Below are 71,288 nucleotides of genomic sequence, written 5' to 3'. Positions count from 1 at the left end.
CCTGGAGTTGAGTAGTGTGGCCCAGAGAGCTAGCATTTTGCAAATGTTCCTTCTGCCCATGATGCTTTCTTCATTTGTGATTAAGGCGGCACTCTTTTGGTAGAATGGTACTTACGTAGAGCTGGAGTCTCCTGAGAACAAAGATGGGAATATTCTGCTGTCAAGATGTTATCTTCTCTGTTAAAATTTTAAGTTTCGGTAGGTCAGAAATGTTATAGGTCTACATCCTTTAGCATCCACTGTAAGAATTAAAGTATTCCAGTGCATATTCTATGCAGTAGCTTTTATGTGCTGTTTAGATCGTTGAAGAAAATCTAGTTCCCGATTAAAGGGATCTAGTAGTGTTAGACATGCCATGAGGAGGTGGGAAAGAGCAGTGTGGAAACTGCTGCTTATAACTCCCACCCAACTACTGGCTCCCAGCTTTTGAGAGCTTTTCTTATTTAAGATTTGGGACTGCAAATGCTTGCTAAAATGTGGCATAGATAATGGCAATCATATAATATTTTCTATTTTTACTCTGTGGTTCCCCTTCTTTCTTCTGCATTAAAGGTGGGAACATGATACGCTAATAACTGTGGGAGCATGTCTACAGACAGGGGAAAAAAAAACCAACCAAAAGACGACAGGGTAATACTCATTACATGAGAGGTTTTCACTTGTTGCGACTTGCATTGGTAGCTGCTGAAATAGTAGGAAGAGTGGGCCAGCTTTCAGGGAGCCAAACAGTGTGCAGACCATGCTGTCGGCAGCATCTTTGCTTTTGACATTGGGAAACAGGAGTAATTGAGGTTCCGTTCTTCTTTTCCTTTCCTAGTGATTTTGAGTTGTCTTCTGCGGCTTACTGCGCTGTGGGGAGACTATAATCCGTTTATGACAGGAAATACAGTGATGCTCATGAAGAACAGGGAGCGTCCTGATCCCTCTCCTTTCTCTAATTTTTTTTATTTATTTCCCTTTTCTATACCTCACAAAATACTAGGTTTACTAAAATAATTATTATGCCTTCTGTATAATAATAGAAATCAAGCAAATGGGAACAGCAAGGGCTATCCTTTTCTTTACCTGCTCTTATACTAAAAATGTCATGGATCCTGCTCTGAATAAAACACTCATGTAACCTTATTCTGTAAAACTTCTTTAAGTTACAGGTTGCATTACATGAATTAAAGCTCATGAACTGCACTGGTTAGAATAGGTACTACAAAAAGCTTTATTCTTAATTAAAATTCTTGTTGTATTTTCGTTAGCTCCTCAAGCAAAGCCTTATTTGCTCAAATTAAAATCTGTGTCTATGGCAGTAGGATGGTTCTCCTGTAAACCATTTCTTTTGGGAGAAGACTGAGCTATTTGTTCACCAGGGACAGGAGTGTCTCTTTGGATTTCCTGCCTAATGCTCAATGCGGTGCTAATGGAAACAATGTCGGCTTTCCTGGCTTGGTTGTCTGTGTCAGCTGGGTTGTTCCTGCAAAGTCTCACCTTGCCTTGAAGAAGGCAAAGAGGATATGTCCCTAAAAGAGGTTAAGAGGGAAAAGACCTGTTGTCATGGAGGCTAGGGACAGGCTGGTTGACAAGTGAATAGGGAGATCTGTACACTCATTTCTCTCTCCCTCTCCCCCGTTTTATGAATAGGAATGTTTGTTTCGAGAGGGACAGAGTTGAGGTGGTTGTTTTTTTAAACTGAGATATCAGGTGAAAATGTCAGATGCTACTGAGGAACATACAATTTACTTAGAACATACTGAATGACAAAAAAATACTTGAAAGGGGCATAAGAAGTTCACCCCTATCATGGACATGATCAGTTATGCCTGCATGTGATATGGAAGCTTGACTTTAAAGTTACCTGATTGTTTTTGTTGCAGTTCTTGTGCTCTGTGGCAAGATGAAACTGAGTATTTCTGAACTCCATAAAAATGATCTTGGGTGGTATTGTGAATATTATTTTCTGTTTTATTTTGTATATTTAGTAAAGAGATGGTCTTTTGCTTGCTTCAAGTAAAATCTAGCCATATTTCTTTGAATTACTACATGAGGAAGAAAGAAGATACCTGGTATGGAGAAGAAACAGATTTCTTTGGAGGATCATTTGCAACTGAGGGTATCTTCTGACTTGAAATGAAGTTTTGTGACAAAAGAATGATTAAGGTTAGCTGTAAAAAATCCCTACTAAGTATTTAAACTACTGTTTATCCTCTTGAAAATATTTTTTGTCTTTTCAGGGACTATGAACTGCATTTTCTTTCTAACCTGCCTTTATGTGCACAAGCATTGCAGGATACAAACATATAATATAGGCATAGTACTATCTCATGTTACGCATATACGAATACGATATACGTAAGTCATAGAAAACCTCTCCATAGCACAGGTGAAACTATCTGAGGACATGTAACTAACTGGCATCAGTATGAACACAGAATTGGATTAATGGGTAGCTATGAAGTGTTTTTAAAACAGACCTCTTCAGACTTGTCTGGTTAGTATCAAAATAGATACTAATATATGATAGTCTTAGCAGTTCAACAGATACAGTTCTTTTTTTTTAATTTTAGAAAAATTATAGTTCAAACAGGTTAATACGATATTGCATTCTGTAAAGGACTGTGTTTACCTTTTGTGAGATTTTTTTCACTTTATACTTACATGGATATTTTCAGCAAGAGTTCCAAGAAGACTTACTGCACACAAGACACGGCGTGCCTCTCCTAACTGCTTTTTCATTCTTCATCATCCTGCCTATTCAGCTTTGTAACCCTCAGCTTTCTCCTTTACAGGTGTCTCATTTTCAACTGAAATAATCCTTAAAGTGCTTAAAGTTTCACTGTTACTGAGTTTAAAGATAGACATTTAAAAAAAAAAAAAACAAAAGTGTATGTTTTCTAGTATATTGCAAGCTAGGAAGGTGGACTAGTCAGGAGAAGAATCTCCTGTCCTAATCCTATCCCATTTATTTTGTCAGCTGTGGAGGAGGAAGAGAAGAGTGTAATGGGCTAGGCAGAGGAATTGATCAGTTGGGGAAAAGAAGTGTCAGAGGAGCTTTGCTTTGAATTTTCTGATGCTTTTCTGAAAGCAGGCTGCTGTTCTCTAGCAACATGGAGTAAATGTTTTGTCTTTTGTCTTTCATTCTTTCGGAACTTACCTGTTGTCACTGTGGTTTTGGTTGTGTGTTGTTTCCTGTTCCATGATAATACTGATGCATCTTCCCTACTCTGTTCTTATTTTTATCTTCTGCATTTTACCCTCGTGTTGTGTTACTGCAACCTTTGTTCATCTCCCCTCCCCTCAGCCCCAAATTGTACAGCATGAGATACTAAAAGCAGCTTTGATGTCCTGCACTGAAAATGCTGTAAGCCAAACAGTACATGCTTCAGCTGTTTAAAAAAATCTAAATTTTTTTCTTAAGAAAACCACCTTATCTCTTGTAACATTAAGAATTGTCCCATCTTATTAGCATATAATATTTGTTTGTCAAAAATTGCAAATGATAAAAATATCGAAATAAGAGTATAATCTGTAGCTTTCGGTTGGAGCAACATTGAACTGATGCATAAGACTTAGGAAAATCCTGCTTAAAGTTTTAATGAAATTATTGCTTAAAACAGCAGCATTTTAACAAATGACAGACAGATCTGACACTTGGTAGGTGTGAACAATAGCATAGAAACATATCCTGCAAGTATTGCTTCAGTAGTATCATACCAGATAATGAGAAAGAACACCTCGACACTTAAGAGACAGTTTGGATCCTAGACAAATGTTGACATAATTTACTTATTGTGACAGATCCATTTTTTATGAGCGATCTCTTAGTAAAAGCTGGGACAGAAATGATTAGCATGTGTACAACCTGCTTTTTTTTTTTCCTCCTTTCTTATAGTGTGCTGCTATGGGAAGTTAGCAAAGGACATGTGAAGGAAGATAGCCCCATTTGAGATCTGATGGTATTTTTAGTGCACTAAGAAAAACAAAATAGCAACAATTAAAGGCTTATCAGGTGGTTGTAGGTGTGAGTAGTGTTACTATTTGTGGTGATACATAACACTATGTACGGTGGTACATGCAACACAGTGATATTTCTTTATTTTTTTAATATAAAACTTCAGAGTGACATTGTTTTGGCTGAGGTGATTTTTTGTTGTTGTTGTCTTAGCATTGCATTTTTATTTTACTTTTAAGATAAATGCTGTTTAAAATCATGTGGAATGGGGATTTCTGTGTTATGGGCTTTATAGTGTTTAGCAGTGCTGCTTAAACATAGGTGGTGGAGGATGATGCTTCAAATAGATATATGCCTAATAAATTGTCAAATAAATTATGAAGACTGATTTCTCCAGAAATAAGCTTGAGTTTTGACTCCCTACCCTATATCAGACACCTGCTTTATTCTTAAACACGCTGAGCAGTCAGCCTGTATCACTGGGGTTTGATTTGGGTACTGAGTACGTTTAACAAATCCGGTTGGGCGCTGAACAGGGATGCCAGAACTAAATGTCAGCCAGATGTGAATAGTACGTATGCTAACACAAACTTCCTTATTTATATCAGAATTCAAAAATAATGAATATGAAATGTATAATATTTAAAAAGCATTATCTCAATCTTTTTAAGAAGTTTTATGGTTGAGGATACACTGGTGTAAGAACTGAATTAAGAACCAGATCCTCTTTTTAAAAAAAACAACATTAATTTTTAAAATGAAATCTTATTTCATTTCTGCTTTGTGTCTATTTCAAAGTATTTTTTTTTAAAAGATGCTAATCTGGAAATCATACCGTTTCTCTTCAGTTTTGCCATTGTCATGAATTATTTTCACTCCTTTTACACATCAGTATAAGAGCCAATGTAGTTTTGTGCAGGGGGAGCTGGTGCGCACACCTTCTTCCATACACCATGATGCAGATGATTAGAGTTTGAGATGGAGATATTCGTACAAAGCTGGGGCTTTTAGTTCTTGAATCTTTCCTGAGGTTTCAGGGAATATCTGAAAATGATCAGTAAACAGAGTCCCATAGACTTTTTGATGCTTACAGCAGCAAGAGGAGAAAACAGATATACAAAATAAACCAGCTTTTAAAAGAATAAGAGGCTAAGTTTGAGGAGTTTGAGTTTGCACAATGTTAGGTGTTTTCTGTGTGCTGGTTAGATTTTAACTCGACACTGTCCCTTTAACAATAGTTTAAGACTAAAACTGTGATTTCTGAGCTGTGCTGTTGATTGTTATGTTCCTGCATTATTGTTAATTTAGTGGTGGTGGGGAAAATAGAAGACAGAGAGAAGAGTCCAGAGATCACTAAACCAAAAAAATATAACTTGGCACTTGCAAGTCTGTTTTACTGCTTAATATAAAATAGTCCGTGTTCACAGTAAAATTATTTGATGTTTTGGGGGACAGGAGGCAAGAAAGGGGGGAATATTTACATTTAGCTGGCAGCCTTTTTAACTTTTCAGTCTCTAGCGAAATTCCTGCATTTGTAATTAGAGTTGAGTACCCAGAGTCTAATGATGATAGTTATGGCTATAATACTCAGCTCTCCACACCTTGGTTTTCCTGTCTGGAATGACTGATTTAGGCCCCAGCTTGCACCAAGCACTGAGTTTTTCAGCAACGTGAAGAGGCATGAATGATCTTTATGCTTGGATAAATCGGAGGTCTCTGTGTCGTGTCCTGACAAGTAACATGAGTGCACCAGGGAGCTCACATACCTTTCTTGGAGGGCTCTCATTCTTCCTGCCTTGTCTCCCAAGCCTCTGAGCATGTACCTTTGTCCCATCGCTTTCCAAAGCACATTTTTGTTTCCTTCCTTATGCGTTACTCTGGATATGTCATTTTCTTTTTGTAATTTTTCCTGGCTTCTCTTCTCTTCAGGAATGAGGGAGTTGAGGGCATGAGCTGCCCTGCCAGGATGCTGCCCTGTTTCTTCCAGCAGCTGAAGCCCAGCAGTCGCGGTATCCTCAGGAGCTGCTTGGTTCCTGCCTCCCAGCCTGTTACAGCTCCTGCGCGTGGCATCCTGCCTGGCTGGCCACACATCCGCGAAATGCTCCAGCCTTGGAGGAAACAATCCATCCCCCCCCCTGCTTTTTCTTTTTCCTTCCCACCACCAGCCCTAGTCTGAGAGCGGAATCAGTCTTTTCTTGTTTACACAAACATATAAAACTGTTCCTGAACGTTCCCTATGTGTAAACTAGGATTTTTCTAAATGTATGTCTCGCTCCAAAATGGAATTTAAAAAAATAATTATAAAAGCTTTTTTTAATTCTGCAAGTGTTTCAGGAGTACTTAGGGAGCCTTGGTGAGAGTGAGACCTTGATGGATAAGCCACATAGTAAGATGACCCTGTAAAACTTATGGCAGAATAGATGGAACAAAAACAAAAGATGAAAGATAAAATGTTACAGCCCTCCTAATTGGGAGGGGGTCATGGAGGGAGAAATTTAGACTTCTGCAAGACCAGTAGCTTGTGACAGAACATATTGTTTCTCAGCCAATATTCAAAAAAGTTATATTTTTGTTACTTCCATATATCACTTTTTTTAAGATATAAGTAGGAAAAAAAGCATAGTAAACAGTTGAAATTTTAAATAAAAATACTGTCAGTTTCTAACATCAGGGTTTTTCTCTCTAGTAAAAGAGAGCACTTATAAAAGTAATAGTTTCTGTCTTTTTTTTTTTTTTTTTCCTTTTTCTGTGTATGCCCTTTTGGTTTTTTTTTAATTGACTTAGATATGATTTTGGTTATGATGTTTCCCCTTCCATTAACATATGTTTCTCTGATTTTTTTTTTTAACATATTTTCTGTTAAGTACACAGATTCCTATAAGCTTCAACTCTTTCATATAAGATTAATAAAAATGTCTAATGTTACTTGTCCTAATTGTTATATTCTGTTCCAGTATTCGGTTAGGGTGAAGACTATTCCTGTCAGCATGGAGCAGTGTGCGGTATTGGTGGTCCTGTTTCCACACTTTACTCTTTTGTGTCCAGATGGAGCGTTTGGGGTCGTGGACATGAGAGTGTATTTTGCAAGTTGGAGAGAATACCTTTGTAAAACCACAACAGCTATTGGTTGATGTAAGATCTGCCTTTCAGGTGACTGGAAAAGTAATGGAATAGTAAAGGTGGCTTTACCTTCCTCTTTTTTCCTCTCTCAGCAGTCCTCTGTAAATCATACCTCCCATGAGGTCCAAAACAACTTGTTTCTTTTATTAAGCGTAACTTTCTGTACTTTGATCCCAATTACACTGTTGCATCCACTAGTTCATGCTTGTACAGCTGTGCGGATTCCTGTGAGCTTCAGTGAGACTTGAGCATAGGACCCCCCTCGTTTCAGGCTGTGACTGACATGCTAATTTTGCAGTCTCTTCTAATACCACGTTTTAATCGCTCAGTGTCTTGCAAACTTCTGCAGTTCTTCATGGGTGAGCTAGTACTGGTATTTTGTCATAGGAAATTTCTATAGACAAAATATATTGCTGTTCTTAGTTTTCCTTCTTCAAGGGATTTGTAACTTGAAAAGCGGTAAAGTTCATCTAGGTTATACATTTATAAAAATATGTTCTGCTTATTTGTTACAGGTTTTTGGATGTGTGTTTTGTTTTCAGCTTTTTGGAGTTTTTTATTTGGTTTTTTTGTGTGGGTTTTGGTTTGGGTGGGTTTTTTTTGTTTTGTTTTGTTTTTAGCAAATATTCCTTAATTAGCATAGTACCTGCCATTGAAGTGGGAGATTATTATAATTTCTTAAAACGTCTCCTCCTTATTGCTTGTATTGCTTGCTCTTAAGGATTTTCTTTTTACTTCATGTTCTTAATGATGCCTGTACATTTCCAAAAATAAACAAGATTAGCACTATTTATTCTAAAACTGACATCGTTTGTGCAAATTGTTTTAATGTGCTTTTATGTAACTCCTACGCTCAAAATCTGTCACTATTTTTGATTTTTTTTTTTTCAAACTAGTAAATAGTTTTGCTTTCACTTTGTCTCCACATTTTGCATCTTTCTTGAAACAACTACTCTTACATTTTGCAGGTGTGTGTGTGTCTGTATTTACACTGTATGGACTTGTATAATAATTGAAACTTTTTTGTTTTCAACTGCTTTGTCTAGACCATTATTTGCACTAAGAGTCTGTAATATAATCAAGTCCATGATTATTGCCTGACTACTCAACCTAAAATCTAAAATTGTTTAAAGCGTGCAGGTCACTATCTGCTTTACAAACAAATAATCTGCTCATGGTTCAGTGTTCTTGCATACTTATCATACTTCTCTGTATGTTAATGTATGTCTCTACAATCCCAAGACGGCAGTGTTTCTCTCTTTTTACCCCCTTCCTTCAGCAGTGATTTCTTCTGGTCATGGCAGTCTGCTGTGGCACTCTTTGGATCAGTGACATTCTCCTGACATTTCTTGTCAACCACCGTACGCTTTCAGTAATCCCATTTTGAATGGAAAATCCTATAAAATGTTTCTGCAGGCTTCTTACCACAGCAAACCACTGACTGTCTACAGCCGCTCAGGAGCTAATGGTCTAGAGCAGTACATTTGAGTAGATAATTGTTCTCTAGTTCCATTTATTTTCTTTGAAGATTTTTGTTGCAAGGTGACTCTTAATTCTCTTTGTTTCACTGCTTGTCTGTATCTAATTGAGGAGATTCAAAGGCATAAATCATTTTAATTTTGAGCTGACTGCCTGTAGCCTTTTGTACCTTTGAAAACATTTTCCTTCTCCTTAAATATCCTGTTTGTTTAGCAATAGTCCTTAACTTCGAGTAGCTTGTGTCCAAGGGTAAATAAGCTATGTGAAGGTGGTCATAACCAAATTCATACTTTGTTCTAGGTTACTATAAAATTTTAAAATAGGATGGAGTGTTTTGTTTGTTTTTAAAACAGATTGACTCTTATATAGAGTTGGCATGGGAGTGGGAGATGACAAACATACCTATCTTTATAACCCCGAGGATTTTGGGGACTGTATTCTAAAGAAAATTTGGGTTGAACCCTCAAGGGTGTTTGAAGGGAGGGAGCTTGACTTAATTTTACAGTATGATGTAGTAATACTCAAAGCAATAGAGATCATCCTTAGATGTTTGAAAGAAAATGGAAAAAAAATACATGCAGAATCTTCTAAGGGGCATCCAACTTTGGGGATTTCCCAGGAAGCGATCTAGCAGCCCTAACGAGCCTCCTCTAAGAATCTCAGTTATTCTGCATTCCTAGAAGGCAGCAAAAGTGCCCAGAAAAAAATGTACTATGTAGCCAGAGACCTGTAACAGCCACAAAGTGGACAAGATACAACTAATGTTTTCTTGTCTTAAACTCAGCTGTAAGGACACTAAAATAGTGTCACTGGCCACAGTATATAAGCACTTCATAACACTGCTAATAGCATAACCCTCCTAACAGCATGAAAGTATTTTATATCACAGCTAAGCAGAAGTATAGAAATAATATGTAGCTGCAAAGGGAGACCTATGTTTAATTGCACAAATAGGGGAGAGAAAAACATGTGAATCAACAATTCAAGTAGTAAAATCTGCAAGCAAAAACAAAGGATACAGAACAAGCAGCAAGGATTTCTGGTGGAACAAGAACAGTTTCTGGTCCTAAAGAAAAGAAGGTAAATAGTGTCAGGAGCAGATGAGATTGCTTCCCACGCTCTTTTTTGGTGGAGGAGATTATGAGCATTAAAAGCACCCAGCGACAGCAAGGAGAAATAGGGAAGAAAGAAGTCTGCCACCGCGGTTCCTGCTTCAGAGTCCAAATAGCTCTCTCACCTTTTCACCTCAACTTCAGCAACTAAGACCATCAAGGACCATCAGTATTTAACTACATGGTATCAGCTCAGTGGTATTGTGTACTCAGAGCTAATTTACGATAAGATGATTAGGGCCTAACTGTTTGAATATGTAGTGACAATGGCTGATAATGATTAAGAACTTAACCATTGGCAATGTGTATTGTTAATGAATGTCAATCTAGTTAAGTATTGTTATGAAGTTTGCAACTGGTCTCATTTATCAGGTTTCCCAATCTTCCCATCACAGCTACCTTATGCTTAGCTGTGTTAAGCAGTAACTGCTTATCAGGACAGGGACAAGTGAAGCATCTCCATGGATTTTTCTGTTCAAAGCCTAGAATTGTTTTTGCATAGTTAAGAAATTACAGGAATTGCAGGCTAGAGATGTGCACAACTTCATCAGAACCCGATGCCAATGGATGCATGCATGTATTTTGTGTGAATCTAGCTAGGAATCTGTAATGTGCTTACTGTAACTTGGCACTTACATGCATAATTTATGTCCTGTAAGCTTTGCATGGAGTCACTTGCTTGTGAGCCTTTCTATTCTGTGATCCTAAGTCACAACAGCTTATTATATATTCTTGCTTTTCCTGTTTGCAGTACAAGCTTCAAATTCACAGATTAGATCAAAATAACTATGAAAAAAAATCCTCTTGGATTGATTTCTCTTAAAAATGTTGACTATCTTACGCTCTCTCTCGTCCCAGATGCACGTGATTCTATATCATCAATATGTGTGTGATCACTAACTTGTGTTTTATCCAGTTCTATACTGAGTGATGTAAATTTAGTCTCTGCTGCCAGAGTTGTTCTTAGATGTGATTTCACAAACCTGTGGAAAGTACTGTGTAGTGTGTTAAATTTCTTCTAGAAATTTAAGGTTTTTCTTCAAGTCTCTCCCTTCATTAGAACTGATATTTTTCATGCTCAACCCTCATATCTTTTGGTGTCTGAAAACATCTTTTCTTTTTTTTTCTGAGAAGAAGAGAGAAAGGCAGAGCACAAATACTAAAACTTTCACAGAAAGAAAACCACAGTTGCTGCCTTCCTCTTTGCAAGTTCTGACTGCTCCATCTCCCTTTTCTTAAAATAGCTACAATAAGCTGATTGCCCCTCCTTTTCCCTGCCCCTTCCCCTGCACTGGACAAGAAAGTAAGTTATCACTACAATAGGCTTTCCAGAAATCTGAAATCCACAGAAAATAAGTGTTTCCCATCTCTCTTGTAAACAGACCTCAGAGAAATACTAATTAAAATAGGTTATAAGGCTGATATGACATTGGTCTTTATACAAGGAGGAAATGGCTGTGCGAGTAGAACCTAGACTTTTTTTTATGTCTTGTAGCTATGGCTAATTTCACCTTTTGTCTGCTGAAATCCTTCTTGTGTTTGAGTAACACGTGAAAATTGTGTGAGAAGTTTTTAAAATAATCTGTTCAAATTTGTGTTTTGTCGTCAGCTGGGGAGAAAGTGTCCCATAAAATCCAGTTTGCACAAATTGGAGTGCATAGCATAGCATCACCTGTGTGGTCAAAAAATGTTTATCTTGAATGAAGGTACCAATAACTACAGTAATGCCAAAAGATTTGGCAAAATTTAGAATTCTGATAGAACTGTAGTAAAAGGAAAAAAGAAAAGAAAAAGTGGCTCACAAATGCAGACAGCTTCTTCAGGTTTGTGTGGGGCCAGTGGAGGGTTCTCATTTTTGAGTCTGTTGTTGTTGCCCTGTGATTTATATGCAGCTATACTTCAAAAACCTACTCTTTGTATTGGTATTGTTGGTGGGGGAAATCTTTACCCATGAGGGAAGTGAGCTATCTCAGTGTACATGGGCTTTCTAGTATAACCCTTGGGTACGTGAGGAACTTGAGCTGGCAGTCCTGCGCTAGGCACCGGCGTATGCAACTATATGTATCTTTGCTTCTGAGTAATGTTATGCTTTTGGGAGACCTCAGGCATAGCCTAGTTATCCTAAATTAAACATTTCAGTTTTTAATTGTGGAACTCTAAAAGTAGCTTGTTTCTATAGTATGGTGTTGTCTGGGAGTTAAATTAACATTTGGTTTTAAGTACATATTTCTGTGCTAACATGATTTAATGCCTGCTTGTCTTCATATATATCTGTAGATATAGACACCTATATAGTATATGTTTGTATGTATATGTGTGTATGTATGATTATGCAGTGGTTGAACTAGGATGTAGGATGAGGCATAGGTATGTCCAAGCAAATACAAAAGTGATGCTTGGACTCTAGATTTTGTCAAAGCTGAACCAGAGCTGCGTGTGTAGACACAGTAAATGTGTTGAGTAAACGTTGGGGTTTTTTGTTTGTTTGTTTGTTTTTCCAATAGTACACTGAATTGTTTTTATCTCAAAGGAAAAAAAAACAACCTACAGAACATTTACTGCATGTTTTACTGTAGTTATTTAAAATGTGTTAGTCAACTTTGTCTTCTGATTTTTTTATTTCTAGATGGTGCAAAAGAATCACAGTTGCCCAATCAGGATGAACAGAATGGCTTCCTTCAACAAGAAAATAGAACATTCATTTTTTAGGATTATGTCTACAACATGAAGCATTTAACAGTAGCTGTCTTTGAGAACATTCATCTATGACCTGAAATGTCCTGATCCTGGGGAAAAAATGAGATTCCATTAATTAAGTCTATAATTTTTAAATGCATTTTTATGACTAATCATATTTGTTTATGCACAACACGGATACAGAATTCATAAACCAGAGATTATTTTAACAGGTACGCACATTTGTGTTTGTGCGTTCAGTATACAAGATACATCGTTTTAATCAAATTTTAAATAATCTTTTAAATTATCTATATTTATTAATAAATGAAGACCTGGCAAGAAGAATTTGTCATCCATGGACAAGAGTAAAGCAGGTTCCCCCAGAATGGATGGTAATTTTGTATTGGGTAAAATCAATAACTTAAAAGTAGAACAAGAAGAAGACAGCATTAACTGTACTCTAGAAAGAATGGATATAAAGACGGAACAAGATGACTTCAGACATGCAGACAGCAGTGATGAACAGGAAGACAAAGAAAAGAACTTCATTACCAACAACCCTGGCAAATATTTATCTACAGAAAATGAAGATGATTATGGATCTCTTTTTTCTCAATATAGTAGTACGCTGTATGATGTAGCAATGGAAGCTGTGACACAAAGCCTCCTTTCTAGCAGAAACATAAGCTCCAGAAAAAAGTCACCTGCTTGGAACCATTTTTTTATATCTCCTAGAGATAGCACTAAAGCAATATGTATGTACTGTATGAAAGAATTTAGCAGGGGTAAAAATGAAAAGGACCTGAGTACAAGTTGTCTCATGAGACATGTGAGGAGAGCCCATCCCACTGTACTAATTCAAGAAAATGGAAGTATGCCAGGTATATCCTCCTTTTCTTCACCTACGTTGTTACTGCCACCTCAGTCCGCAGATGTTGGAGATCTGAGTTCTATGTTATCCCCCATAAAACTGGTCAAGAAAATGGCTTCTAAAATACCGTCTCCAGATCGAATAATTGAGGAATCTGTTTCTATTGTTTCTTCTGAAGAAATATCAGATCTCTCAGTTTCTGAAAAGTGCAGCAAAGAAGAAGTCATGGTTGGGACATCTCCACAGCTACCCAACAACCAGTACGATGACACTGTGGAGAGTGTAGCAGAAAAAACTGTTGTAATTCCAAAGAGCACATCAGGTTCCAGAAGGAGATCTGCTGTCTGGAAACACTTTTATTTGTCACCTCTAGATAATTCTAAAGCTGTTTGCATCCACTGCATGAATGAATTCAGTAGAGGAAAAAATGGAAAAGACTTGGGAACGAGTTGTTTAATAAGACACATGTGGAGAGCCCATCGTTCCATTGTCCTGCAAGAGAATGGGGGTGGTACCAGCATACCACCTCTCTACACTGCACCTCCAACTCTGTTGCCTTCTTTACTACCCTCAGATAGTGATCTGAATTCTATGTCATCCTCTCCTGGAAAACTAATGAAAGAATCAGCTTCTGTTTCTTCTTCTCCAGACAGAATCTCTGAGGAGATCCATACTAATCTCTCTTCTGGAGATGCTCTAGTGGAAGACTCAATGCTGTCATCTTCTGATGATATAGGTGAAGTCTCCTTTGTTTCATCTCCTGAGAAACAGTGTGAGGGATTAGGTCCACTAATATTTGAACCTACTGCTGTATTTCAGCAAAATAAAAGGATTATGAAAAGGCTTAAATCGGAAGTTTGGCACCACTTTTCACTGTCACCTGCAGATAGTCTAAAAGCAGTATGTAGATACTGCAGTTGTATGATAAGTCGTGGTAAGAAAGGAGATGTGGGCACAAGCTGCTTGATGAGACATCTATACAGACGCCATCCCGATGTAATTGGAAACCAAAAGAGCTTTCTTGATGTGAGTTTGGCAAATTCTCCTTACGCCACTTTGGCTTCTGCAGAATGTTCATCCTCAAAGTTGACTGACTTGCCTACAATGGTTACACACGATAATCAAATTATATTTCCTGTTAATAGTAAGAAGACCTCAAAACTGTGGAATCACTTTTCAATTTGTTCTGCAGATTCAACAAAAGTAATATGTATGCACTGTGGACGTACAATAAGTAGGGGGAAAAAGCCAACAAATCTAGGCACAAGTTGCCTTCTAAGACATTTGCAGCGGTTTCATAACAATGTATTGAAAACTGATGTCTCAGAGACAGTCTTATCCTCATCTACGGATAATCACATGCCACTGAGCACAGAATTACTAGGATCTTCAAATTTTGATGAAACCAATGACAAGTTTTGTGACTCTCACCCAGTTGCCAAAAAAATCACAAGTCTTGTAGCCGAAATGATTGCACTTGACCTTCAGCCATATTCTTTTGTAGACAACATTGGCTTTAACAGGCTGCTTGAATATTTGCAACCTCAGTATTCTTTACCTTCTCCATCTTACTTTTCTAGGACAGCAATTCCAGATATGTATGATAATGTAAAACAAATAATTATTTCACATCTTAAAGAAGCTGAAAGTGGAGTGATCCATTTTACGTCCGGAATATGGATGAGCAACCAAACACGAGAATATCTAACCCTGACAGCTCATTGGGTAACATTTGAGTCTTCATTTCGACCACAGTGTGAGGATTACCATTGTTCAGCCCTATTAAATGTATCACAGATTGATTGTGACTACAATGGAATCAGTATTCAAAAGCAGTTAGAGTACTGGTGGGAAACGTGGATTACTTCCATTGGCCTTCAGATTGGGATTACTGTTACTGATAATCAGAGTATAGAGAAAACTTTAAATGAAGGTGATCATTCAAGTGTACAATGTTTTAGTCACACTGTTAATGTCATTGTAAATGAGGCTATTAAAAGCCAGAGAATGGTTCAGAATTTGCTTAGTATTGCAAGAAAGATCTGTGAGCGCGTCCATCGGTCAGCAAAAGCAAAAGAGAAGTTAGCTGAGTTGCAAAAAGAGTATGAGTTGCCTCAGCATCCGCTAATACAAGATGTTCCGTCAAAGTGGAATACATCATTTCATATGCTTGAACGTCTTATCGAACAGAAAAGAGCAATTGATGAAATGTCAATAGAGTGCAGCTTTCGGGAGCTAATAAGTTGTGATCAGTGGGAAGTCATGCAGTCGGTGTGTCATGCTCTCAAACCTTTTGAAGCTGCAAGTAGGGAGATGAGTACACACATGTCTACTCTAAGCCAAGTGATTCCAATGATTCATATACTTAACAGGAAAATAGAAATGCTATTTGAGGAAACAATGGGCATAGATACTATGCTGAAATCTTTGAAAGAAGCTATGGTGAGTAGATTGTCCTCCACGCTTCATGATCCAAGGTACATTTTTGCTACCCTTCTGGATCCCCGGTATAAAACATCCTTATTTACAGAAGAGGAGGCTGAACAATACAAACAAGACTTAATCAGGGAGCTGGAAATAATGAGTTCTACCTCAGATGATGATAAACCTGTTTCCAATGGATGTGATATAGGTTCACCATCTACAAATTCATATGGGGAAGATAATCTTTGGTCGCTCATGGGTGACATGAAGAAAACAAAAGACCTGAAAGAGAGAGCAAAGTTACCAGAGGAAATGGTGCTTTCTTACTTGGAGGAAGAAGTGCTTGAGCATAACTGTGATCCTCTAACTTACTGGAACTTTAAGAAGTCATCTTGGCCAGTACTGTCAAAATTGGCTGTCAGGTTCTTGGGTTGTCCACCAAGCATTGTTCCTTCAGAGAGATTGTTCAATACATCCAATGAAAGCAACAACTTTAGTCAGTCAAGGTTAATGATTGAACACTTTGAAAAGCTTATCTTTTTGAAAGTGAATCTTCCTTTAATATACTTCCAGTATTGAAACTAATGAACAAACTGCTAGACTAAATCTATTGTTGCTCACTGGATATTAACTATCTATAACTCGAATTTTTAAATTGCTCCAGTAGGGGCCATGTATGACATCTAATCAGTGACTATAATTCCAAATTTTAGTTTCATTTTTTTCAGCTTTCAATATGTCTACATGTGCCTTATTCATAGTACTTCAGGCCAGATACTGTATATATGTTTTTTAAAAGTTCACACTAGAGATAGCTTGTCTTGTCAAATTATACAAAATTATGTAGGTTTTAATCCATAATTGTAAATGAACTTTAAAAAAGCTCAGTCATTTGTTTTAATAGAATGGCAAAAAAAAGATGTAAACAGTTCTATTCTGTAGTTTTTTATTCAATTATTATGTAAAAACCATAAAGCAGGTACTGTATTTTAGTTGAACATTGCTTTAATTGCAACAAAACAGCTTTTGTAGTTGTCAAAAGAAAGCTGTATGTGAAAGATGGGGTTCAAGCCGTCTTTTTATCATGTGGTGTTTTTAACTGCAAGCCCTAAAGTACTTAAAGGATTAAGAAGAGTTATTGGGGAAGATGTGTTTACACGAGACTATTGACTTAGTATCTGAAAAGAAATCTTAAATTTGAGATGATATGAAATGTCAGTTATACAGCAATCGGTAGTAAAACTTCCCATTCTGGGTTCTCCTGTTCAGGTTTTACATTTTAACTGAACTACAGAAACTTTCTGGGTATTTATAAAAGCTCTTTGGAAGTCTTATCAAAGTTTGTGAATTAATGCTTGTTATTTAATGCCGTGTACAAAAAAGGCAAGAAACTTACCATGAAGACTCTAATGTCATTCTAAAGCCTTTTCTAATCTTTAGTGCATCGAAACTATAAGGTTCCCTATTGTAAAAATTGAGCCCTTACTCCTAATGTAATTTCAATTGTGTAGAGCAGCCTGTCTTAAAGCTCCTAGTACAGAAATAACTGATCTTCTGATTTTCAGTAATAGCCTTATGGATATGGTGCACTGCTTAGAATTTTATGTAGTAGGGTTGATTCTTAACTGTTGGTGTCCATCAGGCAAATGGGATATAGAGCCCGCAAAACTTCAAATAAGATGGAAAAAAATAGCCAGCATTTTAATTTGAAAGGAATGTTCTCCATGGTTTTTTAACTCTAGAAAGATTAATCTTTCATTTCAGTTTTCATTGAATACTTTTTGGGAAACAAGTCATCATTTGCCTATGACCTTTTAGAAAAGTTGTAGCTTTGTTAAAATACTGTACCTATGCCTAATCTAATTTTGCATTTACTATGTTTTAGTGTATTTATAAATGGTGAACTCAGTTTCTGAAATTAAACATTTTATTTGCAATTTTCTAGTGGTGGTCAACACTGCCTTTTATTTTCAGATGGATTTAAGACAACCATTAAATAAAAATTGATACAATTGTAATCATAAATATATACAGAACATGCTATGTGAAAAGATTGGTTTTCCATTTAGCTTGTTGGAGTTAAGCCTGGATTCTGGTTGTTTTCATTTCACTCAAGCTATTCAACCTCAGGAAAATTTGTTGAATTCTTTCCCAGGTGGCTTTGGTTTCCACGTGACGTTTCTCTAAACATTTTATGGTTTCAGGTATTTCAATTGTTACTCCCTGTTTACACCTGTACTATTTAAGGAAATTATTATATAGTGTACTTGGGAAAAACTAATACTGCATTTTGTCTCCAGTATTTTAAAAGGTAACTTTTAATTCTGTCAACAGTCAGCATTTCTTTGTTCTTCTAGGGTTAAATGAGAACAGCACGTGTTTTTTCTGGAGTAATAAAACAATTTGTTGTAGTTTATGTATAGTTGGCACTAGGTGAGTTTGAAGCAGCTTATTGGGAAACATGTTTAAATGGTTACTGGTTAATTATTATCTCAATTTTTTCCCCTACATTTTAACTGTGAATATAACCTTGACCTTTGTAAAGGAGATGTTTAATCTCTCCAAACCAGTAGAGAGGGAGGTAGAGGATAAACTTTTGTTGTTGTTGTTTAATTCTTTTTAAACAAGTGATGTAATTTTCACTCAAGGCTTGAATGTAAATACGGCCTTTGGCTTAAAGCATTGTAGAGCCACATCATACCAGCAGGAGTGCTGGCAGTGAACAAGCTTACCTGAAAATCCCAGTTCTCTGGAAACAAGCATCGTGGCTCCTCTGAAGGCAGTCTTTACCGTAGCTCCGATGTGACTCTCGTGGAAACTTGAAGTGATGGCATTTTGTAGCCCCCAATTTGCGTCTTATTCATGTGGACACTTAATTGTATAGTCATGCTTTTTGTCAAAACTTTTCCTGAGAGCACGAGAACTAGTCACTGTTTTTAAAAGTAAAATTTTATCAGTTAGTCTACTTCATTTGTACCTGCAGTTTCCTTTTTTTTGAAGGGCTTAGTTCTTAAGACTGCACTGTTTCAGTGTCAGCTTGGTTAAGAATTAATAATAGGCTTATGTTAGAATATTTTTAAAGATAATATGCCTTAAAAAAGGCCTTAAAATCAAAACACGTAATTCTTAAAAACTTAAAAACAGGAGAGACTGAAAGCACAAAGTTGCTATTTTTCGGTTGTAAGCCTTGATCCTTCTGTAGGAGTTACGGGAGCATCTCAATCTTCAGCTCAGGCACTGCCGCCTTTGAGAAAAGAACAACTTCAAAAGAAGGGCTGAAAGCTTTCATTGAAGTATTGAGGTAAGTTATTGAGTGGGTGGGTTTTGTGTTGGGTTTACATTATTATTTTTAAATAAATTCTTAGTGATTGCTAAAACTTTTGGTTTTTCCAACCCTTCTCATATTTGTAATGTATAGGAAACTCCCCTATTTTTACATTACCCTCTCTCAGACTGTAAAAAAGCACATGCTGTTAACAGTGGGAGTTTTCATCAAGCTGAGTTTGTGCTGCACCAACTCCTGCAGCAGCAGACGGTTCCCTAATGCATAATGATATGGTGAACCTGCAACAGTGATACTTACTTTATTTAAACAGTTAATTTCAGTACATTAGCAACTTTAGAAATAAATTTAGTAAGCAGACTTTTTTTTTCCTCTTAGCATAAAAAGTAAAGTGTAGATGGTACTAAAGATGATACTTTGAGTCATCGTAAGAATCTTCTGGCTTTTGCTTCTTTTAAGAGTAGGCAGGTGTAACAACTAATTACACACTGCAGCAAGAAATATTTTGTAGTACGAAAGGTAGGAAGGGGAAGAAGTAGAGATCTGCAACAGCCTTTTCAAAGAACTCAAGTCTTATGAAAGGTATATAATGGAAAGTATCTATTGAGATCTATATTATGCTCCAGAAACCTGTGATAATGCTCCTCCCACGTTGCCCCTTTCCATTTGGCCTCTTTCCCTACCCCCAAAGTAAAAGTGAAGGAAACCTGTTTGACTGCAGAATTTGGCCAGTGAGCATTTACTAGGAATACTCGTAGCTTCTCTTTGCGCCCCAAGAGTAGCTTCTGAATTTACAAAGAACCAAAATCTCAATCTAGAGCAGTTCAAATTCCAGCGTAAGGATGTGATTGATTAAATGTAGATATAGATGACAAGCTCGAAGTACATGTTTACAGTTGTTGAGAGATCTGTCCCTTAAAGTAGCATTTTTTTCCACCACTATACAGAGCTGACCATAACAAACTTGCATTTAGGTATCTCCACACACAGGAAGAATAAACATATAATTAGCAAATAACATTTTCTAATTACAGATTATTTAGATTTTATAAACTAAGCATTATAGTCTTCCACAAATATATTCATCCTTTGCTTTATTCTTGGCAACAAGAAAGAGTGATTCTTTACCTTCTTGGTTTCCTTGCAAAACTGACCCAAAAGTGCTTCGTTTCATAAAATGAGTACACCAACCAGAAACAGTAACCACAGCGATGTCCCCAGCTCGGGTATCAACTTGGGTTCCAAGGGCTAGATGGATGCCTAAGCAGTCCCTGCCTCTTTTTTTTTTTTCTGTATGAACCAATTTCTTCTTCCAATTTTTTGATTTAAATTGGCAGTTTTAAAGGAAAAGATGGACTCCATTTCAGACAGCATTTTTACCTTGCACTTGACATAACTGGACACAAATCAAGCCTTGGTACAGAACCAAGGGCAGTTGCAGCTGAAATAAAGCAGAATTGGTGAAAGACTGCGCATGACAGTAAGATGTAGAATTTCAGAAGAAACGCTGTCCTTGCTATCATGAACAAAGATCTGAAATGAACAACCAAAAGTAGTTGTAGTTGCTCATGTTTATCTAAAGGGCTGATCTAAAGTAAGTAGTTGCATACAAAATGGATCAATTACGTTTAGGAATCATACATATTTAAATAAAAAATGAAAACCTTCAGAGAGATTCTTTGTCATTTAACTTCAGGGATTTTTGCAAACACCTTTTTGATCTTCTGTGTCATATGTTACGCAGATAGCAATACATTTCATTTAAGACATAGCTGAGACTAATTATGTAACCAGCTAACTGAGAAGCCTGTGGCTAAACAGTCTTGCTTACATCGGTGATAAACTCAGCTTGTGGTTTTGTTCTTTTCTTGCAAATAGAAAGTGAAGTCACTTGTACAAGAAAGACTCTCGGAATACTAAGTTACAAGGAAAGCTCTCAGGGGGGCGAACGGAGTATTTAAGAATAATAAAGTGAGGAAAGCAACACTACTGTATAATTTCTGTTACATATGAAAAAGTGCTCTCAGATGCAAGGGAAACGCACGCTCTTGCATTGAGATACAGCAAACAAGTGCTTAAATATTGTATCGCCTTTCAAGCTCCTTAGCGTTACGGAAAGAACTAGAAGTACTCAGGAAGATAGGAATGGTCCTGGAACAGTGGTAACTGCAGCAGGAGAGGGAGCACAATCTCAATCTTGTTCGCCCGAATATGTACCCAGTCTCACCAAGGGGATGTGTGAAATGGCCAGGGAGTGAGAAAAAGGGGTGTGATCAGTGTTACAAAATGTGTTATGCAGTTACGTTGCGTTGAGGTTGTGTTCTGATGGCTGAAGTGAAATGGACAGCAAAGGGAAGAACCTGAGACACGTTCTGGCTTTTCTCGGTGTTAACAGATAAATTTATTTTATGTCGGATCCAATACAACCATTCTCCAGGTCCCCTCACCCCAAATTCGCTCTTGAGAGACCCAGAGCAAGCACTTAGGGCAGGTATAAGGTAAATAGTCTGTTATTTTTTCCCAGCTCTGAACACTCTGTTATTTAGAGATTGTGAACTGGAAGTTGATCTTTGGTTCGTTTAGTTCTTGATGGGAGAGTGATCTGTTTAACCCTATTTTGAAGCAGCTTTTACTTTCAGCATCCAAAAATGTCCTCTTATCAGTGAGTTCCACAACTTTTTTCATGCAGTTACTTTATTTAGTTTTATAACACAGGGTGTCCTAAATCTCAGGCTATAAGACTGATTATTCACCATCTCTGGGTGAAATGACACGGTGACATGTTTGTGTCCAAATCATTTGTTAGCCTTGCTCTTTACAGGAACAAACGCTGCTTGTTAGAAATTAAGTCAAACTTCAAAAGGCAATGCATGACGCTACGCAACGTTTGACCTTTGGGGAGTTTAACAAGACATCCTAAAATAAATCTCATTCTACAGCAGCATTATACATGTTAAATGCATTTTATTTACAACTCCATTTTCTGTTTAAATGTCACAGATGTTACAATTTGTAGATGGACTGTACTATCTGTCTTTTGCTTTATTCAGGTTAACTCAACCCTCAGTTATTTGAATACACTCACCCTATTTCTGCTTTTATTAAGAAAAGCTATACTGTAAGATAGGGTTGTTTGTAATCAGTCAAGATGAAAGGAATTTTTCTTTTAAGAACTTGAATAGTCATGAGAAATTTATTAAAGTCCCTTCAAAAATTCCACCAAGTAAGTTTTCAGAGTCTCTCTTACCTGCACCGTTCATGCAGTAACTTGAGGCTTCCCCCTATGCCCCCCAAATGCAGAAGAATTTGTAATACCCCACTTCAAGTTTGTAGAAGGGGTGAGAGACTTCCTTAATGCCCTCTTACATCTAAGGGAACTTAAACCCACACTTTCTTTCTTCCATGCAAGTACACTGAATTATTACTCTATATTAAAGGAGAAAATAAGCTCTATGTTTCTTGTGGAGCTAAAGAAAGAAAACACAGGACTTTTAGAGATGAGAAGATTCATTTAAGAGAGAGATGGCTTTAGTTTCTATTCCAAGGACTGTTTGTTTATTGAAAGCAGCCTTTGGGGAAAAACTGCAGTAATCTTCATCCCAGTTTGACAGCTGCCCCTTCTTATTGCAGGTGTGGGCTACCATAATATTCATGGCCTATGTTGGAGGGGGTTACCCATGCTGTCACAGAATTCATACAGCCACTGGTGCTACGGTGCTGCATGCACTGCATGCGTCATGATCTAGCCCTTCGTCTACAAACCCAAACAGGTTGCACATCTTAAAACTAAGCACTTTTCAAGAACCGCATATGCAATAGGACCTAAATAAACTTCAGACACTGTTCAAAACTACAATCCAGTATCTCTTTCCTGTCTCCTTGTATGTATTTTACCTTTCTCTACCCCAAATACACTAAACAGGCCAGTTTGAGCTTATAGCTTCTATTTTCATTGGCTGTGAGCAGTAGTACACACTACTACCACAGCTGAACCATCACCAGTGTAAGTAAGTCCAACAGGTAGCACCCAGACACCGGAACCAAATCAGCTATGTGTGTCTGACATTCAGCAAGATTAAACTTTTCAGATGCCTACTGTCCACATTCTGTGCCACTTCAGGCACTAGCTTGAGATGCCTATATTACAAGCATAATAGCCCTAAGTTTTCTCTGTAGTTAACAGAAGCAAGTTTCTGCAGAGGGATTCTGACAACCAGGGATTTGGAAAGCTAGAGTTAACTATACACCTAACTTCAGCAGTGCAGACATTTGTCTACACTTTGGCAGAATAAATTTTAGTTTAGGTTCTTGAGTTGTGGATTACAGTGTGGGGGAGTTACATAAAGTCAATAATTAGGCTTAATATCAGGGCCTACATCCTTACTCAAAAGTTTTCCTTTGTATTGTTCCAAATTCTCAGCTATTTGCACATGTACTTCCTTCTGTCTCTTGTGAATTGTTTGATGTTCAAACTGGCTCTGGAGGAAGCTGAGTTTTCTTCCAAAGACAAGTCAAATAGATAATACTTGAGTGATTTCAATTTCAAGAGCAGCCAGAGACCGGACCAACACGTTCTGCAGGTTGCCTTTGCCAGATCTGCTCAGCCTGAGGAAGCCTGCGCAACAGCAACAGCCACCCACAGGGCAGCAGGCTCCACCCCACCAGATCAGGTCCTCTAATACATTATCTAGAGGATAAAAAGAAAACATGGTCCTAAAAACTGAAGCATACATGGGTAAAGGTAGTTCCTGAATGAAGCACACTTTAAGAGTAAAAAAAAAAAACCAAAACCAAAACACTTTGTTCAATAAGAATTTTTTACTTGCGTTTTCAGTCAGCAAGGAATAGTTTTCTGCCCATGATTGTTTCAGCAATACTGTTTTTTTACACTAATGGAGCTCCTGTCATACTACAACTGGCCCTAACCAAAATTCTAACATTTTTTCCTTAGTTTACCCCTTAATTTGTTCCATTCGGCAATCTAGGCAGACATCCTTAACAAAAACATCTAATAAAGAGACTACAGAGCATGCTATCTTATTCTAGTTTATAGAATGCAACACATGGCACATTAGATTCTTCCTTTCCAAAGGGACTACTTAATAAAAAAAGGAAAACAGCACCTATCTTCTTAAAGTGTATTCAAGTGAATATTTTCATAGGTAAATTTTTGCACTGCAAATTAAGATAATATCGTTACAGCAGAACAGGGAAATGTTATTTTAAAAATTCTTTTTCCTGTGAAATCCAAGTTGCTGCTTATTCATGAACTGTTGGAATAAAGATAACCATGCTTTAATACTCAAATCTGTTATGAGACAGTGCTTGTCAAGAGGTCCAACTGCTTTTTAAGTGAATCTTTCACTTTAATTAGTTTGGTAGCCTACAGGGCACAATTAGGTATTGTGATGAAGCTACAATGAATATGGCTTTCCTATGTTGATATCATTAAGTTTCACACAGGCACTCTGACAACTGAGGGGGTTACAATCCTGCAGATACATCAAGTAATACATCTTTGCACACACAGATTACATATCAAATTATTGCCGTAGCACAAACCTGTTCCATTATGTATCTTATATAGGACAATTAGGACATACGTGCGCTATGTTATGAAACAGCTACCCAAACCAAGTAGACAGGTTTTACTTAATACCACTAAACTTGTAGGTAGCCTCTCTCAAACATATCTAACAATACAACTCAGTATTCGAGTATGTACTGACTAGGAATGCATTGTAATATTTATGTAAGAAACAGGACGGAGCTAAATACCAATCGGTACAAAGATTTTCCATGCCTTTCCACAGAAGCTGAATTGCAGTGCTGGAATGACAATTTACTGCTGTCTTAGATTATTCAGTCATCAGCAAAATTACATCAAAAGACTTACTTAAAATTCACAGTCAAGATGATAGAGGAAGTTTTTCCAACAGTACTAATTTTGGTTTCAAATTTAAAGTAAAAGGAGGTAGTGCAGTAAGGTTCAACCCAATTTTACTGATGCCAGGTATATTTGCCAGTGGCCTGTGCGTTGTCTTGTAATGTGATATTTGAAGAGGGTTTGTTTCCATCAATATGTGTGTGTAAGAAAACATCAACTGGTCTCCTGGTTTAACGTCTTCTCTTTTGTCATACCTGTAAGAATAAAGAAGGCTTATTTACATTCCTCTCTTTTACATATTAAACATCTCCATTATCGCAAGGGCATGTGGCATCCAAGATGAAACACAAAAGGAACTGTAACATTCTCAGTTACATCTCTTGATTAAATTAACTAGTACTGGAGGAGGAAATAGTATTTTTGAAGAGTTTAGGGAGCCAGTCATTCCATGCAAGTCTTTCTGCTGCTATTGTAATACAAATCAGGACTCCTAGAAAATTTCTCACTAGTCCTCTATTTGAGTTCTGTGGAGAAAGGACACCAAAGCCTAAGACTGTACAAAACTGGACTCATTTTTAAGTTTTACTCTACAAGAATTGTGGTTTGGATAAGTGTGGGGTTTTTTTTTGTTTGGGTTTTTTGTTGGGTTTTTTTTTTAAATTTAAAAAACAATGTTATGAGGCACTTTAGCAGAAACCTTTCTCTTCTGGTAGTCATACATTAAAGTAGGAGCCTCAGAGAATAGCAGGGAGAAGAATTCCTTGAACACTGTAGGAAAGAAAGAACAGCCTGGCAATTATAATATTAACTTGGCACTTGTTATTTCTGGGTTCAGTTCCCCGACCTACTACATGTTTGGGCAGGTCACTTTAGGTCAGCTTTTATATACCTGTTTAGGTACCTAAATATAAATAAATTATATCTATAAAAAAATTATATAAAAAGTAACTAGTGAGTTCTAAAACTATTTAACATGTACAATTATTTCTTAAAAGGAGTTATATTCAATCTAACCACAGAGGGAATTTACAGGATGAGAAAACAAGTGACTTAAGCATTTGGCAGGGATGTGAAAGATCTAGGTTCAGCCACTCTCCATCTGATCTAAGCCCAGAACTGAAGTTTGTTATCTCACAGAGCTGTATGAACCTCTCTAATTTTCTAGAAATTGAGACCGATCTCCCTCACTGTCTCATGAAGACATGGTTCTACTTCGCAATAGTTACTTATTCATTCACTGAAGAGAGTCAGGTAGAATTTGTAGCCCAAGGGCTAGGATGCTCATATTGGACATGGCAGCCTGATCGAGTCTTCAATCCAACAACTTCAAAGGGGAAAAATAAGGTAAGTCCACCCCAAAACACTCCGTAGACCACTTAAGTGTGCTTCCCAAAGTGCGAGACCTGGATTCAAATCTTTGCTCCGTGTCCCAGAAAAATGTTCTACACTAATGCTGGGTAACAGTCCAGAAGACAGAGGTTAAGATGGAGGTTACTTACCTTTAGTTTGTTTACAACAAGACAGTCTTAGGCATCTAACTATAAAAGAGTATCCATGCTCTGTAACCCAAGTGAAGAGCAGTGCGCAGTTCTTCACCCTTTCTGTTGCCCTTTTCGGTGAACTGTTTTCTACCAGCTTTTGGAGCTCCTATTCTTAGGCACCTGATTCCTCCCACGCATTTCACAAGCAACTTACTCAAGGCTGTGGCTTTTCTTACAGGCATGGACACTGGTAGGGAAGTAGTACAATCCCAACCCTACATGCTCTTAAATGTACCTAGGAGTAAATCCAGGCTGCGTCTTTCACCACGTGTGTCTTTGCAGGCCTGGCCTCTCATCTGCCTGAATTCTCTATGAAAGACTGGAAACAATCTCAATTTATATTTTTACGACGCTCCCTGACATAGCAGTCATTAACATTTAAGATATTTAAAGCAAGTATTCCATAGCAAACTAGAGGATTTGTGTGGATTGTTAACTAAAATTTTGGCAACCCAGAACAGTCCCCAGTCTGACAGAATCCAGAGGTGTCAATAAATACACCATGTAATGCAGAATTAGACTTTGCACACTGAACAAGTGCTTTTGTCTTCTAAAAAAAAGTTGCACGCTGATTTCATCTGCTACTTCCAAAAAGATCACAGTATCACTTAGGACAGTACATGCGTCCAGACTGGCAGAAGGAATGGCATACTTCGTAACAACTTTACCAACTACTAATTTTGCATTTTCTTCATCAGCAAATAAAGGGCCTTTCATCTAGCTGCAAGCATTTCTGAATTGTATTATTTTTAAATACTTTAAGCTTACACAGCATATTTATTCCTGGTTCAAAGAGACTGCACTAATTGAAGACAAGATTGTAACACCTGTCCTGTGTAAGAATCCGCATCAAGCTTCTTTCAATCACCCTTTGAAGAAAAATAATGGATCACTTGCATTTTTCTTGAGGCAAATAGATCTAATCTGAGCACACCACTGAAAGCTGTTAACTTTAAGACACTTTTATTTATGGATTGTAGTTATCCTGATGAATCATCAGCCTTCATAGCCACTCCATCCATAAATCTGTTTTCACTTGATGTACACAGTCTATGAAGATGGTAAATTAGTTTTCACCCATCTGAAATGCTGTCACTTCCTTGGATAAAGATAAAATGGACAGCTGGTGCCACTAAACTTTGCACTATTGTGCTGTCAGACACAGTGGTAGTCCTGTGTATGATGCTCAGTTGTGGATTTTGCCTGATTTTTTTTAATGTGAAACTTTATGATGAATCAGCCCTCCCTTGAGGCTTTTTTATGATGAGTAAAGATAAAAGTGAGAGAGACAAACTGCTCTGTAGCTGCAACACTATGAACCATCCACCAGTGACAGGGATATTATTCGTTCACCTTCCAATCCCACTACACTACAGCCCTGCCAGCCCAAAACAATTCAAAACCCACCCAACAATTCAAAAAGCTCACTGAAATTAAGCATTGTATTTAGAGAGTAGAGTTGTATTCAGAGTAGTGTCTGTACTTAAGTAAATTCAGAAAACAAAGATTGGAACATTTTAGCTATCATGCGTGTTCTATCACTTGTACTCTAATAGTTTAATGTCTCCTCCTGACTGTTCATGGCTTGACTTTCTCTAGACTGAACATGCAAAAAACAATTTGAAATAAACATTGGATTGGTAACTGCGAAGGCAATTCAGCTTTAAACCGTCCGTACCATCACAATATTATGAGAAAGTACGGAAATAAAAAAAGGCATAGCAAGCTCGATGATTTTTATAATTCCCCCAGAAGCATACTTTTCCCTTCTTCCTCTTTATTTCCAAAATACTTTTATCTCTAAACATACCAATAATTTAATTATGTTTGCTCATCTGATCCCGAAGACTGTAACTGGAGAAAAAGAACTCCATGCTCAGAGTACTACTTAAACCAAAATCTGCTTGTATTGCTTTTGTTTTGTGCAAGTATGAAGTGAGGCTTTGTGTCACTTTCTGCTGAATCATTTTCATTAAGATGACATTTTAAATTAGAAACCTACACTTCAGCTGAAGAGGTAAGCCTAAGAATCAGAAAGGTGCCTTTTTTTTGGTCTGCATCCTGAAAAGCAAACAATGCCATCCCACAAGGGTCTCCTACCATTAATTTCAAGATTCTGATTCTTAAAACTGTTTGTACATCACTGCTGGTCATGGTAACAAAGCACTCAACTGCTTTCTCTCAGAGCCAATGAATGTGACCGATAGTCCACAACAGCAGCTTCAACGCCATCTACGTGAAGGATATTCCACATAAAAATAGACTTTGAATATTAATACGCAGATAAGCCTTACATTGCCACACATCATTCAAAAACAAACAAAATGAGAAGATACCCCCACAATTATATACACTGTTCTGCCAAGAGCAAAAAAGCGTTCATCTACAGCCGTGTTTTACAAGGTCTAGTGAGATATCAAATGTAGCTGCATTAAAGGTACTGGTGTTTTAGTAAGCTAACAGTTTTTTGCACCGTTTCTGATGTCTTCAAAACATTCTATGCTGTTTAAGCAAACCAGAACCAACCAAAACAATTAAAAAACGCTGCAGTGCTCTATTTCTGAAATGGCAGCACTGCATGCATGAAAATGCTCTGAAGATTCACATTGTTCTTGACCTGGCTTAATAAATATGCTGTACCAGAAACCATACTGTGATGCTTGCCCCTGTGCATATACAAAAAAGGAAAAAGCAGGCTCCTGTCTTCAGATCAAAATACCTCGTTCATAACATACCTCCAATCTGAATTGATTTCTAGAAACCGAGAAACTCCTGTTTGTGCTGCAGCCACATCAATATGAACAGAGACGTCTACATAAATAAAGAAAACAAAATACAGTTTCAAAATTCTTCTAAGAACTCTGATTAATAAATTAACAAAACAGTAAAAGATGCATGTAAGTAGTGTGAAGAAGTAATATCCAATACACGTAAAGATATACTAGCAAAAAAACCCTGCAATTGAAATTAGGCAAACATACCTCAAACCAGCTTTACATACCTGCTGTTGAAGGTACCAACTCATGCAACTTCTGAATTGCCACTCCTCCAGGATAATTGAAATGTGAAACATATAAAGATGTTCCTGAATAAGCAGCATTAACTAGAAGATGCATTATAACAAAGAAAGATCCAAGTTTGTAAAGCCACGATTTCCGGTAGTTATTCAGACTGTTGAGGGAGAAAAAAATGAGTAAGAATAAACTGTTATTTTTCTTTCATACTGGTCATTGACTATTGTGACAGAACTCTTATGAAAACTCCACTGCTAGATAATAAAGATTAATGCAAACTTTATTACAATCATGTGTATGGAATGCACTTATTATCCATTTCTAAAAGACCAGCTTCTAGTGACATTTAAATTAGAATATTCTCATTAATAAAGCTAATACAAGCTCAACAATAAAACTAAGTATTTCTGTGTTTAAAACCTTTAGCTATGAATGTATTCTCTTTCAGAGAAGTTCAGAGTTTAACTTTGTTTACTTAATATACCCAAGTTTAACTATTTAATACAAACTCCATGTTTCATGAGCCCCACCTGTATATTAAACTATCTCCTAAGGTAAGTTATGTTAACACAGTAGTACACTAGAACATGTCTTTTTCTCTGGTGGATAAAATAAACTGAATTGTAACAGCGTAACAGTAAAATCAGAGCTCTATTCTCGACTCTGCCCCAGACTTGCCAAGTGGTCCTGTCAAACCATTTAACTTTTCTTTGTCTCCATTTCTCTCATTAGTCGAATGGGTACAATGATACAGACCTCCTCTCTAAAGCATATGAAGATCTCAAGATGATCCAGATTCCAAGATGGAAAGAAGTGCATAAAAATAGTAATAATAGTTTTGCTTTTCTTTTGCATTTTCAGAGGAAAAAAAAACCAACAGAATTTTGAACTTACATTCGTGAGCACATTTTAGCAGCCACTATGTTGAAGACAGGGAAAGTATATATGATAAAACGCAGCTCTTTGTGTGGGAGAAATGAATACAAGAAAATAAAGCCCAGTGCTGGCAAAAGTAATATCCGAGTTCTCTTTTCTGCTACACCTAAAGGTACAAATATAATGCTGCATCCCAAAGCACGAGGCAGGGCTGAATAGAAATACCACAAGAAGGGGGAGGTCTTCAAGGTGAAAAGGAGAGTTAAGGATGCTTTCACTACTAACAAGTAAAGTAACTATTCTTTACAGTAGTACACGCAAATTTTGCAAATATGCAGTATACTTTTGTGTATCACATTCTTCCAGGCATTTGGTTTCCTGCCTTACTCTTTGAGAAATAAAAGCAGTTGCCTAACTACAGTCACATCACCCAACAGAGGCACATCAAATGGTGCTTATGATGGGCAACATGAAAAACCAAGGGGAAGAAGCCTGGCTTTACACCAGCAGGACACAAAGCAGTAAGAAGGAACAGTCAGCAGAGGGAAGTTAAAACTTATAGAAAGATCTAAGAAACAGACATTGTCTCATAAGCTTCAAATAATGAAATACTAGATGAAAAGTAGAATTTAACACCATAACTGAGTCTCAGGAATAGGTTACATCAAGTCTTTGCTTTGGCTGGTAGTATTCAATAGATCTTTTTCCCTGGACATTTCAAAGGATACTCCCCAGTTGGAACTTTTGTTTAAAATTGTGTTATACCAGAGCACTTTCCCCTCAGGCCACACAAGTTGCCTCCAAAACAGAGAATCCACAGCAACTGTTAGCCCTAAAAGAATTAAAGAAATACAAATCTGCGTGAATTAAAAACTAGGGAAGACCAAACTAGCACATCCAAATTGCACATTTACTGATGAGATCAACATAAACTGGAACATGCATTGTAAGCCTCACCCAAAGCCACAGAGAAGGTTGAATCTGTCTGTCTTGCAGTGGAAATGCAGGGGAGGGAGGCACTTCTTAATAGAAGTCTCAACAAGAAGCATGTTAGATAGGAATCTGATTGAGATTCACCCCACTCCAACCCCAGGTGTGAAAAGCAGTGGTTTAATTAAAGTTTGTTTTAAAAGAGTATTAGAGCATTAAATGTAATGAATGGTAAGAAACCCAGGTTAGCTTCAAATGGTACTAAATGGATTTTTATTGTAACACTGATAAGTTAAGAAAAACAATCTCTCAAAGTTTGCTACTATTTACTAAGTGGGAGGGAAGCAGGAGGATAAGGGATGAAAGGCAAAAAGACAGAAGAGCAACAAATCCGTCAGCCCCATCTCCTCCACTCAGCTCTATGAAAACTGCTCTGGTCTTTAAGAAGTTTGCTCAGAGACAGAATGGGAGTACCAGTGACTAACTCCCGTTGGACCTCCAAACTCTTACACTGTGAGGTGCCTCCAAATGCATGTGGCATTATCTTTTACTGTGTCTACAGTCCACGCTGTGGAAGGGACAGCACACTACCAGAAGTCATCATCAGGCATCTGACAACAGCATTTTTAATAAGGCAGGCTGGCAGAGAAGCTTAGAGTATTTACGTGCATATGCATGAGCCTTCCATGGATGGGTAGAGACAAGGAGATTTTTCCAACCTCTCTAGCACGGATAATCACTTAAGCTATTAAAACTCATGTAATAAAGAAACAGAGTTGAACTGTGACTCTCCTCACAACACTCTTGCTCAGTATCCCTGTCTGTCACAGTGTTGTATTTTATCCTGGGATTCAGCTTATCGTCATGGCAAGAGATACTACAGCTGATAATGCACGTGTAGCTACGGCCAGGTACTAATTATACTAAAGTCAACTTGCACTTCTAAGCCTTTTTAAGACCAGGACATTATACTGTAAGCATCTAAAAGCGGAGGTCACAGTATCTTTCTACTGCTCTGTGCACACCTATTTCCTCACATGGAAATTTTCAAAGAAATGAATAACCTTGTCAAAGTACTAGCAAATGGAATCGGGGTGGGAGAAGCCCTAAGGGCCAGGTCACCAGAGAAGTCAGTAAAATCTCCAGACTTCCATTGAATTTACTATGAGGCATTTGTTTTTTCCAAGCAAACACTTACCCAACCAAAAAATTCCAGCAGGAACAGCATGGGAAAGCACCTTGAAAATGGAGATTCTTTTTGTTAATAACGTCACCAGGAGCACGAGGCCTAAGAATATGCAGAGCTCTGATCTGAAGACTATAATTGCCAAAGCTGAGAACCAAATGAATGGCCTTTGCTTTTGCTGTATCCAAAATGTCAATGCCAGGAGCACTGCAAAAATAAAGCACACCGTCTGACACACTGAACTATTCATTTTCTAAAGGGCAACACTTTTCTCAATGCTAGCATCTTGCTCCTCTAACTTCTCACCAGTCCTCTCTTGGTCTTCCTACCATTTCCAGTCCAGAAATTCTTCCTCTGTTAGAGAAATGTAATTTGGAATAACATACAACTTTCTACTGTTGATGCTTAAGTAATTAGGAAAAGTAAAACCACAGAAGGAACACATGGGAACTCCTCCTAGACAGTACATTTTATAGCTTTTGGGAAGAAAGAAAAAAAAACAAAAACAAAACCACCCAAACCTTAAGAGAATACTAAAAGCCTTTCGAACTAAGATTCGTAGTTATTATTGTTCAGTATCAGCTGAAGAGTTAGTTTATTCTCTTGGCTGAGTACATCCTGTATTCATGATAACAGCACCCCATTTCAAGTATGAAAAAGAGACTACAGACTACCACTCGGGGAGAAAGAACTATAAATCCATTTGCATAGTTAGCTGGATACGCACCATTATCACTACAGATGAAGTTGCCTCTACTTTTTCACAGTTTAAATCACAGGATAACACTGACTACACAATAAAGTGGTCATGATCCTAAGGAAAATGTGTGAAATATTAATAGTACAAAACCATGAAACAACTTGTATCTTTTAATACTTGCAGAAATTATCTGAGAAGTTTATTACAACACAGTGTTGATCTGACAATTCAACTGCTTTTTGTTTTGTTTTTCAGTTCTGATCTACACAGGTTCTTACACCAACCTCATGGTTTTATTAGCTGAACCACTTGCACTGAAGCATTAAGTGACTCAGCTAATATCTGTCACATGCGGTTAATCTTCCCTCTAATCATCTCTGGGGAAAAACTGTATGTGTAGACTAAGGTTTTTGACTTTTGATTTTTTTTTCCCCTTTACTTTAAGTGTACAAACTGCTACATTTGTAGGTAACTCCAGAAGAGGAAGGTGGAAAGGTTGCAGTGGGAGTTTGTTCCACAGTCTCATAAGAAAGCTGTTTCCTGTGTAGACTAAGTTCACAGATTTTTTTGAACTGCAGGTGTACCTACTGCCTTTTCAATAGCTCTATGTTTTATGCATCAGATATGTGTACTCAAACCTTTAGTTAATCAAAGCCATCTGACAAACTCCACATATATTCAGATTCAATAAAACTTGATTCAACAGTCCTTGTAAGCATATACAGTAAAAAAAAAAAAGAAATCACAACTGCTTAAGTTTTCTAGTCTTGTTATCACACAATTTAATCAAGCACATAGATTAACTTGGTCTGACCACACATTTTCTGTGCTTCAACTACTGATACATTTGAGAAGAATTTTTGTATTTTAAAATTATTCCTATGTGAATACTTACCAAAAGGAAGTGCAAACACATTAGGGAGGGTTCGTGTACAGTAAAACATCAAATGAAACTGAGTAACAGTGATGAGACAGAAGACTGTTGATGTAGTTGCTCCAAACTGCTTTCTAACTTCTTTCTGCAACTTCCATAATGTGTAAATCACACTTAGCCCCAAGCTTCCTCGGACTATTAGAAGCATAAAAATGGGAAATAAGAGTAATATCAGACGGATCACTGACAAACAACCACGTTACATAATGTAATGGGAAGAAGTTATGAAGAATAATACTGAAGATGTCACAATATAACCCACTTCAAAGAAAAAAACCCCCAAACTTCCGCATTAGTTTATCTATTTTAATCCACCTTTAACTTGTCTGATACTTTTGCACAAAGGTCAATGCTTCTATGCCCAAGTTAAACAATATTTTCTGAAGCCTACATGGAAGTACACACGGGAGTGTATTCTCTGAAGACACTTGCTTTTTCTACACTGTCTGACATTTGTTAGCACAGACTCTCTCTGTGCTGTGTTACCCCAAAGAGCAGGTGGAATTGCCATGCTGGCTCAAGTACCCACAGTTTACAAAATCCCTCATTAAGGAGAAGAATATCATGTTTTAACCACTGATCCAAACACTGAATGTTACAACAATGTCACCCATTAGTCCAGTAGTAAAAACATCTCTATTTTGACGATTAAAACTTCTCATACCTATCAGCTGGGAGTAAAACTTGGACATTCTTAGCACAGAAAGTACATATATAGCTGGGCTGGAAAGAGCAGCAATAAAAATTGGTCCAAGGAACGTTCTTGGGACAACTCCAGGAAATTCATGATGGTCATACTGCAAAAAGGAAAATCTAAGATAGGCAAATCAGAAACAAAGGAAAACTGGGATAAATCATATTCACATTGCATGTATCCTACTCATATAGCAGGGAATTGTCATCTTTAACAGTGTCCAAGAAAGAACACGTTCTTTCCAATTTACCTTATCCAAGTCCAGTTGGTGGTACACCACATCATGGATGGCTTGTAGGTTAAAGCTTTCCTCCACTTTTGTAAAAGGACAGACAGTTAAATGAACAAAGGCCACAACAATAATCAGCAGCAGCAATGGGAATGACCGCCCACTCGAGCTCCTCTTCTGAGCCATACTGGGTTCAAAATTCACATATATTCTATTATTATTAAAAAGAAAATTAAAAGAAAATACATTAATAACATGGTATGAAGTGTACAAACGGAAAAAGAGAGATTGATAAAGCAAGGAAAACATACTACTGTACTGTAAAAGTTTAAACAAAGACTAATAAATTAAATAATCCATCCAATTTTTTTTTATACATTAAATGAATTGAGTAGATAGCCAAAAACATATTCAGGCAGCATTTCAGGATATATGCCACCTTCTGTAAATGTAAAGGTTTTATTTTTCACCTAAAAAACCTCAGACAACATAGACCCTACTTAAGAAAATATTTGCCTTTGCGTCCTATACTGCCACCACTGCTGACAGTGCCACCTCAACAATGTCTGCATTTTGTGGGAGAGACAGCTTTGTAATTTACTCTCACTTTAATCTCACACTGGATTTACACACGATCTTTAGAACATATTCTCTTGTTTGTCTAGGACTCTGAAACTAGTGGGAGAGGAACCCCAAGGATGAGAAATTGCTTGGAACAGAGTACTTTGATCTTTTGAGTTTGCCAGCAGCTAGGTCTGGACTCGGCGAGTGAAGATTAAACCACGACAAGGACGAATCCCCTTTGGCACCCACACCACGTGTCATTACGGCATGAGATGGTCTGCTCACCATCTCACCCATCGTTCACACTGCTACGCAGAAATGAAGGCCATCTCTCCCTACTGCTTAGTTTCACAACACTGTGCTGAGCCACTCTTATGGTAGTACTTATGATATATTTTATCATGAAGATAAAATCATGAGTCCAGGTAATGCCAGAGCAAATAAAGCATAGGTATTGTCATGGGTAAACAGCTCATCTTTTCTAGTTTCAGATTATAAACCAGTTGGGGGGAGGGAAGTTATTTTCCATGACCATTTCCAGCAAAAACATGGTAATCTATTTCATGTTATTTTAATTTAAGCTTCCCACTTTTTGTAAGTTTACAATTTAATAAAAGACAAGAGATTTTGGTTATTGTTATTCTTGTTCTGTTCTCACAGAAACAAAACTTTAAAAGTAGCACCTTTAAGGTACAACTGGGGTTTTGATTAGAGATCTTTTCTCCCGTGTTTTGGTCTAAATATGTCCATTAAACAGATGTAAGATAGTTGGCAGATTTGCTAGGATCACTTAGCAACTGCCTCCTAGAGTTATCTTTTCCTGAATTGATGTTTGTCCTGTTCATTAGTAAAAACAGAGTGAGCCAATGTTCCTTATTTTCACAGCTAACACCAATAAATCCCAAAATTTGTGTACTGCCTGTAAATTGCATGTATCTGCATATTATTTTATATATCTCACTCATTGCATCTTTTTCTCATGACTGTTGCTGTTACAGCCTGTAACTGAAGCTCTAACCTTGGGCTCAAAGACAGAGAGTTCTGTGGTAGGTCCTTACGATTTCTGGCTTGTTTTGCAATGTTAAGAGCCTAAATAAACACAACATCCCAGGAAGTGCGAAGAAGTCTTTTTAACCTGTGCCTAGTGCTACTTCTTTAGAAGGACGGATAAAAATGGATTATGCTACGACAGAATCATTTTTCCACAGCAGTAGTAAAAAAGGCATGGGACTGCCATCAGCACCACTTCAAAAAGTGTTTGGCAGGAATTAAGCCTCTGCACAGGGCAATTCATCTCGTACAAACTCTTGTCTCTAGAAAGCTCTCTTGCTGAATTCTTCCAATAAATACAGAGGCACCTCACGTTTCTGGCCAAACTTACCCGAGAGAAAAACGGATGCTGAAGGATCGAGCCACTGCTGCATATAGCAACACAGGCATTTGAGTAGCTTGTGTGTCACGTGAAGCAGCATGTAATACACCAGCACGGTAGCTATACCTCACTCCCCATTTGCAGCTTCTTAACATTTCAGGTATTTTAGGACAATGACTCCTTGTGAAAGGACCCAAGTGCCAAGAAGGTCTATTTTTTCCTTCTTAGCTATATCAGTTGTGTAATAATACGATGTTACCTTCACCTATAAATATTGCATTCATTATACTCTGACCACTCTACAATATAGCCTGCTCCTGATATCTTTAGCTGATCACATGAATAATCAGTCCCTAACTTCCCAAATCATCAGAATGACAGTGAAGCTACATATCCTATACACAGTTTATCACAAGGCTTTTTTTTATCTTGTTGACTCCAATCCTTTTGTATGCCTGAAGAAAGTAAGCTTGCCAGCATACTCATACATTTTGAAGATAATTATATGCATTATACATACTGGGATTCCCTGAAGGGAAACACATTAGAAGATAAAAAACCAAAGCATGAAGACAACACCTAGCTTTCTGAGATAAAACCTAATAAATTTATTGGTCTTGTCAAGACTCAAGATAACTTGCTCTGTTGAAAATTGATGCTGACAAACCTCAAAATTCAAGTGGAATTTATCAAGACAGGTAGACACTGAATTTGTTGTTTAAAATAAGTTTGCTATATAAAGGCAAAATACTTACAATTACAGCTTTTATTTTTAAATGCTGAAACCACAGAAACAGATTTTCACTTTATAAAAATATTTTAATAATGAAGGTTAGATGAATATCATAAGCGAATACAAGTAGTTTTATCCATCATTAACGTCCTAACAACTTCAGAAGAATCTTCCTCAGACCTGTACAACACAGCCACACTCACTGCCCCCCAGATGTCTACATGAAGACTGCATCATAGAAGAACGGAGATTCTCAACACAAAGAATTCATCCCTTCCTGGGGTTAAACTGGGTGAAAATAAGTTATTTTCTTATATTAAAAAAAGGCTGAAGCACTTTCATCAAAAATGGTTTATTCTTTTCCTATACTTTTTCTGTGGAAGTATCATTAGTTCCAATGGACTTTTTACTCTTCCCATGAAAAATCTACCGTATTTAGCTCACTCACATTTTTCAGACACTCTTCAGTATAAATATGTTAGAGTTTGGCAGCCAAACTGCATGTTGAATCTGTCTACAGAGACTGCATGTTGAATCTGTCTACAGAGACTGCATTTCACTCCCTCACACACTCTCTATGGAGGCATCTAAGCAGAACCACCAAGAGCATCCCACCATAAGGTCCTCCCTCTTTGACTTGATCTAGCTTTGGTAAAACCAATGTTGTATTATCTTCAATTTTCATGTTTTTTTCCTATGCTTTAATAGCTCTTCCAACTTTGCTCTAAAGCTAACTTCTAAATGAGGTCAGATTTAAAGCTTGTAGCTGCTGGGATTGCTTTTTCTTCTTTTCTAAGAAGGAACACGACAGTTGCTATTATGTACATTTCCTCATGAGTTTGGGGACTGGCTAAAAAAAAAATTAAGACAAAAAAAGAGAAAGTTGAGGCAGGAAATGAAGTCTGGGACAGCACTAACTACGAAGGTATGACGAAGTTATGTAGAAAATGTCACTCTTCGGACTGGGCAAGAAACACACAGAATGTTCTCGGCTGAATAAAAAAAACCCCAAACGACCCCCCCCCCCCCCCCCCCCGCCTGCTACCCCACTGTTCTCCGAGCGCCCCCAGAGCGTGTGTCCGATCCCCCTCTAGCGGCCGGCCCCGCGGCGGACAGCCACCCACCGCCGGCTCCCCACGGCCCGCGCTGCCTCCTCGGCTCGCCGCCTGCCGCGAAGCCACGCAAAGCGCTGGCGACGGACGTGCGACGCTGAACCCACCGAGCTCAGGACCTAAGAAGCGCCGCATTAAGATCCCCGTTAGCCCGCACGTCACAGCGTGCGCCCATACGTGCGCGCTGGGGGCGGATTTAAAGTCACTCCCCTTCAGGTCGCTCCTGTGCAGCCCCGGGGTGCTTCAGGACGAGGGCACGACATCACCCGCCGCTACTGAAGCCACCGGCACCGTCCCCGAGGCCGCCCGGGACCCCCGCGGCAGAGGCAGGCCCGCCCGCCCGCTGACAGGCACCGCGCGCGCACCCCCTCAGCAAGCGGCCGCCCGGCCCTGCCCCGCCCCGCCCCGCTCCCTCCCGCCACGCCGCAGCTACCGCGCCCGGGAGGCGGAGGGCCGGGGGACCCGCCCGGCAGCGCCCCGCCGCCTGCCGCGCGGTTGCAGCCGCAGCCCGGCGCCTCCGCGGGGGCCGAGGCTCCCGGGGACGCCCGCTGGCCCGGTTGCAGCCGGGCTGCGGCGAACGAACGGGCCGTTGGCGGCCTCCCCGCTCCCCCTCACACACGCGCGCGCACTCCGGCCGCTCCCCCCCCTCCCCTCCCCGCCCCGCCCGCCGGCACGGGCACGGGCACGGCCGCAGCGCCCTCGGCCCGACCCGGCCCGTCCCGCACTCACCGCCCGGGCGTCCACGTGGCCGCCCCGCAGAGGGCGCCGGCAGGAGGGGGCTGGCGGCGGCAGCGGGGGGAGGCAGCCCTGTGCCCACGTGACCACCCCTCCGGCCAGCCATATTAGGTGAGGGCAGAGCACGCCCCCGGCAGCAAAAGGGCTCCGAGGCGGCTGCCAAACACAAATGGCGGATGGATCTGAAGCCCCTACGGAGCTCGTGCCTGCCCGTTCTCATGATGGCGGTGGCGGCGGCGCGCGAGGCCGATGGGCATTGCTTCCTCGGACAGCTCGCTACCACGCCCCCCGCTCAGCTCTCTGCGCACGCGGGGGGCTCCAATTGGTCCGGAGCGTGGCGGGCGCTGATTGGACCACGTTCCTCCGCTCCCCTGCCTCCACCAACGAGCGCCTGCGGCCGGAGCGTGCGTGGGGCTGACGCGGAAATCTGAATGGAGCTCGCGGGCCGGTTGCTGCTAGGGCTGGGGGCGGGGCGGGGCGAGCGCGCTGCGCGCGACCGGCGCCGCCGTCGCCGTCGCTGAGGCGGGCTCGGTGCCGCGGCTGGGGCGGCCCCGGCTCCGTCTGCCCGGGGCTCCCCGCGCCCTCGCCATGGGGCCCGGCCCCGCGTCTCGCCCGGGCCAGGCGCCGCTGGCCGTGGCGCTCTGCGCCGCCCTGTTGATGCTGCCGCCCGCCCTCGGCGCTGGCGAGCGGCGGCGCCTGGTGTGCTCCACCTGCCGGGGCATCGTGGACAGGTTCAACCAGGTGGGCGGCGGGGCTGAGGGGCCGCGGGAAGGAAGGCCGGCGGCGGCGGGCGGCCTCGCTGTGGGGCAGGGGGCGGCAGGCGGGGGCTCCCCGGCGAGGAGCCGGCCGCGGGGTCCTGCCGGGTAGCCTGAGGCGCGGTGGCAGCGGCGCAGGCCGCGCCGCGACTGCCGCTCTGAGGGGCAGCCGCCGCTCTCCGGGCCGGTCAGCGACAGCGGGTGCGGAGGAGTGCCGGGCCCGCCAGAAAGCCGGCGGCACCGCCCGGCGCGGTGCGGCTGTGCGGCCCCGGGGCTGCCCGGCTCCCCGCCCCGCAGCTTCTGAAGCCCCTCGTCCGAACTCCGGGAGCGCTTCCGCCGGGCGCTCCGTTACTGACAGCGGCTAGTCAAGCTGGTACACGGCAGCAGTTTGCTCCCGGCTTCGGTAACAGCTGTAGTCCTTAGGTCGGTAGGTTACGAAGCTCCTCGAGCTTTGCTCTCAAAGATATTTTGGTGCTTTAGTTCAAAAGGACTGGCTGTGCTGGCTGTAGCATGCCCGGTTCCGTGAGGAGTGCTGATGGAAAACACCATCCCCTAAAATTCTGTGTCTGTTGCTACTTGCAACAGTCCTACATTGTGGCACAGTAAATTCAACGTAGGCAGCGAGGAACTGCTTCGGCTTGTGACAGATACTTAATGCTCTTTGTACATATATTCACTGTTGTAGGCTTGGTAGATCACTTTAACTGCAGAGATTTTTTGCAAGATATGATTTAATAGGCATTGGCTTGACTTGGGGAAGCTGTGCTGATCGCGATGAATTATCCTGTTGTATGGTTGTGTGTTTAAGTTACAACATGGTGGAGATTGGGCCAAGTACTATCAAAACTGAATGAAACAGAGGTCCTGTTCAATTGGTTAATAAAATTCCTAAGAACTTAAAGGAGAAGGGTATAAAGTTTCATACATGTATGTTTTTGATGTAAATGAAGACTGTTACAAGGCCTTGTTTATGCATTATGAAAATTTAGTCATGTCATGCTATAACCTATGTTCTCTCACTTTTCATGTTGTCACTAGCTGTTTCTTCCACTTAGCAATTTGATCAGCAGCTTCAGAGCTTTACTGAAGTTTCTGCATGGCACTTTTCACAATTTTCATATAAACATTTACTATTGCCCTTAATTTTTGTTAGAAACAAACCCTATGTAACTTACATTCTTTTGGTACTTTTCATTTGTAGGGATTAGCAGATACGGCTAAAAAGAACTTTGGTGGTGGAAACACTGCTTGGGAAGAGAAGACGCTGTCAAAGTATGAGTCCAGGTAGGCTGTCTCAGTACTTCTCATTTGGCTACGTTTCACGTCTGCTGTGTGTAACTTCACCGTACCGGTGTTTGTCTGGAACTTAAATATTGAATGCTGCAGCTGAAGTTTCACATGTCCAAGCCTTAAATTCTTATTGATTAAAATGTAACATTACATTGGAAAGTAAAAATTACAGTAAAGACTGTAACACCTTATTAATGCCTTTATTTGTCTTGTTTCTGAAAACAACAACAGTTAATACCGTCATTGGTCATAGTAGTTTTTTTCTATTTACCTATTAAAGTCCTAAAATAATGACCTTAAATAATGGTCAATAGTTAATTGATAGTCTCCTAGACTCCCTAGAGTCGTCACTATTTCAGTGCCAAACAGAAAACTAGAAGAGGTGCCAATTACTGTACTCTTTTGTATATATGTTTGATTACTGAGCAAAGTGATCGGGTATCTTTTTTCCAAACTTCAAATTAACTTTTTAATATTAGTTGGAGCATTGAGATGTAAGGGTGGGATTTCTGAACCTCAGTTACTGTGAGCTTTGTGGGCTTGTATCAACTATTAACAATACATGAAATTTATTGTTGAACTTAGGAGAAAAATGCTGCACTCAAAATTTGCTGGGAAGCTAAAAATCTATCCAACCTACAACCTGCACACATAATAAATGCAAGCAAGCCAAAGTGGTTCTTGTGGTCATCCTTCTAATTTTTTTGGTTGAAGTAATGTTCATTAGTTCTTTATTCTGATATTTGCTTTGTTTTGGAGCTAATTCAGACCACACCATAAACTGATAAAGTATTCTGGACTGAATTCTAGCTTCTCTGTCATGTCTTGAGTGGTGTCAAATGTTTAAATTAAACTTACGATTTTTCTTCTCTGCTTGTAGCGAAATTCGTCTTGTAGAGATCATAGAGAATCTGTGCGACAGTAGTAACTTTGAATGTAACAACATGGTAGAAGAGCATGAAGAACATATAGAGAAATGGTGGTTCAAACTGTAAGTATCAAATTTTTTTGTGGAGATCTTTGTGTGGTTAAGTTATCAAAGAGGGTGAACTACTAATGTTAAATCTTGTGCCTGAACAACAGCAGTATGGGTAATTCCTCATCATCCTTCAAGAGTTGCTCTTGGGTACAGCTGGGTTCAGGCTGACTTTTGATAGCACGTGCTGCTGTCCCGTGTTCTTTTTTCATTTCAATTCCAGAAGTGTTGCAGCAAAACATCCAGTCTGGCTTCTCATATACTGTCTACTTAGTTACCAGTGGGGTGTTGAGGCAAACTAATATTGGAAAACTTTGAGGTTTATTACCTTTTTTGTTTTCCTTTGTCATAAAACTGCAAGGGACTCTTTCGTTCTTGTGGGGTTTCTGTTTATTTGCTTTTTTTTCCTGAAACATTATTTTGTTCTCCTGGCAATCAAAAAATAGTTGATACTAATAAATCTAGAAGTTGAATCTCTTGAGGATGGTAGTGTAGCAGCTGACTTTTCTATCTGCCTTCTAAGCTAGCCTGTGATTTCTGTTATAACTAAACTTTTCATATGCCATTATAAAATACAGTTAGTGCAAGGATGGCACTGTAGCATTTAAATCTCTTACGATCTTTTTTTAAATTCCAAATCATGTTTGTTCTAAGTATTTTTTTACTACTTTAGACTGTCAGCACTCCCAATCAGCTAGAATTCAATAGGGTGAACCGCCATTATAACGTTTGATAACTGGATAAGGATTTTTGATAATTAAGTTTGCTCTTACTGACTGCTTTATTGCTTTATCCTTTTACCTAACTATACAGGATTGTGTATACATTAACATGCCAATTGAAGGGAACAAAATAGAATATTTTGGTTGGAAGGGACCTACAATGATCGTCTAGTCCAACTGCATGACCACTTCAGAGCTGACCAAAAGTTAAAGCATCTTATTAAGGGCATTGTCCAAACACCTCTTAAACACTGACAGGCTTGGAGCATCAACCACTTCTCTAGGAAGCCTTTTCGAGTGTTTGACCACCCTCTTAGTAAAGAAATGCTTCCTAATGTCCAGTCTAAACCTCCCCTGGCACAGCTTTGAACCATTACCACACATCCTGTCGCTGGATACCAGGGAGAAGACATCAGCCCCTGCCTCTCCACTTCCCCTCCTCAGGAAGCTGTAGGGAGCAATGAGGTCGCCCCCCAGCCTCCTTCTCTCCAAACTAGACAAACCCAAAGTCCTTAGCCACTCCTCATAGGACATGCCTTCCAGAAGGGTGAGCTATGCAACCCAGAATCTTAAATTTGTCTTAAATTTGCAGAACTGAAAGAAATGGGTCTTAAACTAGAGAATTTGACAAAGTAGACTTCCTAAAATAACAAAACCATTCATAAAATACATTGGTTTTTGTATTTAATAGACCTTTTGAGTGCAATTGATTAACTTTGCCTTCTGTCCTTTAACCTGTAATATCCAAATGTCATTCAGTTTCTGCGGTAGTTTCCAAAGACAGTTTCTTTGTCCGTGAATACCTTAGATCTTTTTTCACAAGTTGTTACGTTATGCGTGGTACTCAGTAAATTTACTTTTCAGGGCGTGAGCCTTGGAGTCAATATGATCAGACATAATAGTTTAGAAAGAGAGGCTGTACATGCCTCAGGAGTTGCTGAAGATTTCTGTCAGGCTACAGAATATCTAAGCCCTCAGCATCAGCGCGATACCAAGATCTGTGAATTGTCATTCAGAAGTGTGGTAGTCCTCATGCTTGCTTGCAAAATAATATCGAGCAATTTCATTGTTAATTGGGGGTGTATGCTAGAGTAGCACATAACTAACTTCTTAATATTAAAAAAAATCCTTCTAAAATAATACTTGATTCATGCTAAAAAAGAGGAGAAATTTTAACGGGCACCCTATCATCACATTGGCAGTAATTTGAGCACATGTTAGTATCTGTCCTGGCTTATTTTCTGCATAGCTGTGATAAAGACACAGCAGTTATCTTTAAGAGGAGGACATAAATAAGACTGTCTAAACTATATATAAACCTTCCCTAAAAATAAGATGTTAAAAAAAGGTGCGTATGTATCAAGATGAATTGATTTTATTGGTTGCTCATATTTCACATTTTTCATAAATATAATCTATAAAATTTGAGTGGAGTCTGTTAATAGCATTGTAGTTTAAAAGGTAAATTCATCTCAAGTTGAAGGACGACTTCTAGAAATTGGTTCCTGAAATAAGATCATCTTCAGAACAGAAAAAATAGGTTTCTAATCTGTCACATGCAATAGATTTCTCTACTGCATTGTGCAGGTTCAGTTGTGCGAGTTGGCTTTTAAAGAATCTTCGTTCTTTTCATTGATAAATGAATATCTTTCATATACAGAAAGAAGAAGTATCCTGATTTGTTTAAGTGGTTTTGCATAGAAACAATAGAAGTTTGCTGCCCTGCTGGAACTTATGGACCAGATTGCCTTGGTAACTTTTCTTTTGAAAAATACAGTAGCAGATATGTTCTTTTTCCCTGTTTGTTTCAGTTTTTTGTACCATGGACAAATACATGAAGTATGGTATTTTGCGTGAGACACCAGCTGCTGTGTAGTATGTACCTGCCTGCTGCCTGATAGTTAGGTAGCTGCCTTGTGAGCATCCTGCCTGAAGAAAAGTCTTCGGGCATGAAGTGATGTACAAAGCTATCAAGGGTATTTACATGTGCAGAATCCATCTGATCTGATGCTCACATCCATGCCTGACCCATGCTTAAAGGCTCTCTGTGACATCAAGTCTGTTGTTTAGGTGGCCTTTCAGAAGCTATGTAGACAACAGTCCTTGACCAGTTTCAAAAGTAAAACGGCCAAAACACTGTTGGGGATTAAATAAAGAAATTCACAACTGAGGATTAGTTAAAAAGGCAATGGGAGAAATTGGATAAAAGTAGATGGGAGACAATTGGGTGAAAGTAAGGTCTTTGATGCAAAAGTGATAAAGGAGGTATTTTGGCCCCTGAAATTTGTAAAATTTATAAATCTCTAAAACCTTGCACCTTGTTAGAGATCAGCTTTGGCCTCGTATATTGTTAAAAATTAAGTGCCAATTCCCAATATTGATCTAAATGATTGTTAGTAGGTTTTTCCAACTGCAGCATGAGCACTCTCAGAAATCCAGAATAAATAAAGATACCAACTTTAGCCAGGAAGCTAGGAAAATAGATAAAATTCTAAGCCTAAATTCTTTACCCTAAATTAAATTTATAACTGAACTTCCCTGGAGATTGTTTTGAGTTCGTCTTATACTTGAATATATTACTGAGCATTCCTTGTTGCAAGCCTTTTGGTTGCTCTCAAGGGAAAAAAGATTTTGAAAATTATATTCTGGTTTAGTGTGACTATTGGTGATTTTTTTTGCTTGGTTTTGTTTGTTTGTTTGTTTTTACATTTATTGTCTATGAAGAGAGAGGGGCTTCAGGTGCTTGTGACTGAGAATAGGAAGTTGTTATTTCCTTTAACATCTGATTTAAGAGTATTTTTGATGCTTTTTAGCTTGTCATGGTGGATCGGAAAGACCTTGCCATGGAAATGGCCACTGTGATGGTGACGGTACCCGAGGTGGAGATGGCTCATGTAGCTGTAACAAGGAGTATACAGGAGATTTTTGTCTAGACTGTTCCAATGGTTACTTCAGTACCTTGAGAAATGAGACGCATTCTATTTGTACAGGTAACAAAGTCTTTGACACATGCTTAGATCTTTGTTTTCCTTCTTCAGTTTTTGTAAACAAAGCTAGAAACAATTTAAACTGACAAAAGTAAAAACAAAAAATAGTTACGGTTTGGTCACTCAGCTTTAACCATAAGTGACGTGTCAGTCAGTTTGGTGGAATTCTGAGGTTTTGCTAAGTCATCCTTCCAGACTGCCCTTGATTTTTTTTTTTTTTTTTTTAATCCCCCCCACCCCCCGCTTTCAATTAAGAAGCAGAATTCATCTATGTCATGAGGGAGGCGGGAGGGAAGAGCAAGCTTTGCCCCCTCCCTCCCCGCAAGTACTGTACGAAAATACTGAGCTGAAATTGCTGCATAGTGGACTACTTCGAAAACTAGGTTTTCCTCATGTCTCAGTTAAGCTTAACTGGAGTAAATGGGCATGGAAACAGCTGATCTGTACTGTAGACTACATAGATTCCAGTTAAGTATGTCTAAGCTTAATTTTGAAACAAAGTCAGGTTGTAGGAATAAACTTTTTCAGTTGGCCACACTTTCATCTGTTTTTACATCTTGAATGAGATTCTGCAGCAAATAAATCCTGACCGTAGGGTCTAATACTGTTTTTCAGTATGATTTATGTTGATTTTTATCTGGCTGTGTAGTAATTCTTCTGTATGATTTGTTTTACATTACAATATATAACATGCGTATGTTTTATATTGCTTGTTATATATACATGTAATATATGTATAAAATATATATAATATGCATATACAACTGGATTTCTAGTATGTTTCCTTGTGTAGTTCTTCAGACTAGTATCACTTCACACATTGCTCTCATAGCTAGTTGCAAATGAAGTAATCTGAGGATTCGTTAGGTAGGAGTGCTGAGTCTAGTGTTTAAACTGTTGTCCCAACTCTGAGTGGCCGAGCAAAGTTTAAATTCTTGATCTCCTCTTCCCAAATGTTTTGGAAATTGGACCTGCCACTTCTGGTCACTAGAATTTCATGGCACTGTTTTAAGTGGTGTAGATGACTGTAATTGCCAGGTTTGGCTTCCTGTTTTTTGGGGGGTTGGGGTTTGTTTTTTTTTTTTTTTGTGGGATAGAGCTGCATTTTTGTAAATGATATCTCCATAAAGTCAAGACTTAATCTTGTGAATGGGAGGGTCAAGCTACTAAAATATGATAGCTTCCAGTGAATCCTAAATAAGGTTTTCTTTGAGAATTTGTGTGCCCAAACTTGTCTTGGAATCTCTCAACAAAGCTCAGATTGTAGTTTTCTCTTATCTCAGCCTGCCACACTGCCTGTAAAACTTGTACTGGTTCAAGTAACAAGGACTGCCAAGACTGTAAAGAAGGCTGGATTAAAAATGAAGAAGCAGCTTGTGTGGGTGAGTAATGCTTGGTAGACTTCAAACAGGTTTTGTAGCAATGTTGGCTAGTGAGATCAGATGACATTGCATCGAGTTTTATTGTATTTTGTGGAAGTGTTCTGTCAGTTTAGATTTCTATAGTTTGTAGTCTCTCTCTTCCTAACTTGTTTCATGTTGCAGGAAGGCAGTATTTCCTCCCCACTGATCGCCTGGTAATTATGGTTGTCTTTATCAAACTGTTCACTGTGTATCTTTTTAGTTTAGTGGAATACAGATAGCAGCAAGTGGGGTGTTCCTTTTAAGACATGTTTTTTGTGTTTACTTGAATGTCAAACAGTGCCCTGCTCTTGATTTAAACTATTTTGTCAACTGCTGGAAGATCCCTGTCAGCTTATCTACATATTTTGTAGTAATTGCACAACTGTCTTCACATTACTGTATGTTTATAAATGCTCAATCTTAATGGAGTTCAAACGTTTCACTAAAAGCCAAGCATACTAACTTTTCCTCTTATTGGAGAGAAATACCAGGAGACATCAAGCTCAGTGCTTCCACTAATCTCTTACCTATTTCAAGCTTAGCATTTCTCTTGGTTTAAGAGGAGATACATATGAAAAACTTAAGGAAAACCCCAAATACTAAAAATACTCCTAATGCAGGAATGCACTAGGGGGAGAGTAACACATTCTATTTAACTGGTTGAATTTGACCCGTTAAAGACCCTTAGCATAATGTCTGGAAACAGTGTCTTAGAAATTATGTGAACACTGCTTCTTTTTAAAAGTGCTAATGAGAAGTGGGATTTGAATTACAGCTCCTGGGATACCTGCTTAGGCAACTGTTGAACGCTCCAAGAGCATTTTTAAGATGGTCCGGTATTGTCTTCTGTACAGCTGTTTTTTTCCAAATAATCATTGCAACTGATCAAGTATAAATTGAGTAATCAGTAGGAATGATGTCTGCAGCAACAGGATGAGATAGACAGCAAAGGGACTGAAATGGCCTTTCTCTGTCCGAATTTTTTAGTTGTGAGTACTGTTGTGCCCTTTCCTTGAAATAACAAGACTAGCATGTTTTAACTTCCCAGGTAGAACTGGTTTTCAGCTTGACTGGTCTTAACCATAACTTGGCTTTCTCCAATGTGCTTTGTGTAGAAAACTAAGCAGTGTATGTGTGTGCGTTTGTGTAATTTTTTAATACTTTAAAAAGTTCCATAGCTTAGTAATATAGGAGTAGAGCAATCAACAGTATTCCAGAAGAGTATTCTCTCTGCTTATTTTTATGCTATTTGCATAAAAAGCATAAATGCATGCAAAACACTGATTTGAAAATGACAAGGATGACAGGTGTTCTGGAAGTTTTAATTTGAGCTCTTGAATTTCTGATACATCTGTTATTGTCATCATAAAGCATCTTCTGACGATCAGTTTTGATTTGTTAATATAAGTTTAAGCTGAACAAAACAGTATATGTTACCATGTTACTTTTATGTCTAACATGTTGCATATTGGATCCTGAACTAATTGTAACAATTACTCTCAATGCAGTCAGTTTAAGCTTATAGCTTCTGTGGGGCAGTTCTTACAAGATTTCAAAGCATAGCATTTGAGTATTAATCTGGCTAATTAATCATGACTACTATTTTAGGTAACTTGTCACTTTTTATCTTTCAGACTTAGATGAGTGTGCTGCTTCTCCTTGCAAAGATCACCAGTATTGTTTGAACACAGATGGATCTTTCTCATGCAAAGGTTTCTTTTTAATCTGCTATCGTACTTTATCATCTAGAATCCTAATCTAATGCTAGAGATAATGCTAGAAAGGACGTGATACTAGGCATTTAGTACTGTGTGGTCCGGTCCTGACTGGGCATGGGGAGCATGAGGCTTTAGACCCATCATATGAGGAAAGCAAGAGATTTCTGGTTATTTCTACTCTGCTCTTGTGAGACCCCACCTGGAGTACTGTGTTCAACTCTGGGGCCTCCAGCATAAGAAAGACATGGACCTGCTCGAGTGGGTCCAGAGGAGGACCATGAAGATGATCAGAGGGCTGGAGAACCTCCCCTATGAGGACAGGCTGAGAGAGTTAAGATTGTTTAACCTAGAGAAGAGAAGGCTCTGGGGAGACCTTATAGCAGCCTTGCAGTACCGAAAGGGGGCCTACAGGAGAGATGGGGAGGGACTCTTTAGGAAGAGGGGTAACAGTTTTAAACTGAAAGAGGGTAGATTTAGATTAGATGTAAGGAAGAAGTTCTTCACTGTGAGGGTGGTGAGGCACTGGGATAGGTTGCCCAGAGAGGTTGTGGATGCCCCATCCCTGGAAGTGTTCAAGGCCAGGCTGGATGGGGCTTTGAGCAACCTGATGTAGTGGGAAGTGTCCCTGGTTGTGGCAGGGGGGTTGGAACTAGATGATCATTAAGATCCCTTCCAACCCAAACCCTTCTATGATTCTGTGATTTCCTGTGTGGGTAAGCTGACTGACTATAAGGGTGGTACTTAAAAATTCATATATCTGAGGTTTAATGCTTAAAATATTTTATCTTTAGCATGTGATGCTAGCTGCATAGGTTGCACAGGCGAAGGTTCTGACAAGTGTAAGACCTGCGCATCTGGATACATGAAGGAAGATGAAAAGTGTACAGGTTGGTGGATTTAGCAGTACATGGTAGAACACCAGTTAGCTCACTCTTGGTTAGCTACACTGAGGAGCTGTTAAGCACATTCACATTTATCTGCTTCAGTTTTCAAGCCTATCAAAATGAACCCAGTCATTCTGGTATTAACAGCAAAGACTTTCTTTATAACCTCCTTTATATTCTTGAGCTAATATGCGTGACAAGGCTTAAAGGTGAAACACTCCTACAAAAGGAACAAAGTATTTTATAGCAGGTTCAGGAAACAAATACATGAGTCTCTGGTCAGTTATCTACCACTTCATTAGAAGTGTGCATCCATATTCATTTTGTAACAGAAAGGCAGGAATGAATTGTGGATTCTGTTGTCTTTCTGTTAATCCATTGATGTCCAAGTTCAAATGATACTAATTCATAGTGAACTATAACATGTGAAATGATAGTAAAAAGAGTGAAATTAGAGTTTCTCTGTGGGCAATAGTAAAGGTACACACAATCTTAAGTAGCTGTTAACTATGATGATGTAGTATTTACAGGCTCCCTTCCCTTTAGTTGTACTTTGGCATCAATAGAAAAAGACTATGGGAAATCTGCGGTAGGTTAAGACGAGTGCCGTTGCTGAATTCATTTCCCCACATAGGGGCCTGCAAAATAAAAAAGAGAGTACTATCTGAATGAATTTGAAACACAGTCTAAATCATGAAGAATTGTAACAGATGATTTTAACAGAAGTTAAATCTGTTGCAGCAGCATTCTGCTTCTCAGTGTTTTTCATATTTCAATAGAATTTTGTTTATATGACTGAGCACAAGTAAGTTTTATAACAAAATAACAGCAGTGGACTCTTTCTGTCCCTATCCTATCTCTAGATATAGATGAGTGTAACCTTCCTGAAAAGGTCTGCGTGAAAGAGAATCAAGACTGTGTTAATACTTCAGGTAGTTACAAGTGTGTATGTTCAGAAGGGTTTGAAGATAAGGATGGAACATGTGTTCAAATTCTAAAACCAGGCAAGTGGCTTTTCAATGACAGATTTTTTTTTAAATATGCTATATCGATAACTTGGAGCTGTATTTCTGTCTAAGGGTCTAGTTGCTAGTAAGCTCTTCTGTATAATGTCTCATCTTCCTACAGCTGTGATCTGTGTCAAGTAGTTTGTGGTGTAGGCCACATTCTGGCATGCATGTTTTCTTGCTTAAAGACAGTGGATTTTTTTAAACGTCCTGTTCTTGTGTTGATATTTTTTTGCTTAACTCAAGCTTGTGTTTGTAAGTCACATAAGTGTCTGGCTCCATTACATAAAGTGAACTAGCAAATTACTGCTATCATAAAAAGGAGGTCTTCCTCCTCCCCACTTTTTTTCCTTTATCATTAATGATAATGACTTAAGAGTTTATCTGATCGCGTGCAAGCTGCTTCAACTCACTGAAATCTCAGAAAATTAAGCAGAATTCTTTTTGCTGGATGAGTGAGCTGAATTTGTTTATTTTGTGATCACAAAAGTGCCAGAGCTGGTCTGAAGGTGAATATGCAGAAGACACCCATCTTTCAGTAGTAGGGAACTGTTTAGCTTGAGTTAAACTATACCTTCAGTCAAGAAATTCAAGTGTAATTTGCTCTAGGATGTATGACACATTATGAACAGAATTACGTTCATTAGTGTTTCATTACTCCGTCTAGGCTGCTTTTACGATTCCAAAGTGAAAGACAGAATTATTTTGCAATAAAGGTTGTAGGAGAATAGATGAGAGACACTCAATTTCATACCTTTATTTTATTTCTACTTCTTAGCTTGTTTGGGGATTTTTTGTTCCCTTCCCCCACCCCGCCCAAGACTGCTTTTTCATCTTGTACTACTAAGTTGTAAAGATCTATGTAGTACTGCTACTCAAGGCCGTTCAGTTCAGACCTTATACTCTCAGTACTCACTGTTATTAGTCCTTTAAAATCAGTTATGCACTTTTCTGGTGCAGATACTCAGGATATCAGGTTTTTTAATGTGGCCTGACATTTTATGAGAATAAAAGCAAAATGAAAAGTTGACAAATTGGCGTAGCTTTTTTCTTAGATTAATGCTTTTACCAATATCATAAAATTGCTCTGCTTTTTTAAAGGCCGTTTTAACATCTGAACCAAGTAGTTTGCACTATAGAAAGTAATTCTGAGTAACGCTTGCTTTTTGTTTTCAAATACCAGAATTTGTTCTGACAGGTTGTGTGGAAAGGAGTAAGTTCACTGTGAATAGCTGAAAACAAAAGCTTAGAACAGAAATAGCTGTGCTGCTTTTTTCTTCCGCTAGCAATGTCATACCAGTTTATTTGAAATGTTTTGTTTGCATCTAGTAAAAAAAAAAAAAAATATATATAAGCTTAGACTAGGAGGATGGTGCAAGTAGCCCTTCTAGATGGTTTTATTGCTTCTCTAGTTTTGATACATATGTTGATTTGGGTTTTTCTTTAAAAAATTCCTAATGTCAAAAATTATATGGTATAATTAATAATACATTTGTATTCTAATTATGATACTTAATTTCACAGGCGAGGAAGTAGAGAGTGAAACAACTGAGCCTTCACCTGCTGGACATGATGACTTATGATCTGCATTCAGAACCAAAAGACATTCCTATCTAAAGTTTTAAATTATTGGACTAAGCCTCTGCTAGCTGACATACTGTGGAAATGGTATTAAATATGCAGGTTGCCATTAAGATTTTTTTTTTTGAATGGTGATAAACTATTTGAATGGTGATAAATTTCTTTATTCTTAAATGCCACTTTTTATATAGTTCTTCAAGAACAACACTCTAGATGGGTTAGTATAAAATTTGAATTAACATTGTACCCAGCGATCATAAACGATTTGCAGGTTTCTCATTCTAGTGCCTGCTGAAAACTATCATCATTTGGAAGGACTTAGTTGCACTTCAAGAATAATTTAGACTGAAGTTTGGTGTTTCTTGACATGAGAAATATTTCTGTAACTGAAATACAGCTTTTAGAAATTGTCAAAGGGAATCTCTTTAGGGGGGAAGCACTGTTCCCTTAAACAAAGTAGAATGCCTAATACTGCATTCAATAAAAGTTTATTTTGTTGGAATGTGCCTTAAAAATTTTTAAGATGTTAATACCTTGCTGTGGTGTCATGTCTATTTTTCATTTAGGCAGTGAAAAAAAAGGAAAAAAAAAAAAAACCACCAAAACCAAACAAAAACCCAGAACCTTGTAGGCACTGTATTTCAGTTCAGCACTGAATTCCAGCACTCAGTTGTGCTGGAATGTATATGGGGGGTGGGGTGTGTGGAAAAACCAAACAAAAAACCAGCAAAAGATCCACACACACACTTCCCTCTAAAGGAAGAATTAAACTTAAACAGCTTTCCACAGGTAGGTAGACAAGTCTTTCTTCCCGATACTTGTATTAAGTATGTAAACTGATCTATACAGTGATGAAAAGTAAGTTTGGCTAACACCTGCGCTCAGTGGCTCACAGTTGTTATATGAGTGCTCTCTAGAATTGATGAATACATGACTTCCACTACAGCCTGCTGCTGCACGTAATAGCTTCCTGTCTTTTTCAGAGCAAGCATACTACAATCAGTTTATCTTGTCTCTTGTGCCATTTCAGATGGAAAGCTAACAAGCATAGCATAGACACAACTTCCTACGTGTTGTCCCTAAGCTTAAAGGCAAGTATAAGAGCTAAAATTGGTATATTCTGCAGGACCATTACAGCTGTAAATAAGCTAAGGACCATCAAGGTATGGTATTTAAAGCTCTGATGGAAGTGAGTAAAGTTTGGAATACATTGCGGTTGTGGATACAGGGAGCGTAAAGAGGGATTACAGAATACAGCTAAAAAGAGCATAGCTTAGGCTTGGCTATGAAGAAGTTATAAACAGTACCCTGAGGTAAGTGGAAATAAAAAGGGTGTAAATAGGATTGACCTGTTGAGCAGTGAAGGCCAAACACCTTCTGTATACTTCTGAAGACTTCTTTGTTCAGACTAAGTCACAGTTCAGTCTGTGAACCGTGCATGTAGGATTTGTAAGTGCAATAGATATTTATGTGAATATTGTACAAAAAAGGATTCTGTTGGATTCTTATGTTAAAAGCTGTCTAAGCTGATCTTGTGTGCTGTAGTTTAAATACCCAATGGTATTAAAGTATCTGTAACAGTTTTCTTTAAGTTATTTTCCTTCAGCTATTATATCTTGATGTTTCTTAATTTGCCAGTCTGAGAATGAAAACTTTAGTGCTTTCTCAGCTTTAATTGCCAGAGATGGGCCTATATGCCACATGTCTTTCAAGTTGTAGGGTAGGTGTTGTATTTAATAAGTGCTAAGTTTAAAAGGATGAAAAAGTAGGCAGTTTGGGGATCACAGGGAATACAACTCAAGGATCTTCAGGGTTTTTTAGTACAGGTGTAGACAGGTACGGTAATATTAGGCCTTAAGGGTCTTACAGGAGCGTAGCTTATTTTTGTTGCTCAGTCATTGACAGTTAACTCCCAGCTGTTCCAGGTGATGGTCCGAATGGTCCTTGTTAATAGTAAGATGAAATGTCGGTTCTGTTTAGAAACTACCATCAAGCCATACTCAATGGAATTGTGTCTCCAGTACAAACTCTTCTGTTAATGTTTCAAGCCTGAAATAATGCTTCCTCATACGAAGAAGAACTTGCTATTATAAGTTCCCTTCAGGTTATTTGGGGCTCTGGGGGGATACCCGATGAGGTTCTTAACTACATTGTGAAAGCATTTGCTTTCCATTTCCTCCCCCCTCAAGCTCTGGACAAAAAGCCCTAACTGAATTGGTCCTAGTTAAGCTCAACTCTGGGATAAAGTAATGAAAAACAAAAACTTCAAGAATGTTTTTTCTCTGGTGATAGAGAGGAGAAACTCTTCCTAGCCCGACCTGCAAAAGTAGTGAGAGTAGTCTGATATAACCAAACTGTTGTTCGGTTCCAGAGAATAATGTTGTCAGCTTTCCATTACCACAGTAGAACCATCAGAGTGTTGTTCCCTGGGAAACATATGGACGTGGTACCGGGGTATTAGGGATCACTAATCTTTTTCCTCAGTCCTCCCACTCCCCTGCCCCCTGATTATTAGCACCTATTGCTCTGCATTAAATTATTGTGGGTAAACTTGATATATCAGGGGTCCAGAAAGGTGAATTCAAATATTTAGAGCTTTCTCTGAAGGAATATTGATGAAGTTATGTACTTGATAAATATTTAACACTATGCTACTGCCTCATGCCCTCTCAATGCTGAGTTTCTAAAGAGTTAGTCCTCTTGTCTTATTCTGCATCCTCAGTTTACTACTTCAGACTGTAATTACTGCTCTGTTTTAGAGGTTGGAACTAAAAATTGTTTTGACTGAATTTATTCTTTCCCCCCCCCGCCTCGATAGAGTGGGGATCGGACTCTTAGTTGTCTTGGGTTTTGCCCTTCATAATCAGAATGAAGGCGGTGGGGGAGCAGGATTTAAACTGATTAGCAGAAACTGGCAATGAAGGTCAAGTGCTTTGTGTTAACCAAACCAGTCCAGGGTATGAATGCTTTCTACTGTATGTGTTAACAGCTTAGTGCTAAAAAATATTAGCTGTTCCCATTAAATTTTTCATTACATTGTAAGGAGATCTGGTTATATAGTACAAGACTTTGTACTTATGGTTGCCTGGAATTAGAGGTCTCATGTCAAACTATATGAAGATGTTGGTAAATACTTCAGAAGTGATCTGAGATACCCAACAAACAAGATTTGTGCCTTAGTGAAGTGTTGGTTAGGTACTTTTGTCATAAATACCAAGGTGAACCTTGAACTTCTAGACTCACACCTATTATTTTGTAAACTTCATACTGTGTGGTATCAAACTAAAAACGGCATCCCTTTTGCTAGTTTGTCTTGCTACTTCTTTGGGGTTTCTTGACCAAAGACTAAGTGCTTTTTTGCAATGGGAAATACGCTATTCAGTACCATCTAGGCACTTTAAAGGATGAGGTTCTCTGGTATGTTATAGCTGGACTCCACAGAAGGTCCAGGAACACTTTCCAGGAACAAGTAAGCCTACAGACCTGCATGTTCAATTAAAGCTCTAAACAAGGCCAGGAAAGCAGTCTCAAGTATGCAGCATGTGTACCACAATCCTCCTGCAGCGTCTAAACTTAGGGATCAGAGTATGTGCTGAAATGTTTTCATCTGAGGATTGGGACTTAATATTGAATTTATTCTTTGGTGTGGATTCCCAGCATGTCTACCATAGTCACTGAGTTCTCTGCAAAGTATAATACTGTCCATTCATAAATAGGGTAAAAGAAATCTGTTTTGCAGAATAACTTGATGATTTAGGTAATTCAGGAAGTCAGAGGTCACCTGAAAGGGTTCAAATCGCTATCTTCCTTCTCTGGAGAGATGCCAAAGCCCACAGGTTATAGACAAGATCAGGACACAGGTCACTGTAAAATATATGGGATATATTGCACAAACACAACACTGTTTTTCCCTTTATGGTTGGTGAGGACTGAACATGCATTGTCCTAGTATGTATGGGAGAGGTACTCTTCAGTCAGGTAGTTGTCATTGTTAGCCTTTGAACTGACACTGCAAGTCAAAAAAGCACCAAGAGTTGTGAAAATCACCAAATCACATTTTGAGTGTTAAGCTCTCAGCGTACACAGCACTGTGCATATGTTAAGACAGTTCTCCCTGACAAACAGGGTGCACCCTGCCCTTCAAGTTGCTTTCAGACTGTTCTTAATACAGCATGACATTAGGCATACAAATAATTCAAGCTTGCCTTAACAAGTGACTAATTGAAAAGAATGCATGGGGAGGAAAAAAAAAAACCACTTTGAAAAACCCCCAAGCAGTCCTGGATCATATGTAACAATAATATAAAAGACATTTCTCCATAATGGTCCTAGCTGACCTCCTGATACCTCTCCCTTTCTTCCCCTCTGTCTGTCAGTCTGCCATGGGTTATTTTCTGAGATTATATTTTATCTGTTCTGAAAAGAAACTTCTGAGGTTATTCAAAGCAACTGTCTGTGCTTTTTTTTTTCTTCCTTGGATCAAAATGGAATTTTCCTCATCTTTTTCAGCAACTTCACACCATGTCTAACTTTCTGGTTTCAGTTCCAATGTTAATCCAAATATGATCTGCGGAGAGAGCTCAAATATGTTTGAAGGAATCTTGTTTTTTCTCAGATTTCTCTTAGATTTTAATGGATGCTAATGTAGTAGTCTTTCTCTTGCACTCATGTATTAATTTTCTTTCTTACTTAAAGTACCTTTGAAATTGTATTTCTGTTGCATTAGACCTCTTTTTGTAGCCTTTCTGTCTTGATTTTAACTTTTTTTTTTTAAAGATAGTCAAGTTAATACTTCCTCTTACAGGACTGGAATGTTAAAACTTAATTTCTAGTCTACTGATTGTTCTTTGTGGCCACGTGTAAAGTGGTTGAGGTAACAGGCATGTCCTTATTACCGTCTTTGTTGAATGTCTTGGGGGCAAGGGGGAGAGTTGCTGTTAGTCCTATTGAATCTAGACCTCTTAAACCAAGATTCTGGAAGGCAGAGGAATCTCCTGGGATAATCTGCTGGGAGGTAAGAGACTTAGACCTGGATTTATTTCTCCTGCTTTCTGAGAGTGCTCTAACCACTAGGTTAACATCTGGCCACACATCAAAAGAAAAGAGTGAGCTCATACAAGTTTGTGTGTTCTTTGGGGGGGGAGGGGCAGGTTTGGTTTGGGGGTTTTTTTTAGAAAATATCTGTTATCGGTAGACGCAACTTGCTGATCTTGATTCATACACCTAAGTTCTGTAGAAGAAATGAAGTGTCAGACTCATTCATGTCCTGGATGGGGGAGGTTTGAGGGGTGTTTTTGGCTAAGAGTACATATCTAGCTTGCTTAACTTTGGCTATCTAGGATGTAGATGTCAAAGTCTGGCTGAGTTATTTGATAGTTGCCATTAGAACAGATTATACCTGTTGTTGGCACCCTGCTCACACCTAGTAGGTGCTGGGCTCCTAGAGTGGAATCTAGAAGTCCAGATTGCAGAGACTGTGATTACATGAAAGTAGTAGCTGTTTCACTCCACTCCTGGCACAGTGCAATGTCCTGTACCTTGAGCTAAGCTGGTCCTGGCCTGGCCTAGCATCAGCTTGCTTTGCTAGTATGGTATTATGACCATGAGCTGCAGGTCCTGACTACACCAACTCTGGTTGTCCGTTAAAGTTGGACTGTAAGGAAGTTAGTGACCTGTCTTCTAAATGTGCCTGAGACCCAGCTAACTCTTCCACACTTACACTTGCTGCAGCCAGAATGCATTCTGCCACTTGACCAAAACTGAGCTTTGCCACTGCCAAGAATATAAGCCAACTGAATTTTTGAGATGACGAAATCACAGAATGGTTGAGGGTGGAATGTGCCTTCAGAGGTTGTCTAGGCCAACAACCTTACTCAAAGCAGGGTCAGCTAGAGCAGGACCTTGTTGCTCAGGACCATGTTTACTTGGGTTTTGAATATCTCCAGGAATGGAGACTCAACAACCTTGCCTTCTTCACATCCTCGGGAACCTTTTCTGATCAGTATGACTTTTCAAAGATGATCAAGAATGGTTTTGTAATAACATTGGCTAGCCTCCACAGCACTCATGGGTGCATCCTATCAGGCCCCATGGGCTTACTGTCTGTCCAGCTTGTTTAAATATTCCCTAATCTGGTTCTCCTCCAGGTAAGTCTTCCTTGTTCCAGACATTCCCACAGGCCTGGGAATCCTGAAGGCAAATCTTACCAGTAAAGACCAAAGCAAATAAGGCATTGAGTACCTTGGCCTTTTCTGTGCCCTTTGTCACCTCGTCCCCTGCCCACAGCAGTGGGATCATGTTTTCTGTTGTCTTTCATTTGCTGCAGACGTGCCTGTAGCAGCCCTTGATGCTCTTCAAATCCCTTGCCAGTTCTACTCCAGGTGGGCTCTGGCTTTCTTGACCCCATGCCTTCATGCTAAGACAGTGTCTCTGTATTCCTCCTGAGTCGTTTGCCCCTATTTCCACCTCGTGTGTTCCTTTTTACGTCTTGAGTTTAGTCAGGAGCTCCTTGTTCATTTGTGCTGGCTTCCTGCCACCTTGCTTGATTTCCCACGCATCAGGACTGGAGAAGGTGATCACTGAAAATCAACCAGCTCTCCTGGACCCTTCTTCTGTCTAGGACTGTCTGCCTTAGCTTCCCTTCCAAGCAGATCCCTGAACAGGCCAAGGTCTACTCTCCTGACATCAACGGTTATGATCCTGCTATTGTTTCCATGGCACAATGATATTTGGTTACACTAGTTGGTCTGCTGCTGAGGTAAAAATACCGTCTCTCTACTTAATGATGCTTTTTTTGTTGAATTTGACCCTCCTAATTTAGCCTTTGTCAGCAGGGAGACTGTAGGCTCTTTGGGGGTCATCTTTTTGGTTTGCTTTTGTTAAATAGAGTCATGCCCTAATCCTCACCCTTTCCCCAGTTTGCATCATAGCATTTGATAGGTAGGATCCACATCTACCACTGCATCCACTAGTGCACAGACTGCTGGAGTAGTAGCTGGAAAGTTGTGCAACTAGGAGAAACGTTCTTCTCATGCTAAATTCCTCGGTGTTCACAGGGCACAGTAAGTCCAAGGGGGGGGGAGGGAAGGGAAAAAAAGTTGGATTTCATACTAGCGGTAAGATGAATGCTCATGTTAAGTTTGTTAATGTTGGGACAATCATCTTTAAATACATCTTGGGGCTGCTATGTCAGTATTTCTAAGCACATTTGAGAAATTGTTATGGATACTTTGGTGATGGTGCTTCATGTTTTGCAAATCTGTAACGTCCATGTAGTATTATCTGTCATTTTGGTAGATTATGTATATAATAACTTTATAAAGCCAGTACTTTCTATCCTCTTTTTGACAGATATCATACCTGGACTAAGCATATTTATCTTCCCTGAGGAAAAAAGAAAAGGCACCTTAAATCAGTTCTGCTTCGCATTAATTTTTTCAGTGTCTTCTAGGAATCTAGTCTGGATCCTGTTATTCTTGCCCATTCTGTGTACCTGTAAGAAGTTATTTCTAATTTTAAAAAAATTACATTGTTTTTCTTTAATATTTCTTAGTTTTTTTAAAAAAAGTTTGGCTTTTTTTTAATAAAGGAGAACGAGGAGGAGGGAGGAGGAAAACACACTTTAAAACCAAAAAATAAGGTGGCCTACATATTTGGGCTTTTTTGTTTTATTTTTTTCTAGATAAAAAAGGCTGCCCAAAAAAGGGATGTGTGAATAAATTATTCAGTATTCTAACAGGAGAGACCTGGTGGGTCATCTTATTCTTCCCTTGCCAGTGTGGAATTATTCTCTCTGTGCCATTTGGAAATGCAGTATCTAATTACAAAATCGGTGAGGCAATGTCTTTTCCATCATTCCCTATTGTTTTATCTATCAGAACATATTGTCAGGTGCTCATTTGATGGTAATTCTTTTTAATGACTAGCACAATAAATAAGAACTCTCCCACATGCAGCTGTGATCATGGCCTCATTTGTTTGAGGTAATGCACAGACACAAAAGATGGTCCTATATAAGGTCTTTGCCTTGCAAAAAGTGGAAGAGGAACAGATTCAGGGAACTGAGACTCATCTTTGACATTTAACATAAATAATATGTGGGTTTTTAGTTGGCTTTCAAATTTTTTGGTTCCTGGAGTAGGCAATGTCACATTTTCAAGCACTGAAGCAAAGAAGGCCAGAAACTACTGTTTAGAAAAGCATAACAACAGCTGACGTTTTCGTATGAAATGCAGTTATGTGAAGGAAATGGCTAACCATTACTCTTGGCAGCAATGAAACGTGCAGTTTCAGTGCTAACATCAACTTTAACTTGCTCTTGGGAAATTCAGAATCTTTGCTGTATGAGTGCATCCCCTCAGTGACTTTGTAACATACTTTAAGAAAGTTATTGTTTAATTTATTTATCAAGTAACAGCAAGGTTAGATGTGGCTGTTCAGCGCTGGCAAATAGAAAGATCACACGTCACTGGGAACGGAGAAGAGGGAATGTGAGAAGTTGTTGGGTGTGTGAAGCAGCCACCAGAAATGGGTGGCGTGGTATCCATCATCAGTGGCCATCTCTTGGAGCTCTTTTAATAATTTTGTCCAAGAGCCTGGACTGAGGCAGCAGCTTCTCCTTAGTAATCAGGTTAGGAAATAAAGAATTGTGTCTCAACTGCATTTTTACATTTACTCATCTATACATCTAAATGCTTATGTTTATAAAGAAATACTTTCCTAGGTAGGTATATGTAAACCTATGTGCCATAGTATAGATAAACACCTTTCAATTGAAGTACTTCATAACCTTGTATCTTCTTTATACATTATAATATATGCAGTGATTAAAATAAATTCTTCCTACCTGTTGTCAACTTTGCAACAAGAAATTTGATTGCAGTGTGAGCTGTAGAAGGTGGATAAACTCTTCCCATGAGCTCGCAAGGGAGAAAGATGAGTCATTAAGACTGTTCTGTCTTTTAGGACATAATTCTGTTATCAATTCATTGCACACTGTTCATGTTCAAAACAAACAGAGCGTCCCCAGAATAATTTTTATTTTATGTTAAAGCTCTTCACACAGATGGCGTTTGACAGGCTATTTGACAAGACAGGCATCCTAATGGGACGACAGCTCTGGAATTCCTGTTGTTTGGGAAAGAGAGCTCTGTGGCAGGCGTGCGATGTTGCTTCAGGCATTCCCTTTGTAGATGATAAATGTTAGTGCACAGCTGTTTGCCCCATGCAGAGATGCACAGCTGTGCTACGCTGGGAAAGGAGTATATCTCTGCGGTGCTGTTTCGGTAGATTGTGCTGCAGATTTTCACAACTTTCGTATTAAGCCAGCAGAGGGTACTCTTAAGCTTCCAAGAAGAAATTGTTACAGTGGCTGCTTCAGGAGGCTGCTATCTCAAACACAGTTACAGTACTGAGGGGAGGGGCCAAAAATGTGATCTCTTTATTTATATGGGCCTGATTGCACTTGAGTAAGACTGATGAATAGGTCATATACTTCTTTGAATAAATCTTCTACATTGCATTCTTTCCAAAAGCACAAACAACTGAGATCTCAGTCATATAAAATAACGTGATCTTAGGAAAATTCAGGTTGGACGGGACTTTAGGATGTCTCTCATCCAACCACCTGCTGAAGCAGGGTCAGCCATGAGGTTTGAGTAGCTGCCTTACCCACTCTTGAAAACCTCTAAGGATGGAGACCGCACAAGCTCTTTTGGCAACTGTCCTCACAGTCACAATGTTTTTCTGTATGTTCAGGCTGAACCTGTCTTGTTCCCACTCACATCTGTTGTCTCTTGCCTTCCTGCCATGCACTGCTGTGAATCCTTGATCTTCTGGCTCTGCTCCTGTTACTGCAGCCCAGGAGGCTGGTGGCCCTCTTTGCTGCCAGGGCACTGCTGGCTCATGCTGGTCTCGCTGCCCACCAGGACCCCCAGGGCTTTTTCCACAGAACTGCTCTCCAGCTGTCAGTCCCTAGCCTGTATCATTGCAAGGGGCTCTTCCTTCCCAAGTGCAGGAATTTGGGTTTGTCCTTGCTGAGTTTCATAAGGCTCCTGTCAGTCCATTCCTCCAGCTTGGATAGATCCCAATTTTCTGTGAATTCTTATATTTACACTTCATTTTCATTCCAATCAACAGTTCCACTGCCTTTAATAGAATGAATTACATGTATAAAGCCTAAAAGTTTGTAGGCTTGTGGATTACAGATTTATACATAAAGTTACTACAAGCAAAACTACAAAATTAGGTTATGGATTTCTAACCTGTTCAGCAAATAACAGAGGAACAGAGTTTTATCTTTTCTTTGAAAAATAATACTTCAAGAAGAAAAATAGTCTTTCTTACATAGCTTACATATCTCTTGTGTGATGTGATAGTCAAAGTACAAGGCACAAATGCACAGTTCACTATACTTGACAGGATGATGTAAACCTCATTATAAATAGGAACTTTAAAGGCTCATAATCTTTCTCTAAAAACCATATATATTTATGTCATTACTCATCTGTACAAATACAGTTTATTTAAAGCACAACTGTTGCTCCCTCATGGTTTTCAGTCTTTCCCTCTGCCAGTCAGCTCTATCACCAGTTGTTCCTATTGCCTACAGCTGTATGTTTTCTGCAGATTAGAAGCAGAGCAGTGAGGTAGCCAGAAGCACCTGGAACCTCTCCAGGATTCTTGCTGGCACATCTGGAGCTCCCAGGATTGTCAGAGCACTGAGACTAATGGAACTACTTTTATGATCAATTTGCAACCTGGCACCACCTGAACCAGACGAGTTTTAACGAAAGCTGATGACTCCTTCGGTGCAGTATAGCGGTGTTTTGTACAAGACCCTTGACTTGACACTACAGCCAATTAAATTCTACCTCTTTGTTCCCCAAACCTTGTGGAAACGTACTGGGGCAGAGAAAATGTATGGTTTTGTGAAGGTCACAGTCTAGTGTACTTCCCCCTTTATTTCATTTTTTATGGTTTGATAGTTAGAAAAAGTAAGAGATTAGCAAGGGGGGAATTATATACTGGAATACATATAGACCAGACAGTTAGCATTCTTGTTTCCTGAAGAAAGGTGAGGTCGGTCTTCTGCTCCTTAGAGCTCTTTTATTTTTCCAACCATCATCACTTTAAATATGCAATAGTATTACTTTTTTAACTCTTTGTTGTCACTACCATGAAGGCCATTCAAACAGTGTCATAGAAATGCCAAATATAATAATTAGAAATGTCATTTCAGTTTGACATGAGGAATACACATTGCTTCAAATGTAAAATCCTTGTGTTTGTATTTTGTATGTGTACATGTGGTTTTTATTTCACCTGGTTTGGACACTCTTCAAAAGAAAGTAAATCCATGCAAATATACACATGTACATCCTTATTCAGGAAAGCATGTAAAGCTTAAGTAGAAAGTACTCAAAGCCAAACATATACATAGTCCTCTTCCCATAAAGTTAGTGGGATTTAAGCAGAGGTTTAACCAATTTGCTGGATCAAGTAGATCAGCACAGATGTGTGCTTGATGATCTTCAAACAATAACATATATGCTTCATTTTAAGGTTATGAATAATCTCACTGTCTTCAGCGTGACTGGTGCAATTAAGACTTAATACACCTGTGAGAGCATTCAGCACTGGCCTGGAGAGTTCAAGCAGTACATTGCACTATTGAAGAGAGAGATGTCTGCATGATGGCTGAAATGTTTCAATCTATGGCAAGGGTCAACAGCATATGGCATAAGTGCCAAAGGTGGGGAGAGGTAGATCCTGAATGTCACTCAGGCATAAAGAGCAGGGGCTACTGAGTCCTGACAAGACATTTGGTGGCTCTCCCAACTCTTTCTGAGTTCAGGGCTTAGACGTCCCTGCCTCACAAAGAGGAGAAACAATCAGCTGCATCATCCCTTTCAGGGCCCGTATTTCCTAGCTCCCACTGAGCTCCTTCCGGTGCACTTAGCTTCTTGTTTGGGAATAAGAAAGTAGTCTGGCACACTGCACTTGAAAAGATGCTGACCCCTGTTCTACATCTCACACTTCCATGGGAAACATCCATGGTTGTTGAATTTAGCTATATCAGAGCATGTGTTCCAAATCGTGTGAACTTATGTGTCTGTTAACAGCAATTTAAAAACCTGCCAGTTTTCATAGTATTCTATAAACAAGAATATGCAGTACTTCTGAAGAGTTATCTGCTATTACTCTGAAAATAGTATGATATTTGCCAGGGAAGTCATCACCAGTGGTAGTACCTGCTCCCTATTGGCTTGCATTCTTTATTGTAATAATATTTGGGCTTCCCACAATGTGAAGTAAGAACACAGTGTTTACATGAGTTAGAAGCACAGTACTGGAAAGAAGCAACTGTATGAGTTAATGTGCTTTGAATAGCAGTTGAATAAACTTCCATGGGAAATTTTTTTATTTCTGAACTTAAAAATGGTTCCAGGAAATACTCGTGCTGTGACAAAGTTTTACTATTCTCTGGGGTAGAGAGGGATTTTATCATGGGATCATGGCCTTTGGAGTTTGCCAGTGAAAGAATGGATGTGCTATACTTTTTCTTCTGAGTCCTTGTGTTTACAAATATAAAGAAAGAGAAGAAAAAAATCGTAATTCTGCAAACTAAGCTTGGCAGTTGTACTTAAGGTCCCAGGAAAGCCTTAAAAACCTTGCTATTCCTAGTAGCAGGTTGAAGGAAGAGATGATGGAGATTCGTAAAAATAAGCTGTTGTGGGAAACAGTCACTGCTGAGCTTTGTCATTGCAAATATCTCTTCTTCTAATGCTGTTGTCCTCTATAAATAAGCAGTAAACATAAGATTTTTACCAAAGCATCCAAACTGTAGGTGAGCTTCACCTCAACAATCTTTTTTTTAAAACCAATGGGACTATAGGAAAAAACAGATGTGATGACATGTAGAGCAAAACATAGAATCTTCTGAAAACTAGAATAATCCTGAATATACAGTGAAGATGATGCCAGTGAAATGGAACAAGCAGGCCCTTGCCACAGAAGTTGTTTCAATGGCACGCTGACATTTTGCTTTAGTTCTTCCACGAGAAGAGCTGTGGAACACGGCTCTGAAGCTTTTTGACTTACACCTGTCAGCAAGGACAGACGACGGATGAATTAAGATGTGTGTGACGGTAGCACACCGAGGCGTCAGTCAGTTGCATCCTGCAAGATAACAACAAAGATTGCTCTGAGTTTTTCCAGGGACACCTTTGAGGTACCTTTTTGAAAGCGCAGGAGGTTCAGATAGCATGTCCATAAACAAATTCATAGGAAAGGACAGTCTGGTGGAGTACAGGCAAGGATGAGATTTCTGAGTTCTAGGTCTAGCCTTGCTGTAAATTACCTGTGTGATTTTTGGATCGTTTGGTTCATTGAGCTTTATTCTTTGGGCAGGCCTGTACTTGATAGGCCGGCTTGGGGAGTGTTATCCCAGCGTGAGGTAGGAAGGCATCTCTCTTAACAGAGAGGGTGAAACAACTCCAGTGCCTCCCATTGAATTTGGAGGCCAGGCGCAGGAACGGAAAGCTTTGACCTTAACAAGGAAACTTAATGGGCTTAGTGGCCACCCATAGTCACTGTTATTCAGAGCATCCTCATGGTTTCCTGACTTGCTCTGGAGAACCTGACAGGCCCGTGGCAGTCTGGGCTTTGGACGAACGCAGTGGCATCTGGTGCAAACCGAACACCTCTAGTGAACACAGGGATCAAAGCGATTTTGTGCTTTGTAGTGCTTCTGTGAAATTCGTATCACCACAGAAGTGGGAGAAGCACTCAAATACCCCAAAGAGAAGTGTCCAAAATGACGAAATAACTACAGGCTTTGGACTGTGGAGCATATCTCATACCAGTTCAAACAAAACTGAGAATTAATGTAGATTTAGTAAGGACAGGCAGCTGCATTTTTGGCAAGAACTCAAGGAAAATACAGGCATGGAGAAAAAGTTGCTTTTGATTATACAAGGTTTGGTTGTATGGTCATAACCGGAATTTACACAGCCTCTTGTTCAGGGAATCAGCACTTTGCTGCATTCCCACAGCAATAATAAAATAGATGTACAGAGAAAATGACAAAATGCAACATGAATACATACTGTCCCCAATCCTTTTCTTTCTTTTCTAAATGGAAACTCCTGAATTTTTCCTTTTTTCCCCTAAAAAGTACCAGTTCTAATAAAAACAAAGCTTGTTAGGGGATAGCATTAACAGCAGGACAAAATGTTCTTTCTTCTTAGCAAACCCAACTTTTCTTTTGAGGACATATGTCAAGAAATCCTAAACTTCATGAAACTTCTTTAACCTCTCATTCTTTCATAGCAAGTGATGTATCTCCTGGTGACAAATGATGAATGATTTTGTAGAATACTTGTTCTGGCTAGCAAGAGTCACAACATATTTTCCAGGATAAAAGCTCTTACGTACAGTGATTCCTGTTTGAAGTAGAAACTGATTTTCAGAATCTCTACTGTAGTGGAAATCACTGAAACCAGACAAAAGGAATTTTTATTCTTTTCCAGCTGCAAATGCAGCTTAAGTTATTTTACTTGGATGGCCTTCTCCAGCTTCAAAGTTATGTACAAACGTTTAGCTAATTAGTAGAGTTGTGCACACAAGCAGGCAGGAGAGAAGTTGAAGAATGCTTTCCAACACCAAACGGATTTTGGAGATGACTGGTGATACTGATTAAGCAATGCTGAGGATCACTTTTTCTGGCTAACTCCTTGGCTTTCTCCACCCCTCCCTTCCCCACCTGCTGCATTCCTCCCCACTCCCTCCTTGCTTTTATCTGCAGCCTCTCTCCTTCCTCAGACCACAGCTGTCCAAAGGCCTTTGCTCGCTGCTTACATTTTTTCCACTCTCGGTCTTGGCTTACCTCACTTCTGTTGGCACCTACAGAGACATATCGGCTGCTTTTCCTCACCAGTGAAATCCCGGATGATCCCCAGGGATTCAACACGTCAGAAGAGATGGGACTAGTCGGTACATAACTAGCCCGAATTGTGCAGCCAACCCTGTCATTTTGGGGTATCACTGCAAGTAAGGTGTGACCATTGCTGTGATCAGTGGGACATTTCCCCACAGCTTTTAACTGGACCATGACTGAGACCTTAGAGCACTGAAAATGAATGAGAAAAAACAGAAACCTTTCTGCCAATGTTTTAAAGAGGTCTATTGTGAGGAAAATAGCCTAGTCCTTGGGGGCTCCTCTGTATTGGAGCGAATAAGCTTTCAGAAAAGAACAAAAGCTCAAAAAAGAAAGAAGAGAAATAGATTTTATCGGAATACTTGATTTAGAGTATTAGAGAATAGAGTAACAGAGAAAACTTTATTTAGCCTGGTCCTCTCACAAAGAAAAATCTCAAACTCCAAAGAAATGCAAGAACAGGGGTTAAACAAAGGAATAAACATCAACTATTGAATAGCAAATGGTTTTTCTTGCCCACATGTAAGAAGAAGCATAGTATCTTCGTAAGCCAAGCCCTCACATGGGAAGTTCTTGCAAATATGGACCGAGTGTGACTGGCAGCAGGAATTTGGATGATGTTGGTAACTGCATCTCTGGGCCCACAGGTGCCGAATGCCTCTGAAAAACACACTCCTCCCAAAGCGCCGGGCTGGGGTGGCTGGAGATCTCTTGGTACAGTGCCAGTCCACATTAGGTGCTTCACAGAGATATGAGTTTTTTATTACGATTGGAGACTTTCTCTACAAGGGTTAAGCAGTACTGAGCAGGGCTGACAGCGTGTTTATACACCTTAACCAAAGCCTGGTAGTCTGCTGAGTAAAATTGCAAATAAAAGTATTTATGAAACTGTTGTCCTAAACATAGCGTCACATATTTGTGTCAAAAACATAGATAATATTTTGGAACACAAAAGCTATTACCCATCAGTGAATAAAATGCTGCTATCTTGATGATGATTTCTTGTTTTGGATGTGTCAGCGGCTTAATGCAAAGTCAGACTATTATATCCCCGATGAAGCTGAGAAAACAGAGTAAGTAGCACTCAGCAAACAAAATCAGTCCCTCCTGTTTTAGAAATTTATAGTCTTTTGTCTTGCAGGGAAGCTTAATTTGGCTTGAATTAGCAGAAATGTCATTGTAATGGGTAAGCAATGATGGAAATCAAGTCTGGCTGTGGAGTACTGCACCACTTTGAATGCAGGTTATCACAGACTAAGGGTACGAATGAGGCTTGGATACAAAAGCACTAAGACTTCAGAATCAGCATATATTTTTCAAGGCAGATCTGCATTGCAGTTTCACCATGGAAAAGAACAGAAAAATATGTCCTTTTTTTATTGGAAATAGTTCTGGCAGACTGAACACCCCTCAGTCAACAGACAGACATATTTTATAAACTCTGTTTTATCGTGTTGGTAAGAATTTATGCCTGCAGAAGTGTTATGGGACAAAGCAATGATAATTAATCCCAAATCCCGTCAGTTGTATAGTAGTTTTAGTGCTATGCTATGTTACTAATAAATAGCGTGCCATTTCTCTAGGGTGAGGCTTCTCATGCAAGGAGTATATTTTCAATGTAAGATTCCATTGTTATGTTGGTTGAGTATGTCTACCAATTCAGTAAATTATATTTCTCAACCTAATTTTCCATTATTATTAATGAAATAATTTGCTATTCAATTATCATTGGTAATAATTGTCTGTGAAAGTCTGCTTTCTGTACCAATTTTATAGTTTCTCCAAAAACGACAAAAAATGTAATTACAGGGGACAGTTTATGGTAAGTCATCAGATGCCTTAGGTACCAATCAGGACCAGACTTGTATGTTGCAATTAAATTATTTGGTATTTGTGATAACACTTGCTTAGTATCTTCCAAGTCTTCCAAAAGAATTTTCTATGTGTCCAGCTTTGTGTATACAAAATTTGTGGTGTCCAGCAGTGGTAGCTTTTAGGGCTACTTAGGAATTCTCTGCTCCTTTTTCAAGTTTCTCCAAAAAAACTTTTCAAGTGTTGATGTCATATATAGTTTACTCTACAATATCTAGGATGCACTGCGCAATAAGCTGTCCATGTGGAGCTAGCCTTACTGCCAGGGCTGTTTAAAAGAGTCAAGAGATGCTGGGCATAACGTGCTCAGGGACTCCTCAATGTAGGTGTGTTGGCTCTGGATCAGCACTCCTGTCCGGCACTGACCCACCTGCATGCTGGCTGTGGGCTCCCTTCAGAGCAGGAGCACGGGGACCCCAAGTCAGCTTTGTGGGCAGCAGCAGAGTTTGAGAAAGCTTCATGTGGATGTTCAAGAACCTCATTCAAAACCAAAACCTTCAGATTCAGAAGCTCTAGGCAGTTCCCATGGTCTGGGTTACACTTAGCTCCAGGCTACGTGGGTGTTGATTTACCTGTCAGGGCAGCCAGGGATTCCCTTGGCATAGAAGACACCAAAATGGATTTAATACAGCGTAGCAGCAGGAGAAATTTGTTCCCCAATTAGAAACATAGCTCTTAGGAGCAGGTCTCAGCCTGCTAAGTTTGAAGTAACCTACGTGCTGTTATAAACTGCTGTAGGAGTCACTTTGGCTGCTCATTGGGCTGAAGGTGATGGAAACAGAAAAGTACATCGCTATTTCCCATATGCTCCCCACTATGGAAAGGCTGCCCACTCCTTAACTCATGGCAAGCTGAACCTTTCCTCGAGAGGCCCCTGATGCTGAATGTGTCAGTCAAACCCCATAAACGGCCCCTACCCACTGCCTACATGAGCATCTTCAGTCAGAAATAGACCTCTCTATTACAGAGCTGGTTTATGGGGTAGGGTTAGGAATAGTTTAAGTGATAAAAACCACCTGTGAAATGCTAGAGACTCAAGCTTATGCCCAATCAGAACAGGAAATTACTTTCTTCTTAGGATATACTCCTTTCCTGGACTTACAACTAGGCAGAACTATGGTATGACGTGCCCACTCAGTGAGACAAGGACTTGGTGAAATACAGGAGAAAAGCAGATTCTTAGCTCTCTTAGACTTCAGAGTAATTAAATTGTCCTGGAAAAATGCTGTCTGTGTTCATGTCACCCAGTACTTGCCAAGTGTGCATTTAAAAAAAAGAAACAGAAAGAAAAGCGTCCAGAAGACAATTAGATTCTTGCAGAATATAGCAATTCATCAAACCAACCCCACAAAAGTAACTGAAACCACCTGTTCCCACTTCCTCCCTAAAAAAGAGAGTACCGCAACATATAAAGCGCAGAGCAGAGAATGCAGCAAGTCCTGAAGATGAATCATGGCAAACATAGTCGCATAGAACTTGTTTAGCAGGGAAATGGTGTACCCCCTTCTTTTTCACTTTAAATCCAAGCATTTGTGTTCACTGTCTTTTGTATAGCTTCAGCCTGCTAGGTGATAAACCTCACCTACTAGAAACCTGGCCTCAAATTATCTGCGCTGTAGAAATTTTTTTAAGTTTTAGGATTCTTTCCAGGCTTCATATTAATTGAGCTATGTTTAGTTTGGAATCTGATGATGAAAACTGTCATGAGTTCTCACTGAAGAGCACAAAATACATTTTACT

The 71,288-nt window shown here is 39.2% G+C and overlaps 3 protein-coding genes across 8 annotated transcripts; 2 read left to right on the top strand and 1 right to left on the bottom strand.

The window, feature by feature from the left end:
* Positions 1-12,335: 12,335 nt before the first annotated feature.
* ZBED4 (zinc finger BED-type containing 4) lies at positions 12,336-17,567 on the top strand. The gene has a single exon (XM_050915002.1). It carries the CDS (start codon positions 12,686-12,688, stop codon positions 16,202-16,204), a length of 3,519 nt encoding a protein of 1,172 aa, XP_050770959.1. The 5' UTR covers positions 12,336-12,685; the 3' UTR covers positions 16,205-17,567.
* Positions 17,568-21,324: 3,757 nt separating this feature from the next.
* Positions 21,325-39,440, bottom strand: ALG12 (ALG12 alpha-1,6-mannosyltransferase). Of its 6 annotated transcripts, XM_050908092.1 has the most exons (11): positions 38,788-38,893; positions 34,921-35,110; positions 34,641-34,773; positions 33,938-34,111; positions 32,355-32,549; positions 30,955-31,058; positions 30,245-30,468; positions 29,338-29,507; positions 29,072-29,147; positions 24,805-25,049; positions 21,325-23,595 (listed from the first exon to the last, which is right to left on the bottom strand). In XM_050908092.1, exons 2-10 carry the CDS (start codon positions 35,083-35,085, stop codon positions 24,818-24,820), a joined length of 1,473 nt encoding a protein of 490 aa, XP_050764049.1. In that variant the 5' UTR covers positions 35,086-35,110; positions 38,788-38,893; the 3' UTR covers positions 21,325-23,595; positions 24,805-24,817. The 6 variants fall into 6 exon arrangements, with proteins under 6 accessions (XP_050764049.1, XP_050764033.1, XP_050764025.1 ...); XM_050908076.1 differs by lacking the exons at positions 21,325-23,595; positions 38,788-38,893 and adding an exon at positions 39,410-39,440 and having other exon boundaries at positions 23,604-25,049; XM_050908068.1 differs by lacking the exon at positions 21,325-23,595 and having other exon boundaries at positions 23,604-25,049.
* A 553-nt stretch (positions 39,441-39,993) lies between these two features.
* CRELD2 (cysteine rich with EGF like domains 2) lies at positions 39,994-52,896 on the top strand. The gene is made up of 10 exons (XM_050899951.1): positions 39,994-40,156; positions 41,372-41,454; positions 42,341-42,451; positions 44,819-44,910; positions 45,972-46,148; positions 47,429-47,527; positions 49,183-49,260; positions 50,058-50,153; positions 51,014-51,154; positions 52,682-52,896. Exons 1-10 carry the CDS (start codon positions 40,004-40,006, stop codon positions 52,738-52,740), a joined length of 1,089 nt encoding a protein of 362 aa, XP_050755908.1. The 5' UTR covers positions 39,994-40,003; the 3' UTR covers positions 52,741-52,896.
* The last annotated feature ends 18,392 nt before the right edge of the window (positions 52,897-71,288 follow it).

The sequence above is a fragment of the Gymnogyps californianus genome, chromosome 1, assembly GCF_018139145.2.
Source record: "Gymnogyps californianus isolate 813 chromosome 1, ASM1813914v2, whole genome shotgun sequence".
Classification (NCBI taxonomy): Eukaryota; Metazoa; Chordata; class Aves; order Accipitriformes; family Cathartidae; genus Gymnogyps; species Gymnogyps californianus.
The sequence above is the reverse complement of the archived record's forward strand: the minus strand, read 5'-3'. Positions and strand labels throughout refer to the sequence as shown.

Bases quoted from the DNA above. Each gene is read 5' to 3' on its own strand.
- ZBED4 (XM_050915002.1), top strand. From the start codon at position 12,686: ATGGACAAGAGTAAAGCAGGTTCCCCCAGAATGGATGGTAATTTTGTA.
- ALG12 (XM_050908076.1), bottom strand. From the start codon at position 35,085: ATGGCTCAGAAGAGGAGCTCGAGTGGGCGGTCATTCCCATTGCTGCTG. The intron at 34,774-34,920 runs GTAAATTGGAAA...TCCTTTTTGCAG, and splicing joins ACCAACTGGACTTGGATAAG to TATGACCATCATGAATTTCC. The intron at 34,112-34,640 runs GTATGAGAAGTT...TGCTTCTAATAG, and splicing joins GTTTTACTCCCAGCTGATAG to TCCGAGGAAGCTTGGGGCTA.
- CRELD2 (XM_050899951.1), top strand. From the start codon at position 40,004: ATGGGGCCCGGCCCCGCGTCTCGCCCGGGCCAGGCGCCGCTGGCCGTG. The intron at 50,154-51,013 runs GTTGGTGGATTT...TCCTATCTCTAG, and splicing joins GGAAGATGAAAAGTGTACAG to ATATAGATGAGTGTAACCTT. The intron at 51,155-52,681 runs GCAAGTGGCTTT...TTAATTTCACAG, and splicing joins TGTTCAAATTCTAAAACCAG to GCGAGGAAGTAGAGAGTGAA.